Here is a 60,948-nt window from a genome sequence, read left to right on the forward strand (position 1 = left end):
GTCCTATTGACATCTAGTCATTTTCTGTTGATTTGGGGAAATTTAGTTTTTTCCCCATTGAAAATGAATGGGAAAAATTTTGGACGTCCATGGACGTCAATGGCAGCACCCCCCATAAGCGTCAATGGAGTTGGGGACGTTTGGGGTATACGTCCTATTAATATCTGGTCATTTTCTGTTGATTTGGGGAAATTTAGTTTTTTCCCCATTGAAAATGAATGGGAAAAATTTTGGACGTCCATGGCCGTCAATGGCAGAACCCCCTATAAGCGTCAATGGAGTTGGGGACGTTTGGGGGACACGTCCTATTGATATCTGGTCATTTTCTGTTGATTTGGGGAAATGTAGTTTTTTCCCCATTGAAAATGAATGGGAAAAATTTTGGACGTCCATGGCCGTCATTGGCATCGACATCCATATAGTCAATTGAATCCAAGTACATTGGCATCAATAGATTCGACATTTATGGCCGTCAATGGCATCAATGATGTAAATTCCAATGGAAATCCCATTGGAAGTGAATGGGAAATTTTCCCATTAGAAATGAATGGGATAGTTTTTGGCAAATATCCGGGGAACCGTAATTTTTTTCCAAATTCTGTATACAATCTTTATGCCCCCCACCGTCCCGGAATTTTTGATGTCCAATTTATGTGATTTGGTCAAAAATTGTAGGACAAGTAGCGTTTTGAAACTTTTGTTTTTTTTACGGAAAATTGCCGTTTACGGGCAAACGGAAAATTTTTCGGGGCCGTTTGAAAAAGACCCTGCGTCGCACGAAAATTCCGGTCATGCCAAAACTTGAACGATGGCGATCGGTGCTATGGTTCGGGCTGTGAAGCGCACGTTTTTTTTCCATTCAAAATGAATAGGAAAGTTTTTGGCAAATTTCCGGGGAACCGTAAATTTTTGTCAAATTCTGTATACAACTTTTATGCCCCTCACCGTCCCGGAATTTTTGATACCCAAATTATGTGATTTGGTCAAAAATTGTAGGACAAGTAGCGTTTTGAAACTTTTTTTATTTTTCGGAAATTTGCCGTTTACGGGCGAACGGAAAATTTTTCGGGGCCGTTTGAAAAATTCCCATCGTCGCGCGAAAATTCCGGTCGTGCCGATACTTGAACGGTGCCGATCGGTGCTACGGTTCGGGCTGCGCGGCGCGCCGAAAAAAACGTCAACAATTATTGAATAATAATAATAATAAAGAATAATAATAAAGAAGTACAATAAAGTTGTACAACAACATAACCTTGTTCTTTCCCTTGGAAAGACCAAGGTAATAATAATAACTAGAAACTGCAATTTCGGGAGAAATTACACACCTTGGTCTTTCCTCTGTGGAGGTACAGATCTTAGCCCCACTCAGGTCTATCAATAGAATGGATCATAATGCCAGTCATTGGCACAAAACAAAGTAAAAGCCATTAGAAATGAATGGGAGAATTGGACGTCCATGGACGTCAATGGCGGTACCTTTCATAATTGTTAATGGAATCGGGGAAGTTTGGGGGACACGTCCTAATGATATCTAGTCATTTTCTGTTGATTTGGGAAAATAAAAAAAAATTCCCATTGAAAATGAATGGGAAAATTTTTGGACGTCCATGAACGTCAATGGCATCACCCTCCATAAGCGGCAATGCAATCGGGGACATTTGGGGGACACGTCCTAATGATATCTAGTCATTTTCTGTTGATTTGGGAAAAAAAAAAAAATCCCATTGAAAATGAATGGGCAAAATTTTGGACGTCCATGGACGTCAATGGTATCAACTTACATAAGCGTCAATGGAATCCAAGTACATTGGCATCAATAGAATGAACAAACATGAAGAAATGCCTTTGGAAATGATTGGGAAGTTTGGACGTCCATGGACGTCAATGGCATCACCCCCCGTAAGCGGCAATGCAATCGGGGACATTTGGGGGACACGTCCTAATGATATCTAGTCATTTTCTGTTGATTTGGGGGAAAAAAAAAATTTCCCATTGAAAATGAATGGGAAAAATTTTGGACGTCCATGGACGTCAATGGTATCAACTTACTTAAGCGTCAATGGAATCCAAGTACATTGGCATCAAAAGAATGAACAAACATGAAGAAATGCCATTGGAAATGAATGGGAAGTTTGGACGTCCCTGGACGTCAATGGCATCACCCTCCATAAGCAGCAATGCAATCGGGGACATTTGGGGGACACGTCCTATTGATATCTAGTCATTTTCTGTTGATATGGGGAAAAAAAAAAATTTCCCATTGAAAATGAATGGGAAAAATTTTGGACGTCCATGGACGTCAATGGCAGCACCCTCCATAAGCGTCAATGGAGTTGGGGACGTTTGGGATATACGTCCTATTGATATCTGGTCATTTTCTGTTGATTTGGGGAAATTTAGTTTTTTCCCCATTGAAAATGAATGGCAAAAATTTTGGACATCCATGGACGACAATGGCAGCACCCCCTATAAGCCTCAATGGAGTTGGGGACGTTTGGGGGACACGTCCTATTGATATCTGGTCATTTTCTGTTGATTTGGGGAAATGTAGTTTTTTCCCCATTGAAAATGAATGGGAAAAATTTTGGACGTCCATGGCCGTCAATGGCATCGACATCCATATAGTCAATTGAATCCAAGTACATTGGCATCAGTAGATTCGACATGCATGGCCGTCAATGGCATCAATGCAATGTAAATTCCGTTGGAAATCCCATTGGAAGTGAATGGGAACTTTTCCCATTCGAAATGAATGGGATAGTTTTTGGCAAATTTCCGAGGAAGCGTAATTTTTTTCCAAATTCTGTATACAACTTTTATGCCCCTCACCGTCCCGGAATTTTTGATGCCCAAATTATGTGATTTGGTCAAAAATTGTAGGACTAGATACATTTTGAAACTTTTTTTTTTTTCACGGAAAATTGCCGTTTACGGACGAACGGAAAAATTTTTGGGGCCATTTGTAAAGTTTCCTGTGTCACGCGAAAATTCCGGTCGTGCCGATACTTGAACGGTGCCGATCGGTCTCACGGTTCGGGCTGTGAAGCGCGCGTTTTTTTTCCATTCAAAATGAATAGGAAAGTTTTTGGCAAATTTCCGGGGAACCGTAAATTTTTGCCAAATTCTGTATACAACTTTTATGCCCCTCAATGTCCCGGAATTTTTGATGCCCAAATTATGCGATTTGGTCAAAAATTGTAGGACTAGATACATTTTTAAACTTTTTTTATTTTTCGGAAAATTGCCGTTTACGGGCGAACGGAAAATTTTTCGTGGCGGTTTGAAAAATTCCCATCGTCACGCGAAAAATCCGGTCGTGCCGATACTTCAACGGTGCCGATCGGTGCTACGGTTTGGGCTGTGCGTTGGCTCAAAAAAACGCGGAGAATTATTGAATAATAATAATAATAATAAAGTTGCACAATAACAATACCTTGTTCTTTCTTTCAGAAAGACCAAGGTAATAAGAACAATAAAGTTGCACAATAACAATACCTTGTTCTTTCTTTCAGAAAGACCAAGGTAATAAGAACAATAAAGTTGCACAATAACAATACCTTGTTCTTTCTTTCAGAAAGACCAAGGTAATAATAATAACTAGAAACTGCAATTTCGGGAGAAATTACACACCTTGGTCTTTCCTCTGTGGAGATACAGATCTTAGCCCCACTCAGGTCTATCAATAGAATGGACCATAATGCCAGTCAATGGCACTAAACAAAGTAAAAGCCATTAGAAAAGATTGGGAGAATTGGACGTCCATGGCCGTCAATGGCATCACCCTCCATAAGCGGCAATCCAATCGGGGACATTTGGGGGACACGTCCTATTGATATCTAGTCATTTTCTGTTGATTTGGGGAAAAAAAAAAAATTCCCATTGAAAATGAATGGGAAAAATTTTGGACGTCCATGGACGTCAATGGTATCAACTTACATAAGCGTCAATGGAATCCAAGTACATTGGCATCAATAGAATGAACAAACATGAAGAAATGCCATTGGAAATGAATGGGAAGTTTGGACGTCCGTGGCCGTCAATGGCATCACCCTCCATAAGAGGCAATGCAATCGGGGACATTTGGGGGACACGTCCTATTGATATCTAGTCATTTTCTGTTGATTTGGGGAAAAAAAAAAAATTCCCATTGAAAATGAATGGGAAAAATTTTGGACGTCCATGGACGTCAATGGTATCAACTTACATAAGCGTCAATGGAATCCAAGTACATTGGCATCAATAGAATGAACAAACATGAAGAAATGCCATTGGGATTTAATGGGAAGTTTGGACGTCCATGAACGTCAATGGCATCACCCTCCATAAGCGGCAATGCAATCGGGGACATTTGGGGGACACGTCCTAATGATATCTAGTCATTTTCTGTTGATTTGGGGAAAAAAAAAAATTTCCCATTGAAAATGAATGGGAAAAATTTTGGACGTCTATGGACGTCAATGGTATCAACTTACATAAGCGTCAATGGAATCTAAGTACATTGGCATCAATAGAATGAACAAACATGAAGAAATGCCATTGGAATAAATGGGAAGTTTGGACGTCCCTGGACGTCAATGGCATCACCCTCCATAAGCAGTAATGCAATTGGGGACATTTGGGGGACACGTCCTATTGATATCTAGTCATTTTCTGTTGATTTGGGGAAAAAAAAAAATTCCCATTGAAAATGAATGGGTAAAATTTTGGACGTCCATGGACGTCAATGGCATTACCCTCCATAAGCGGCAATGCAATCGGGGACATTTGGGGGACACGTCCTAATGATATCTAGTCATTTTCTGTTGATTTGGGGAAAAAAAAAAAATTCCCATTGAAAATGAATGGGTAAAATTTTGGACGTCCATGGACGTCATTGGCATCACCCTCCATAAGCGTAAATGGAATTGGGGAAGTTTGGGGGACACGTCCTATTGATATCTGGTCATTTTCTGTTGATTTGGGGAAATGTAGTTTTTTCCCCATTGAAAATGAATGGGAAAAATTTTGGACGTCCATGGCCGTCAATGGCATCGACATCCATATAGCCAATTGAATCCAAGTACATTGGCATCAATAGATTCGACATGCATGGCCGTCAATGGCATCAATGCAATGTAAATTCCATTGAAATCCCATTGAAGTGAATGGGAACTTTTCCCATTAGAAATGAATGGGAGAGTTTTTGGCAAATTTCCGGGGAACCGTAAATTTTTTCCAAATTCTGTATACAACTTTTATGCCCCTCACCGTCCCGGAATTTTTGATACCCAAATTATGTGATTTGGTCAAAAATTGTAGGACTAGATACATTTTTAAACTTTTTTTTTTTTTCGGAAAATTGCCGTTTACGGGCGAACGGAAAATTTTTCGTGGCGTTTTGAAAAATTCCCATCGTCACGCGATAATTCCGGTCATGCCGATACTTGAACGGTGCCGATCGGGGCTACGGTTTGGGCTGTGCGTTGGCTCAAAAAAACGCGGAGAATAAGATGAATAAACTAGAAACTGCAATTTCGGGAGAAATTACACCTTGGTCTTTCCTCTGTGGAGATACAAATCTTAGCCCCACTCAGGTCTATCAATAGAATGGACCATAATGCCAGTCAATGGCACTAAACAAAGTAAAAGCCATTAGAAAAGATTGGGAGAATTGGACATCCATGGCCGTCAATGGCGGCACCCTTCATAAGCGTCAATGGAATTGGAGAAGTTTGGGGGACACGTCCTATTGATATCTGGTCATTTTTTGTTGATTTGGGGGGGAAAAAAAAATTCCCATTGAAAATGAATGGGAAAAATTTTGGACGTCCATGGACGTCAATGGTATCAACTTACATAAGCGTCAATGGAATCCAAGTACATTGGCATCAATAGAATGAACAAACATGAAGAAACGCCATTGGAAATTAATGGGAAGTTTGGACGTTCGTGGACGTCAATGGCATCACCCTCCATAAGCAGCAATGCGATCGGGGACATTTGGGGGACACGTCCTAATGATATCTAGTCATTTTCTGTTGATTTGGGGAAAAAAAAAAAATTCCCATTGAAAATGAATGGGAAAAATTTTGGACGTCCATGGACGTCAATGGTATCAACTTACATAAGCGTCAATGGAATCCAAGTACATTGGCATCAATAGAATGAACAAACATGAAGAAACGCCATTGGAAATTAATGGGAAGTTTGGACGTTCGTGGACGTCAATGGCATCACCCTCCATAAGCAGCAATGCAATCGGGGACATATGGGGGACACGTCCTATTGATATCTAGTCATTTTCTGTTGATTTGGGGGGGGGAAAAAAATTCCCATTGAAAATGAATGGGAAAAATTTTGGACGTCCATGGACGTCAATGGCAGCACCCCCCATAAGCGTCAATAGAGTTGGGGACGTTTGGGGTATACATCCTATTGATATCTCGTCATTTTCTGTTGATTTGGAGAAATTTAGTTTTTTCCCCATTGAAAATGAATGGGAAAAATTTTGGACGTCCATGGAAGTCAATGGCGGCACCCTTCATAAGCGTCAATGGAATTGGGGAAGTTTGGGGGACACGTCCTATTGATATCTGGTCATTTTCTGTTGATTTGGGGAAATTTTGTTTTTTCCCCATTGAAAATGAATGGGAAAAATTTTGGACGTCCGTGGCCGTCAATGGCATCGACATCCATATAGTCAATAGAATCCAAGTACATTGGCATCAGTAGATTTGACATGCATGGCCGTCAATGGCATCAATGCAATGTAAATTCCATTGGAAATCCCATTGGAAGTGAATGGGAACTTTTCCCATTCGAAATGAATGGGATAGTTTTTGGCAAATTTCCGAGGAAGCGTAATTTTTTTCCAAATTCTGTATACAACTTTTATGCCCCTCACCGTCCCGGAATTTTTGATGCCCAAATTATGTGATTTGGTCAAAAATTGTAGGACTAGATACATTTTGAAACTTTTTTTTTTTTCACGGAAAATTGCCGTTTACGGACGAACGGAAAAATTTTCGGGGCCATTTGTAAAGTTTCCTGTGTCACGCGAAAATTCCGGTCGTGCCGATACTTGAACGGTGCCGATCGGTCTAACGGTTCGGGCTGTGAAGCGCGTGTTTTTTTTCCATTCAAAATGAATAGGAAAGTTTTTGGCAAATTTCCAGGGAACCGTAAATTTTTGCCAAATTCTGTATACAACTTTTATGCCCCTCAATGTCCCGGAATTTTTGATGCCCAAATTATGTGATTTGGTCAAAAATTGTAGGACTAGATACATTTTGAAACTTTTTTTTTTTTCCGGAAAATTGCCGTTTACGGGCGAACGGAAAATTTTTCGGGGCCGTTTGAAAAATTGCCCGCGTCGCACGAAAATTCCGGTCGTGCCGATACTTGAACGGTGCTGATCGGTGCTACGGGTCGGGCTGTGCGGCGCGCCGAAAAAACGCGGAGAATAAGATGAATTATAATAATAATAATAATAAATAAGAATAATAAAGTTGCACAATAACAATACCTTGTTCTTTCCCTTGGAAAGACCAAGGTAATAATAATAATAATAATAATAAGTACAATAAAGTTGTAGAATATCATTACCTTGTTCTTTCCTTTGGAAAGACCAAGGTAATAAGTACGATAAAGTTGCAGAACAGCATTACCTTGTTCTTTCCCTTGGAAAGACCAAGGTAATAACTAGAAACTGCAATTTCGGGAGAAATTACACACCTTGGTCTTTCCTCTGTGGAGATACAGATCTTAGCCCCACTCAGGTCTATCAATAGAATGGATCATAATGCCAGTCATTGGCAAAAAACAAAGTAAAAGCCGTTAGAAATGAATGGGAGAATTGGACGTCCATGGACGTCAATGGCGGCACCTTTCATAATTGTTAATGGAATCGGGGAAGTTTGGGGGACACGTCCTAATGATATCTAGTCATTTTCTGTTGATTTGGGGAAAAAAAAAAAATTCCCATTGAAAATGAATGGGAAAAATTTTGGACGTCCATGGACGTCAATGGTATCAACTTACATAAGCGTCAATGGAATCCAAGTACATTGGCATCAATAAAATGAACAAACATGAAGAAATGACATTGGAAATGAATGGGAAGTTTGGACGTCCATGAACGCAATGGCATCACCCTCCATAAGCGGCAATGCAATCGGGGACATTTGGGGGAAACGTCCTAATGATATCTAGTCATTTTCTGTTGATTTGGGAAAAAAAAAAAAAAAATCCCATTGAAAATGAATGGGAAAAATTTTGGACGTCCATGGACGTCAATGGTATCAACTTACATAAGCGTCAATGGAATCCAAGTACATTGGCATCAATAGAATGAACAAACATGAAGAAATGGCTTTGGAAATGATTGGGAAGTTTGGACGTCCATGTACGTCAATGGCATCACCCCCCATAAGCGGTAATGCAATCGGGGACATATGGGGGACACGTCCTAATGATATCTAGTCATTTTCTGTTGATTTGGGGAAAAAAAAAAATTTCCCATTGAAAATGAATGGGAAAAATTTTGGACGTCCATGGACGTCAATGGTATCAACTTACATAAGGGTCAATGGAATCCAAGTACAATGGCATCAATAAAATGAACAAACATGAAGAAATGCCATTGGAAATTAATGGGAAGTTTGGACGTCCATGAACGTCAATGGCATCACCCTCCATAAGCGGCAATGCAATCGGGGACATTTGGGGGACACGTCCTAATGATATCTAGTCATTTTCTGTTGATTTGGGGAAAAAAAAAAAAATTCCCATTGAAAATGAATGGGAAAAATTTTGGACGTCCATGGACGTCAATGGTATCAACTTACATAAGCGTCAATGGAATCCAAGTACATTGGCATCAATAGAATGAACAAACATGAAGAAATGCCATTGGTAATGAATGGGAAGTTTGGACGTCCCTGGACGTCAATGGCATCACCCTCCATAAGCAGCAATGCAATCGGGGACATTTGGGGGACAGGTCCTATTGATATCTAGTCATTTTCTGTTGATTTGGGGAAAAAAAAAAAATTCCCATTGAAAATGAATGGGTAAAATTTTGGACGTCCATGGACGTCAATGGCAGCACCCCCCATAAGCGTCAATATAATTGGGGACGTTTGGGATATACGTCCTATTGATATCTGGTCATTTTCTGTTGATTTGGAGAAATTTAGTTTTTTCCCCATTGAAAATGAATGGGAAAAATTTTGGACGTCCATGGAAGTCAATGGCGGCACCCTTCATAAGCGTCAATGGAATTGGGGAAGTTTGGGGGACACGTCCTATTGATATCTGGTCATTTTCTGTTGATTTGGGGTAATTTTGTTTTTTCCCCATTGAAAATGAATGGGAAAAATTTTGGACGTCCATGGCAGTCAATGGCATCGACATCTATATAGTCAATTGAATCCAAGTACATTGGCATCAGTAGATTCGACATGCATGGCCGTCAATGGCATCAATGCAATGTAAATTCCATTGGAAATCCCATTGGAAGTGAATGGGACTTTTCCCATTCGAAATGAATGGGATTGTTTTTGGCAAATTTCCGAGGAAGCGTAATTTTTTTCAAAATTCTGTATACAACTTTTATGCCCCTCACCGTCCCGGAATTTTTGATGCCCAAATTATTTGATTTGGTCAAAAATTGTAGGACTAGATACATTTTGAAACTTTTTTTTTTTTCACGGAAAATTGCCGTTTACGGACGAACGGAAAAATTTGCGGGGCCATTTGTAAAGTTTCCTGTGTCACGCGAAAATTCCGGTCGTGCCGATACTTGAACGGTGCCGATCGGTCTAACGGTTCGGGCTGTGAAGCGCGCGTTTTTTTTCCATTCAAAATGAATAGGAAAGTTTTTGGCAAATTTCCGGGGAACCGTAAATTTTTGCCAAATTCTGTATACAACTTTTATGCCCCTCACCGTCCCGGAATTTTTGATACCCAAATTATGTGATTTGGTCAAAAATTGTAGGACTAGATACATTTTGAAACTTTTTTTATTTTTCGGAAAATTGCCGTTTACGGGCGAACGGAAAATTTTTCGTGGCGGTTTGAAAAATTCCCATCGTCACGCGAAAAATCCGGTCGTGCCGATACTTCAACGGTGCCGATCGGTGCTACGGTTTGGGCTGCGCGGCGCGCCGAAAAAAACGACTATAATAACTAGAAACTGCAATTTCGGGAGAAATTACACACCTTGGTCTTTCCTCTGTGGAGATACAGATCTTAGCCCCACTCAGGTCTATCAATAGAATGGATCATAATGCCAGTCATTGGCACAAAACAAAGTAAAAGCCATTAGAAATAAATGGGAGAATTGGACGTCCATGGACGTCAATGGCGGTACCTTTCATAATTTTTAATGGAATCGGGGAAGTTTGCGGGACACGTCCTAATGATATCTAGTCATTTTCTGTTGATTTGGGAAAAAAAAAAATTCCCATTGAAAATGAATGGGAAAATTTTTGGACGTCCATGGACGTCAATGGTATCAACTTACATAAGCGTCAATGGAATCCAAGTACATTGGCATCAATAAAATGAACAAACATGAAGAAATGCCATTGGAAATGAATGGGAAGTTTGGACGTCCATGAACGTCAATGGCATCACCCTCCATAAGCGGCAATGCAATCGGGGACATTTGGGGGACACGTCCTAATGATATCTAGTCATTTTCTGTTGATTTGGGAAAAAAAAAAAAAAAATCCCATTGAAAATGAATGGGAAAAATTTTGGACGTCCATGGACGTCAATGGTATCAACTTACATAAGCGTCAATGGAATCCAAGTACATTGGCATCAATAGAATGAACAAACATGAAGAAATGCCTTTGGAAATGAATGGGAAGTTTGGACGTCCATGGACGTCAATGGCATCACCCCCCATAAGCGGCAATGCAATCGGGGACATTTGGGGGACACGTCCTAATGATATCTAGTCATTTTCTGTTGATTTGGGGAAGAAAAAAAAATTTCCCATTGAAAATGAATGGGAAAAATTTTGGACGTCCATGGACGTCAATGGTATCAACTTACATAAGCGTCAATGGAATCCAAGTACATTGGCATCAATAGAATGAACAAACATGAAGAAATGCCATTGGAAATTAATGGGAAGTTTGGACGTCCGTGGACGTCAATGGCATCACCCTCCATAAGCAGCAATGCAATCGGGCACATTTGGGGGAAACGTCCTATTGATATCTAGTCATTTTCTGTTGATTTGGGGAAAAAAAAAAAATTCCCATTGAAAATGAATGGGAAAAATTTTGGACGTCCATGGACGTCAATGGTATCAACTTACATAAGCGTCAATGGAATCCAAGTACATTGGCATCAATAGAATGAACAAACATGAAGAAATGCCATTGGAAATAAATGGGAAGTTTGGACGTCCATGAACGTCAATGGCATCACCCTCCGTAAGCGGCAATGCAATCGGGGACATTTGGGGGACACGTCCTAATGATATCCAGTCATTTTCTGTTGATTTGGGGGAAAAAAAAAAAATTCCCATTGAAAATGAATGGGAAAAATTTTGGACGTCCATGGACGTCAATGGTATCAACTTACATAAGCGTCAATGGAATCCAAGTACATTGGCATCAATAGAATGAACAAACATGAAGAAATGCCATTGGAAATGAATGGAAATTTTGGACGTCCATGGACGTCAATGGCATCACCCTCCATAAGCGGCAATGCAATCGGGGACATTTGGGGGACACGTCCTAATGATATCTAGTCATTTTTTGTTGATTTTGGGGAAAAAAAAAAAATTCCCATTGAAAATGAATGGGAAAAATTTTGGACGTCCATGGACGTCAATGGTATCAACTTACATAGGCGTCAATGGAATCCAAGTACATTGGCATCAATAGAATGAACAAACATGAAGAAATGCCATTGGAAATGAATGGGAAGTTTGGACGTCCATGAACGTCAATGGCATCACCCTCCATAAGCGTAAATGGAATTGGGGACGTTTGGGGTATACGTCCTATTAATATCTGGTCATTTTCTGTTGATTTGGGGAAATTTAGTTTTTTCCCCATTGAAAATGAATGGGAAAATTTTTGGACGTCCATGGACGTCAATGGCAGCACCCCCTATAAGCGTCAATGGAGTTCGGAACGTTTGGGGGAGACGTACTATTGATAACTGGTCATTTTCTGATGATTTGGGGAAATTTAGTTTTTTCCCAATTGAAAATGAATGGGAAAAATTTTGGACGTCCATGGACGTTAATGGCAGCACCCCCCATAAGTGTCAATGGAATTGGGGACGTTTGGGGTATACGTCCTATTAATATCTGGTCATTTTCTGTTGATTTGGGGAAATTTAGTTTTTTCCCCATTGAAAATGAATGGGAAAAATTTTGGACGTCCATGGCCGTCAATGGCATCGACATCCATATAGTCAAATGAATCCAAGTACATTGGCATCAATAGATTCGACATGCATGGCTGTCAATGGCATCAATGCAATGTAAAGTCCATTGGAAATACTATTGAAAGTGAATGGGAACTTTTCCCATTGGAAATGAATGGGATAGTTTTTGGCAAATATCCGGAGAACCGTAAATTTTTTCCAAATTCTGTATACAATCTTTATGCCCCCCACCGTCCCGGAATTTTTGATGTCCAAATTATGTGATTTGGTCAAAAATTGTAGGACAAGTAGCGTTTTGAAAAAGTTGTAAAAAATCGGAAAATTGCCGTTTACGGGCGAACGAAAAATTTTTCGGGGTCGTTTGAAAAATTCCCATCGTCGCGCGAAAATTCCGGTCGTGTCGATACTTGAACGGTGCCGATCGGTGGTACGGTTCGGGCTGCGCGGCGCGCCGAAAAAACGCGGAGAAACCATTGCATAATAATAATAATAATAATAATAATAACTAGAAACTGCAATTTCGGGAGAAATTACACACCTTGGTCTTTCCTCTGTGGAGATACAGATCTTAGCCCCACTCAGGTCTATCAATAGAATGGATCATAATGCCAGTCATTGGCAAAAAACAAAGTAAAAGCCGTTAGAAATGAATGGGAGAATTGGACGTCCATGGACGTCAATGGCGGCACCTTTCATAATTGTTAATGGAATCGGGGAAGTTTGGGGGACACGTCCTAATGACATCTAGTCATTTTCTGTTGATTTGGGGAAAAAAAAAAAATCCCATTGAAAATGAATGGGAAAAATTTTGGACGTCCATGGACGTCAATGGTATCAACTTACATAAGCGTCAATGGAATCCAAGTACATTGGCATCAATAGAATGAACAAACATGAAGAAATGCCTTTGGAAATGAATGGGAAGTTTGGACGTCCATGGACGTCAATGGCATCACCCCCCATAAGCGGCAATGCAATCGGGGACATTTGGGGGACACGTCCTAATGATATCTAGTCATTTTCTGTTGATTTGGGGAAAAAAAAAAATTTCCCATTGAAAATGAATGGGAAAAATTTTGGACGTCCATGGACGTCAATGGTATCAACTTACATAACCGTCAATGGAATCCAAGTACATTGGCATCAATAGAATGAACAAACATGAAGAAATGCCATTGGAATAAATGGGAAGTTTGGACGTCCCTGGACGTCAATGGCATCACCCTCCATAAGCAGCAATGCAATCGGGGATATTTGGGGGACACGTCCTATTGATATCTAGTCATTTTCTGTTGATTTGGGGAAAAAAAAAAAAATTCCCATTGAAAATGAATGGGTAAAATTTTGGACGTCCATGGACGTCAATGGCAGCACCCCCCATAAGCGTCAATGGAGTTGGGGACGTTTGGGGTATACGTCCTATTGATATCTGGTCATTTTCTGTTGATTTGGAGAAATTTAGTTTTTTCCCCATTGAAAATGAATGGGAAAAATTTTGGACGTCCATGTAAGTCAATGGCGGCACCCTTCATAAGCGTCAATGGAATTGGGGAAGTTTGGGGAACACGTCCTATTGATATCTGGTCATTTTCTGTTGATTTGGGGAAATCTTGTTTTTTCCCCATTGAATATGAATGGGAAAAATTTTGGACGTCCATGGCCGTCAATGGCATCGACATCCATATAGTCAATTGAATCCAAGTACATTGGCATCAGTAGATTCGACATGCATGGCCGTCAATGGCATCAATGCAATGTAAATTCCATTGGAAATCCCATTGGAAGTGAATGGGAACTTTTCCCATTCGAAATGAATGGGATAGTTTTTGGCAAATTTCCGAGGAAGCGTAATTTTTTTCCAAATTCTGTATACAACTTTTATGCCCCTCACCGTCCCGGAATTTTTGATGCCCAAATGATGTGATTTGGTCAAAAATTGTGGGACTAGATACATTTTGAAACTTTTTTTTTTTTCACGGAAAATTGCCGTTTACGGACGAACGGAAAAATTTTCGGGGCCATTTGTAAAGTTTCCTGTGTCACGCGAAAATTCCGGTCGTGCTGATACTTGAACGGTAACGATCGGTCTAACGGTTCGGGCTGTGAAGTGCGCGTTTTTTTTCCATTCAAAATGAATAGGAAAGTTTTTGGCAAATTTCCGGGGAACCGTAAATTTTTGCCAAATTCTGTATATAACTTTTATGCCCCTCACCGTCCCGGAATTTTTGATGCCCAAATTATGTGATTTGGTCAAAAATTGTAGGACTAGATACATTTTGAAACTTTTTTTATTTTTCGGAAAATTGCCGTTTACGGGCGAACGGAAAATTTTTCGTGGCGGTTTGAAAAATTCCCATCGTCACGCGAAAAATCCGGTCGTGCCGATACTTCAACGGTGCCGATCGGTGCTACGGTTTGGGCTGTGCGTTGGCTCAAAAAAACGCGGAGATTTATTGAATAATAATAATAACTAGAAACTGCAATTTCGGGAGAAATTACACACCTTGGTCTTTCCTCTGTGGAGATACAAATCTTAGCCCCACTCAGGTCTATCAATAGAATGGACCATAATGCCAGTCATTGGCACTAAACAAAGTTAAAGCCATTAGAAAAGATTGGGAGAATTGGACGTCCATGTCCGTCAATGGCAGCACCCTCCATAATTGTTAATGGAATCGGGGAAGTTTGGGGGACACGTCCTATTGATATCTAGTCATTTTCTGTTGATTTGGGGAAAAAAAAAAATTTCCCATTGAAAATGAATGGGAAAAATTTTGGACGTCCATGGACGTCAATGGTATCAACTTACATAAGCGTCAATGGAATCCAAGTACATTGGCATCAATAAAATGAACAAACATGAAGAAATGCCATTGGAAATGAATGGGAAGTTTGGACGTCCATGAACGTCAATGGCATCACCCTCCATAAGCGGCAATGCAATCGGGGACATTTGGGGGACACGTCCTAATGATATCTAGTCATTTTCTGTTGATTTGGGAAAAAAAAAAAAATCCCATTGAAAATGAATGGGAAAAATTTTGGACGTCCATGGACGTCAATGGTATCAACTTACATAAGCGTCAATGGAATCCAAGTACATTGGCATCAATAGAATGAACAAACATGAAGAAATGCCTTTGGAAATGAATGGGAAGTTTGGACGTCCATGGACGTCAATGGCATCACCCCCCATAAGCGGCAATGCAATCGGGGACATTTGGGGGACACGTCCTAATGATATCTAGTCATTTTCTGTTGATTTGGGGAAAAAAAAAAATTTCCCATTGAAAATGAATGGGAAAAATTTTGGACGTCCATGGACGTCAATGGTATCAACTTACATAAGCGTCAATGGAATCCAAGTACATAGGCATCAATAGAATGAACAAACATGAAGAAATGCCATTGGAAATTAATTGGAAGTTTGGACGTCCGTGGACGTCAATGGCATCACCCTCCATAAGCAGCAATGCAATCGGGCACATTTGGGGGAAACGTCCTATTGATATCTAGTCATTTTCTGTTGATTTGGGGAAAAAAAAAAAAATTCCCATTGAAAATGAATGGGAAAAATTTTGGACGTCCATGGACGTCAATGGTATCAACTTACATAAGCGTCAATGGAATCCAAGTACATTGGCATCAAAAGAATGAACAAACATGAAGAAATGCCATTGGAAATGAATGGGAAGTTTGGACGTCCCTGGACGTCAATGGCATCACCCTCCATAAGCAGCAATGCAATCGGGGACATTTGGGGGACAGGTCCTATTGATATCTAGTCATTTTCTGTTGATTTGGGGAGAAAAAAAAATTTCCCATTGAAAATGAATGGGTAAAATTTTGGACGTCCATGGACGTCAATGGCAGCACCCCCCATAAGCGTCAATGGAATTGGGGTCGTTTGGGATATACGTCCTATTGATATCTGGTCATTTTCTGTTGATTTGGAGAAATGTAGTTTTTTCCCCATTGAAAATGAATGGGAAAAATTTTGGACGTCCATGTAAGTCAATGGCGGCACCCTTCATAAGCGTCAATGGAATTGGGGAAGTTTGGGGGACACGTCCTATTGATATCTGGTCATTTTCTGTTGATTTGGGGAAATTTTGTTTTTTTCCCATTGAAAATGAATGGGAAAATTTTTGGACGTCCATGGACGTCAATGGTATCAACTTACATAAGCGTCAATGGAATCCAAGTACATAGGCATCAATAGAATGAACAAACAGGAAGAAATGCCATTGGAAATTAATGGGAAGGTTGGACGTCCGTGGACGTCAATGGCATCACCCTCCATAAGCAGCAATGCAATCGGGCACATTTGGGGGAAACGTCCTATTGATACCTAGTCATTTTCTGTTGATTTGGGGAAAAAAAAAAATTTCCCATTGAAAATGAATGGGAAAATTTTTGGACGTCCATGGACGTCAATGGCAGCACCCCCCATAAGCGTCAATGGAGTTGGGGACGTTTGGGGTATACGTCCTATTAATATCTGGTCATTTTCTGTTGATTTGGGGAAATTTAGTTTTTTCCCCATTGAAAATGAATGGGAAAATTTTTGGACGTCCATGGACGTCAATGGCAGCACCCCCTATAAGCGTCAATGGAGTTCGGAACGTTTGGGGGAGACGTACTATTGATAACTGGTCATTTTCTGATGATTTGGGGAAATTTAGTTTTTTCCCCATTGAAAATGAATGGGAAAAATTTTGGACGTCCATGGACGTCAATGGCAGCACCCCCCATAAGCGTCAATGGAGTTGGGGACGTTTGGGGTATACGTCCTATTAATATCTGGTCATTTTCTGTTGATTTGGGGAAATTTAGTTTTTTCCCCATTGAAAATGAATGGGAAAAATTTTGGACGTCCATGGCCGTCAATGGCATCGACATCCATATAGTCAAATGAATCCAAGTACATTGGCATCAATAGATTCGACATGCATGGCCGTCAATGGCATCAATGCAATGTAAAGTCCATTGGAATACTATTGAAAGTGAATGGGAACTTTTCCCATTGGAAATGAATGGGATAGTTTTTGGCAAATATCCGGAGAACCGTAAATTTTTTCCAAATTCTGTATACAATCTTTATGCCCCCCACCGTCCCGGAATTTTTGATGTCCAAATTATGTGATTTCGTCAAAAATTGTAGGACAAGTAGCGTTTTGAAACTTTTTTTTTTTTCCGGAAATTTGCCGTTTACGGGCGAACGGAAAATTTTTCGGGGCCGTTTGAAAAATTCCCATCGTCGCGCGAAAATTCCGGTCGTGCCGATACTTGAACGGTACCGATCGGAGGTACGGTTCGGGCTGCGCGGCGCGCCGAAAAAAACGTCAACAATTATTGAATAATAATAATAATAAAGAATAATAATAAAGAAGTACAATAAAGTTGTACAACAACATAACCTTGTTCTTTCCCTTGGAAAGACCAAGGTAACTAGAAACTGCAATTTCGGGAGAAATTACACACCTTGGTCTTTCCTCTGTGGAGATACAAATCTTAGCCCCACTCAGGTCTATCAATAGAATGGACCATAATGCCAGTCATTGGCACTAAACAAAGTTAAAGCCATTAGAAAAGATTGGGAGAATTGGACGTCCATGTCCGTCAATGGCAGCACCCTCCATAATTGTTAATGGAATCGGGGAAGTTTGGGGGACACGTCCTATTGATATCTAGTCATTTTCTGTTGATTTGGGAAAAAAAAAAAAATTCCCATTGAAAATGAATGGGAAAAATTTTGGACGTCCATGGACGTCAATGGTATCAACTTACATAAGCGTCAATGGAATCCAAGTACATTGGCATCAATAAAATGAACAAACATGAAGAAATGCCATTGGAAATGAATGGGAAGTTTGGACGTCCATGAACGTCAATGGCATCACCCTCCATAAGCGGCAATGCAATCGGGGACATTTGGGGGACACGTCCTAATGATATCTAGTCATTTTCTGTTGATTTGGGAAAAAAAAAAAAATCCCATTGAAAATGAATGGGAAAAATTTTGGACGTCCATGGACGTCAATGGTATCAACTTACATAAGCGTCAATGGAATCCAAGTACATTGGCATCAATAGAATGAACAAACATGAAGAAATGCCTTTGGAAATGAATGGGAAGTTTGGACGTCCATGGACGTCAATGGCATCACCCCCCATAAGCGGCAATGCAATCGGGGACATTTGGGGGACACGTCCTAATGATATCTAGTCATTTTCTGTTGATTTGGGGAAAAAAAAAAAATTCCCATTGAAAATGAATGGGAAAAATTTTGGACGTCCATGGACGTCAATGGTATCAACTTACATAAGCGTCAATGGAATCCAAGTACATTGGCATCAATAGAATGAACAAACATGAAGAAATGCCATTGGAAATTAATGGGAAGTTTGGACGTCCGTGGACGTCAATGGCATCACCCTCCATAAGCAGCAATGCAATCGGGCACATTTGGGGGAAACGTCCTATTGATATCTAGTCATTTTCTGTTGATTTGGGGAAAAAAAAAAAAATTCCCATTGAAAATGAATGGGAAAAATTTTGGACGTCCATGGACGTCAATGGTATCAATTTACATAAGCGTCAATGGAATCCAAGTACATTGGCATCAATAGAATGAACAAACATGAAGAAATGCCATTGGAATAAATGGGAAGTTTGGACGTCCGTGGACGTCAATGGCATCACCCTCCATAAGCAGCAATGCAATCGGGGACATTTGGGGGACAGGTCCTATTGATATCTAGTCATTTTCTGTTGATTTGAGGAAAAAAAAAAAATTCCCATTGAAAATGAATGGGTAAAATTTTGGACGTCCATGGATGTCAATGGCAGCACCCCCCATAAGCGTCAATGGAATTGGGGACGTTTGGGATATACGTCCTATTGATATCTGGTCATTTTCTGTTGATTTGGAGAAATTTAGTTTTTTCCCCATTGAAAATGAATGGGAAAAATTTTGGACGTCCATGTAAGTCAATGGCGGCACCCTTCATAAGCGTCAATGGAATTGGGGAAGTTTGGGGGACACGTCCTATTGATATCTGGTCATTTTCTGTTGATTTGGGGTAATTTTGTTTTTTCCCCCATTGAAAATGAATGGGAAAAATTTTGGACGTCCATGGCAGTCAATGGCATCGACATCCATATAGTCAATTGAATCCAAGTACATTGGCATCAGTAGATTCGACATGCATGGCCGTCAATGGCATCAATGCAATGTAAATTCCATTGGAAATCCCATTGGAAGTGAATGGGACTTTTCCCATTCGAAATGAATGGGATAGTTTTTGGCAAATTTCCGAGGAAGCGTAATTTTTTTCCAAATTCTGTATACAACTTTTATGCCCCTCACCGTCCCGGAATTTTTGATGCCCAAATTGTGTGATTTGGTCAAAAATTGTAGGACTAGATACATTTTGAAACTTTTTTTTTTTCCCGGAAAATTGCCGTTTACGGGCGAAGGGAAACATTTTCGGGTCCGTTTGAAAAATTCCCATCGTTGCGCGAAAATTCCGGTCGTGCCGATATTTGAACGGTGCCGATCGGTCAAACGGTTCGGGCTGTGCAGCGTGCGTTTTTTTTTCATTCAAAATGAATAGGAAAGTTTTTGGCAAATTTCCGGGGAACCGTAAATTTTTGCCAAATTCTGTATACAACTTTTATGCCCCTCATCGTCCCGGAATTTTTGATACCCAAATTATGTGATTTGGTCAAAAATTGTAGGACTAGATACATTTTTTAACTTTTTATTTTTTTCGGAAAATTGCCATTTACGGGCGAACGGAAAATTTTTCGGGGGATTTTGAAAAAGTCCCTGCGTCGCGCGAAAAATCCGGTCGTGTCAATACTTGAATGGTGCCGATCGGTGGTACGGTTCGGGCTGCGCGGCGCGCCGAAAAAACGCGGAGAATAATTTCATGATATAATAATAATAATAATAAGGCGAATAAAGTTGCAGAATAACAATACCTTGTTCTTTCCATAGGAAAGACCAAGGTAATAATAATAATAATTATAATAATAAAGTTGCACAATAACAATACCTTGTTCTTTCCCTTGGAAAGACCAAGGTAATAAGAAGAATAATAAAAAGTACAATAAAGTTGTACAACAACATAACCTTGTTCTTTCCCTTGGAAAGACCAAGGTAATAATAATAATAATAAAGTTGTAGAATAACATAACCTTGTTCTTTCCTTTGGAAAGACCAAGGTAATAAGTACGATAAAGTTGCAGAACAGCATTACCTTGTTCTTTCCCTTGGAAAGACCAAGGTAATAATAAATAATAATAAAAAAAAGTACAATAAAGTTGTACAACAACATAACCTTGTTCTTTCCCTTGGAAAGACCAAGGTAATAAAGTTGTACAACAACATAACCTTGTTCTTTCCTTCAGAAAGACCAAGGTAATAATAATTATTATAATAATAAAGTTGCACAATAACAATACCTTGTTCTTTCCCTTGGAAAGACCAAGGTAATTAGTTTAAAAGTGCAACTCTTTAGCATTCAGAAACACAAAAACAAATTGAATAAAAAACATTGTGGTGGTCAGTTAATGTTAATATAAGTGCAGGAACGACTCCATTCTGAGGGGAAAAAATATGGAATTGTGAGAAACAAACAAAGAAATAACAACCAAAACACATTTCTAGTCTCTATCAAGAGTCAAGAATCTGCATTGGAAAAGGTGATGATGCTGGAGCTTTGGTTTGGTGCTGTTCCAGTGAGATTTACAAAGATCACTGCCTGAAGAAGACATCAAAATCCCCTCAGTCCTTGATGATGTGGGGCTGCATGTCAGGCAAAGGTACTAAGGAGATGGCTGTGGTTAAATCTTCAATAAATGCACAAGTTTACATTGAAATTTTAGAAAGCTATCTTATCCCTTCAATTGAAAATATGTTTGTCATTTTCCAAGATGACAATCATCTTGCATCATCATCATCATCATCATCAATGCAGAGCTAAAACTGTTAAAGCATTCCTTGAAGAAAGGCTCATCCAGTCAATGTCATGGCCTGCAAATAGCCCAGATTGATAACCTGTGGTGGAAATTTAAAAAAAAAAAAAAAAAAAAAAAAGGTCCGCAGCAAGGCTTCAACCTGCAAGGATGATCTGGCAACTGCAATCAAAGAGAGTTGGCACCAAATTGATGAAGAATAGTCATCAAGTCCATGCCTCAGAGACTGCAAGCTGTCATAAAAGCCAGAGGTGGTGCTACTAAATACTAGGGATGTGTTTTGATTGTTATTTCTTTGTTTGTTTCTCATGATTTCATTTTTTCCCCCCTCAGAACGGAGTGATTCCATATATATTTCCCTGCACTTGCTCTATAAAATTAACATTTCCTGACCACCACAATGTTTTTTATTCATTTCTTTTAGTGTTTCTGAATGCGAAAGAGTTTCACTTTTGAAGTAATTCATTATTTTTTCAAGCTTTTTATCTGAGTTTGTTCTACATGATAAAATGTCTGAGTGAGAGCTCGTCCGAGACTGGTGATTCCATACTTTTTGCTAGGGGTTGTATATGTACAGTATAGTATTTAGTGTATGTGCTGTGGTAGGTAGTAAAATAAATACAGTATTACTAAACCTTTATAGGGCACTCAAATAACCCATTGGCTGCTAGCCATGCATTTTGACTCTGGACCGTGGATTTGTCATCTAGGGCTGTCAATGGTACTGAAACATGAGGATTCACAGCCAGTCCTCCCAATTTAAATGAATAGAAAGTTTATTGTTTTCAATAGTGATCAGTGAATAAAATATTCATTCATTCATTCATTTTCCATGCCGCTTTTCCTCACGAGGGTGTAATTAAAAACAACAACAACAACTTAAGTGTTATTTGAGGGCCATGTTCAGAGTATATTTCTGTTTTTATTATTTCAATTTTATTAATTTTGTTTTGATGGACATTTTATTTATGTATAATATTATTTATTTATAAAATAGATTAGTATTGTGTTTAGTAACATATATAAAGATAACAGACATGACATTCACATACTGTATGTGGATGACACATTTTGGGTCATGTGTACACACTTGTACTGGACTGTCTCAGAAAATTAGAATACACAATATTCTAATTTTTTGAGACAGTCCTGTGTATATACTGGACTGTCTCAGAAAATTAGAATACACAATATTCTAATTTATTGAGACAGTCCTGTATACCAAATGTTAATATTGTGACTTTCATGACCCAAAATAATGTGTTTTTCGAAAAATACCAAAGTTAGTCACTTGCCCTAAAAAGGGTTAAAAAACAATCATTAACTGAAATTAATGTACATTCGAGAAAATGGATGGATGTACAATTAAGGTTTTATTTTTATGTATTTTGGTTCACATTAGGAAAATTAATCATATTTCAGCATGAAAACAAATATGACATTATGGGCTTTTTAATTGCTTAAACCAGCATTGATATGCTTGATTGCATTGCTGTGTATTAGTGAAGTTCCCTTATACAGTAGGCTATATCAAATAATGTTCTGTACCTATCTGCCTGTACAATACGTATTAACATACTGTATGTTGTGTATGCTATAGAAGTAGCTGGAGCACCTCTGAAATAAGCCTTCTTGTACATTCATAGCGATTATATCCACTCTTAGTTTGCCCCAGTGCGTATGCATCTACAGTATATGTGAATGTTTTCAAGGGGGGAAATCTCATATGTTTGTTTCCCCAGTCGCATCCCCCTCACTGTGAGTATCTGATATGTGTGTGAAGGAATCAGAGCGGATATAACTCTCTTTCCTTGTTGTCAGCAGTTAACAGTTTCGTCAACGCTGCCTCTTGTCACCCCACGCCCCTCTGTGTATTTGTGTACGTTTGTACAACACAGAACATTTGCTGCACCATCCTGTTTCTGGAACAAGACAGAGGGTGTGTGTGTGTGTGTGTCTGCAATGGTGTGTGAAGATGTTGGCTTCAAAGATAGTGAGCTTAATTAAAGATGTATGGGGTGGCGTGGCTCAGTGGTAGAGTAGTTGTCCCCCAACCCAGAGGTTGTGGGTTCGATTCTTCGCCCTGATGAACTCGCCTAAGTATCCTTGAGCAAGATACTGAACCCCATGTTGCTCCTGGTGCTGCGTCACCAGTAGGTGAATGGTGAGATAGTGTAAAGCGCTTTGAGCGCCTTGAAAGGTGGAAAAGCGCTATATAAGTATAACACCATTTACCATTTACCACTTCATAAAGACAAGTGACTATTTTTTGTAAAAATAAATAAATAAATAAATAAATAAATAAATAAAAAACACCATAAAGACCTAGTGCAGACAAAAAAAAAAAAAAAGGACTATTTGGCCAAATTTAAAAATTGTCCAATATGCACGTGTGATACATCATTGGAAAGCTTAAAATCTCAGTTTTCTGGGGGAAGAAACATTTTGAACAGGAGAGCATTTTTGAAAAACATGTTTTTTTTTAAACAGCGAAACCCTAACTGGAGGTGAGAGCATGAGAGAGCATAATTAAAAACGCCGTGATTTTAACGAGATATTATCACGTACTTACCCCGTTTCGATCCAAAAACTCCATGTAGGCTGTATCACCGAGTGTCAAGACACAGCTGTGAATGGCCACAGCCGGATTTTGGGGGGATTTCATTGGTGAAACATGGTAATATAACAAGGGTCGCGCTGCAGAAATCGCAGACATCAAAGCGTGGTCAAGATTTTCTTTTTCATATATTTACTCTTTTAAACTTTTTTTTCTCAATTTTTCTTTGTTTGGATCGATTATTTATAATCCAACATATCGGGGAAAATGCGACAGTAACAAAAAAGTACAATTAAGCAATAGTTATGAGGTAGAGATCCGTGATTTATTTACAGACACCATTTTTTTCATTGTGACATAATTTGTTAAAAAGTTTAAAATATGCGAGTGAGTAATTTTTTAAAGTCGTTTTTTTTTTTTTTTTGAATGAAGTATTAGATATCGATTAATGATTCTAAGCTAAAAATGACATTTTGAATAATAAATATAATTACTTACCTTTTTTTCATGGCTGGGTTGAAACAAAAGCGGTTGCGCGACATCTGTAAACGGAGGTTTCCAGGGTAAAACGGACAAATTAAAAATAGTTCGGGGGCTTAATGCACCATGACTCTGCTATGGCAGCATATAGACATATTGTTCTATCAAACACAACAGTTGTCTTTTGGCTTGAAATACAGCAGTTTATTTTAAAGAGGGGTGCAAGAGCAGAAACTGCTTTTTCAATCTTGTCTGTGTTTTCCCCCATATATGTTTCCTATAAATGTTTAGATCCTTTACTAGTTGAAAGTTTTGTCTATTGTTATTTCTGTTGATTAAAACCTTCAAGTCAATGATGACAGCCAGATTAAACTTTGAAGAAAGGAAATTTGTTCTAAAATGCTACTTGAAGTATGAAAATGGAATTAAGAGTCTGAACATGTTATCAGCTACAAATGAGTGTATACATTTTTGGGACACCCTGTATGTATATATATAATCTGACCGGAAGGGATGGCAGCTATCATTCCTTTGCCAACCCCTCCCAGTCAAAATGGATTTGACTTTTAGTGCCGTGAATGGCAGCCAATGAGTCAAATGAGTGCCTTATAAAGGGTCAGGTATAGTTGGTGTGTAAACAACATGTAAAAAAAATGTGTATTTAGACACATGCATAAAAAACTGACAGTTGTTTTCTCAGGTTTTATTGCAACTCTGTTTGTATTCATGCAGTAGGAGTGAGAGCTGTGAGACAATCCTCCTTCGGTGTATTTGCCCACTCGGTTCCCTTTTATCTAAAAGCGCCACAAAAGCTTTCATGGCATGAAAAATGGAGGAGCTCCCAGTCCTACATTGGGTTTTTTGTTAGGAGGAGATTGGACCGAGAAGTTCTATCACTCCTGCTGCCGCCGCGGTTACCTTTCCCAGCCCAGACTGTAATCTTCCTCCACTCCAGCGGGATGAAATTATTTTCTCTCACAATGCATTGTTGCAAGGTGAACTAATCCTCCTGCTGTTTGAGGGGAGATTTCTTTAATGTGAGGAATAACTGGAGCAAGAGTCTTATGTTATATTTATTCATTCTCTCGGTAATATATTTAATAGAACAGTACAAGCTTCATGAAATAAACAAGAGTGACTTGAATTCAACTCAAATAAATAGAATACATAAACAGACGTATTAAGAGTGGGGAGAGGGGATTGATGGCTTAATGCAAAATAACTCATGAGCTGCCATTGATGGTGATAGACATCCAATTCATCGAACTTCTCAAGTGGATTAGACGTTTATCAATAGCAGCGTATGAGTAAAAATAGGGATTAATAAAAACAGTTGAATACACAAATTTAATTTCTAGGGCTAGTTCACCATGTCAAAAAGATTTAACATAAGGGCCAGCAGTTGACTGAGTGCTTTTCGGAGCACTTTTAGTTTTCTCTCTAGCAGTGGAAGCAAGTCTTACATGCACCAGGTTACAGGAGGAGGTAGGACGGAGGCAGTGGGAGTTGGCAGGGTGGCGGGCTCACAGCTCAGAGTCCCTGCAGAGGACTATCTCCAGCTCAGTGCGATACAGTTTCCCTCCGTCTGACAGTGCCATGATGCTTTTCTTGTACCCTGAAAGTCCTGTGACGTCCACATCCTGCCAACATTCAGTTTCTTGGTCACAACAGTTCACCTTAATGATACAAATTCAATGTTTATTCTCATTATTACCATTTTGTTTTTATCAGAAAGATCCTTTAGCAAAGCATCCAGCTCCTGCTCGTCAATGTAGCCATTACCGTCCTGAGAAATTTCATACAGAATTTAATTACTGACACAATAATATTAGTAATGACTGAAAATGTTAAATGTTAAATTTAAAAAAAAAAGAAAAAAAAAAAAGAAGGAAAACATTTTGTGCGGAAAGCAGTTTTTTTTTTTTAATTGTGAAAAAAAAAATACATTGGAATTTAATACCTGCAATCGTAAAATGGGAGTTTGCTTAGAATATTACCAGACAAAACAAACAAAAATCCTGCATTTTTTTAATGCATAAAATTTGTAAAGAACAATTTGTAAACCAAAGTATTGCAAATATCAATATGTAAATGGAAGTATCTTGATTAACTTGTGTATTCACTTTTCTATTGACGATAGCAGGCTGTCCAGGCCCTGAGGTAACATAGCATGCTGGTAACATGATGCTCGCCACAATGCTTTCTACTGTATATAGCATTGTGTATTCCTCCCAAGAACACACCAAATATGGTTTCATCTCATTCATATGTTTTTAAGCTTTGGTGGCAACCGACCCCATATTTGTCCAAAATCTGCTTTATTTTGCTGCCACTAGTCAAAACACTGCATTTTGACATTTTATTGAGCCGCCATTTTGTTCAATACTTCTGCTGTTGACCAAAATTAGGAGCTCTGACAAGGGACATAAGTGTAACATGACCAACTCGAAAAGTGATTTACTGTGTAAATGCAATTAATAACGTAACTATAGGTTGATGACAGGATGGTTTGAAAAAAATTAGCTTATGTGGGGTACATATCATCAGGTCATTAACCCATAGTTATCCAAATCCAAAGGTTTGGTCTCAACATTGGTAGGGAAGGTATATCAGCAAAACCTGCATGTACAATTTTTGCTGGGACAGGACATTAATAAGACCAAACAGATTGGGTGAGCGGGGTTCAGGGCTACAATTCTCACGAATATGAACCAAATTAATTTATAGGCTAAATGATCAATGCAATAAATCTGTATTGACTTAAACTAATACATATGCAAGTTAGTATAAGTGATACATCATTCGATTCAAACCTTTGTTTTCAAAAACTACTAAAGAAACATTTTGAAAACTTCCGGAATAGATGTCTGGACTTTTTTTGTTTTTGTTTGTTTGTTTGTTTGTTTAGAAAATTTAAATTGCAATATTTGAAGATAATTTAAATTAACATACCCAATAATCGCTTAACTATACAGGAATGCAAAAAATAAACAATTGCCTTAAGACCACTCAACATTGCCTAAATAAAGAAATTAACTATAATTGAAAAAAACGTCTTAGTTAGGGAATACCGAAAATAAAATAAAAATGAACCCTTCCTTTAGGTGAAACACTACTGCTTTTTTTCCACAAACACAACCAAACTAAAAAAAAAAAGAAAGCTCCTTTGGGCTACTTTAAGACAATGAATAAAATAAAAATGAAAATTGGAGAGAAGGGGTCAACCTCGATTCACTACATTTTTCACAGTTTAAAGTTAACAGGAGAAAACACATACTGGAGGACACTTCTCTCTAAGCAGCTTCCTACTCGAGCTTTGCAGGTTTGCAAATTCACACAGTTTAATGTTATGCCAACTCTGATGCAGGTCGGACTTTCAGTAGCAAAATTAGTGGTGTGTTCCCAACCTCCACAACATTGACATCTTTTTACATCACTTACTAAAAAATTGTGATACCCTCGTCTTCGAAGGGGGCGGAGGAGGCGGCATGTTATCGACATGTTGTATTTCTGTCTGGGCTGTGAGTGTGTGTGTGGGGGGGGGGTCATGTCATCAGCCAATCAAACGTGTGTTTAAGGGAAAAAATGGACTAGCACATTCAGTAAGTGAAAAGGGGTAAATGTCAGTCTGAACATAATGAAGGTAATTCACTTAATAATGGTAGGGTCACTCTCACTTCTATCATGACAACATATGGAGAGACAATCTAAAATACCTATATAACTGAAGTCATTATATAATAATAATAGATAATGCAAATAAGATTGCTTAAAAGATGGTGGGGACAATTTGAACATCCTGAAAAATTGGTAGGGTTATATCCCCACCGTCCCCTTGCAAACCTACGCCCTTGGTATCAACACAGACAACAGATCCTTGACAATAAATATTTTGCATTTAGTTTCCCTTGGAAAAATAACTAGATCACCTGGTTACTAGTCAAATAAATATACACAAATTCATCAATACCTCAAAATTCAATAATAATCATCTGAAATGTAGACTTGCCCGTATGCCAGTTATCTCAACAAACTTCACCAGAACAAACTGACACAAAAAAGAAGCAGGTTTATTTTCACCTTATCATAGAATGTGAAGAGTGAGTCAAATTCCTTGACTGTGAGCCTGATGCCCTGCACGCAGAAGAGCAAAAAAAAAAAATTGTTAGAAACCATAGGACATTTCTAGAAAGCAGTAAAAAGCCCCGGCACAGCAACGTCTGATACTAATCCATGCAGATTATGATAACTAGGACTAGCATTGAATTAATCCCGACCAGACTAGTTAATCCTCTGTCAGAAAGGAATTGTTGATCTAGTTCCACAAGCTGGACTGCATATATGGGGACATACAGTATGTTTGTTAAGGACGATTAACATTGTATTTGCATTCTAAACTTTGATGTTTCATCTTTTTCATCACCAAATAGCACCATGTTAACAATGATACTTGAAACAATGTATTGGATATACTGTATAATTTGGATAGATATTTCTCATTCAGATTTTAGCTTCGACTGGGCATTTTATTCAGAAAAATAATGTTAGGCCATGTTTACTGAAGACATTTGTTGAATTGAGTTAATTTCACTTCCTGACCACGCTCTTAACACAAATCGTCTTTCACGATGACAATGCATAGAAATGCCAGTAATTCGCTTAGGCCTCCAAACAACAAGAAATGCTCCATTGCTCCATAATCCAACAAAAATCATTTAAATTCGAAAGGTACAAGTTAACATTAATACATTTTTCCGTTTGTCGCTCCTGATTGCCCTCATCCAATTGGCACGTACTCGCAATCAAAGGGAACCCGTGGAAAGTCACATACAGTAAATAGCCTTTAAATAGCATTGCTAGCACTCTAAAATCAAAGGACATATCTATGTAATCTATATGTTTGTTACCCTTTTGAGCTATAACGGACAGTTGCCATGACAGTTTCTTAGTACAGTAGTTAACACAACAATAGATGTCCCTGGCTTTGTTACTGCTCACTAAGAAACTGTACATCCACAACAACACTGTAATAAAACCCAGTGAGCTGTCAAATGTAGATTTTAGCTTTCATTAGATATGGATATATATTATGTGATCAAGAGTTAGATGCATGATGATTGATTATACATTGATATTAAAAGAAAATACATAATGAAGTGAGACTTTACACACAGCTAGGTTTCTTGCATTATTAACGTTACTTAGGCTAGGTTCAAGACCGCAGGTCTTCACGCACGAATCCGATTTTTTTGCGGTTTTCCGACTCAAGTGATGCATTAACTTGTTGTTGCATGGAAATGGACCATTTCAAATTTCTGTATATGGTTTAAATCCGATCTGGGCCACATTTACAGTCAGCAAAGAGCGAGAGCGGCAGGCAGGATGGCAGTGATGTAGCAATGCATTAGCGTTAGCGCCTAGCCTGAACTCGTCTTTCACGCAGGAGGCAGGCTTGACCACAGTCATAAAAAAATAAAATCAAATGAAGAAAAGGATAAGACTTAGGGTTGTTCCGATCATGTTTTTTTGCTCCCGATCCGATCCTGATCGTTTTAGTTTGAGTATCTGCCGATCCCGATATTTCCCGATCCGATTGCTTTTTTTGGCTCCCGATTCAATTCCGATCACTCCCGATAATTTTTCCCGATCATATACATTTTGGCAATGCATTAAGAAAAAAATGAATAAAACTCGGACGAATATATACATTCAACATACAGTACATAAGTACTGTATTTGTTTATTATGACAATAAATCCTCAAGATGGCATTTACATTACTAACATTCTCTCTGTGAGAGGGATCCACGGATAGAAAGACTTGGGACTTTGTGTATTGTGACTAAATACTGCCATCTAGTGTATTTGTTGAGCTTTCAGTTCAGATACTGCAGCATGCTCCAAGGCATGATGGGAAAGTGGAACCATGATGGGAAGTAAAACCATGACTGTGAGTCATGCTAACAATGGATATACCATATGTGCTTTGGAATTTAAATTAGTGTTTATAGATAATGAGTTATTATCACCTTGCTTCCCCACATTGCTTCCCATGACGCTTCTAATCATAGAAAGAGAATTCGCAAGATTTTAATCAAATAAGAGACGGATTTAAAGACTGCTGAAATTTACTCTACCCGATAATTGCTGCATTATAGCTCTCTTTGAAGGGAAAACAGCGTTACAACAAATTGAGTTTGACAAGGAGTGAAAGGGTCGTACAGCGCAAATATTAATAGCTTAAAATACTTTAACGTGACTCATTTCTCAATCAGATAAATGCCGCCGCTTTCGGGATATTTATGATAACCCTACGCTAAGCCTGAACTAAAGACTCTGGATGAATGTAACATGTTATGTCTGTAACGATAAATACAATTAGAAAACGAGCTTCCATTCACACCTGAGCTAGAAATGTTCATTATAGTTAAATTCTAAATATATATACATTTAACAAGACAACATATTGGCTTGTCGTAAATAATATTACTCTAAATTATACCTTTCGAAATTGAATGTTTTTTCCTTGTAGATCCTGCTGATCAATATAAACTCAATTGAGTTTCACAGAGGGATACACTTCTATCGGCACACCCGATATTTTTTTTCTGTGTGATTTAGCTTTTTGTCCACAAACAAATTTTTTCAGTTTCCACAACAACGGCTGTATGGTGCTGCCCAGGTGTCCTGGGGCAGAAGTAAATGGCCAGAATAATTCACTTTATAAAAAAGATGAATGAAAACACCTATCTTTCTAAAACAAATGTGTTTTAGGAGCCTGAGAGGATGAGGACGGCCTGATTCTTGAGCCGGAAGATGCTGGCCAGGTGGGAGAACAACAAGTCTGTCAAGGCCGTATACAAATTGACACAAAAGGTGCTAGCGCGCTATTCGATCGGGAAGCAGAGTGTTGGGCTCATCATGGCGGTCGTCAACCCCAACATGGTCACACGGGCAAGGAGGAACACAGGGACACACAGGGCCGACATCCTGGAGATGTTCCAGAAGACAAGGGAGACCCTGAGACAGGCCGGGCGATCCTCAAGTCGCCATCTCTCCCCATGGCCCACATGCGTACTTCGTAATATCGCTGTGGGACTCGCTGATGTGCAGGAAGCACAAGAGCACCTGCTGGAGTTCCTGGCGGTCCCTCTTTAACCTTTTTGGTGCAAACTTCTCCAAGGATGTGACTTCAGAAGCGAGGAAGAACAAGGCCTTGGAGTGGCCTGCCGGCAGGAAAAGAAGCAGAGTCACGGAGGGCAGAAAGGAGACAGCGAGGAACAGGGACAAGTCGAGGAAGCTGACCAGAAAACGCAAGGCATGGAAAAAGGCTATGTGATTGTTGAAAGACGAGGATCACATCCTGGTAACACCACATCGATTATTTGCACTGCCTGAATTATAGGACTATCTCCTACGCATTTTATATTTACTTTTATTTAGATTTCATACTTACACGTCACTTTTGAGATTTTATTTTATCTGCACTGTAAATGGATGCTCCACAATTTCATTGTATAACTGTATAATGATGATAAAAGGCTATTCTATTCTATAATAAATTGTGATTGTATATAGAATTTATTAATAATCTATTTATATATTATTTATAATTGATTCTGCATGTTTTCCTCAAGTATTAAGTTTCTGGTGTTAAATTGAGTGATTTATTAGCTGTTGAAAACTTGCAGTAAATTAAAAAATAATAATAATTAAGTTGCTATTTTGGTCAAAAACTTTTATATGTTAAATATTGCTATTGATCCTGAAAATATAGGTTATTATCTCTGCATATGGTAATTTTTGTGCATCCAGTGTAAAATCTGAGAATTTTATAGCCATTTTAAGTTTTGTTTTACTTATATAAAAAATAATTAATCGGGATTATATAAGGGAACAACTTTGTTTTTTTTTTTTGTTTTTTTTTTGTTTTTTTGTTTTTATGCCGCTGCTCATGGAGACTCATATATAGCTAAGGTAGGTGCCTGTTTTGTTTTGTTTTGAAAATATTTGAATTTGAAGTTTTTGAAAATAGGCCCCCTACGGATCAGCCCCGTTTACCATGTCATGTCAAGTATCATTAAGTCTAAGGCTTTATCTTTTCTTTGGTACCCAAAGTATACGGCCTTACCACATTACCGTTTTTGTTTTTGTTTGTTCGACTACTCTGGGGAAAAAACATGAAAACATGAACGCACCCAACTCTACAAATGCCATAAACACTTGTTTGGCTAATTCTGAACATGTTCAACAAAACATTCTGAAGCAAAATGAAAAAAACCTTAATAAGTGCATATAACATAATCTCAATGACAGGATAGAGTGCAATCAGCTGACCTGAATCAGTTCAGACTACTTAACTGCGGATAAATGTTACTGAATCTGACTGTTGATAACTGGGGGATGTCTCTCTAGCTCTGTCTTATCACTGAGTGCTTTTGTAAATTATGTATGGTGTCAAAAATGTTAGGAAGAAAGCACCACTCGTGTGCAGCACCAAATAACCCCCCAACAAGTTTTACTCATGTTTCACATATTATTAAAACGGGGGTGGAGGGTGCTTTAAACAAGTGTAAATTGGCCCGTACCTGTGAAAATCATTATTGCATCATCCCTCTAAGCAAGATAAAAAAACAACTTCCAAGCAGATGTAATCTTATGAAACATGATTACTACATGACTTAAAGTAACCAAGCATTTGTGTCAATGTGCCATATGTCCATTCAGCACATTAAGGTCATATAATCCTCTCGTACAGTGAATCCAGTATTGCTGAATTTCACTGTCTGCTGCACATCACACACGACCTTAGTAACACATTTATGAATGTACTCCAATAGAATAGAATAGAATGCCTTTATTGTCATTACACAAAGTGTCATGAGATTCAAAGCTGCCCCACGGTGTGCACACGCAGACAAAATGAATGGATTGAAAAAGTATGTACACAATAAAAACACAATATGAAAAAGGACTTGTAATAGTGATACTCTTGCAGTACAGGTAAGGTGACCTGTGATAGCAGGATTATTAACAGTGGAAAAAAAAAAAAACTGATTTCAGTTAACAGTATGTGTCCATTTCAAGACCGCCGCAGTGATATAGGTAAAGAGACATGCCAGCATTCAGTAATGATATTGGTTGTTAACAGTGTAAAATACAGGTTAGGTTACAGTTTATTACAGTTATTGTGCAAATGGCAGTTTGCAGTTCTCTGTCTGAGTTCAAGTGTCCTATGTCAAGAGGTGCAGGTGACCCCCCAGTGCAAAAGGAATTATAATATGCACAAGTGCAAAAGGATTATAATATGTGTATTATCCTACCTGAAACTTCATCAAGAAATTCTCCTGTACGGGTAAGAGCCTGAGATGACAAATTTTCAGGTTATAATCATGCTTTGAGGCCAAAATGCAGAATGTTTATGAAGTGGAGACCAACCTTGCCATCTCAGAGAGGCCGAGCTTCCCATCGCCGTTCAGATCAAACATCCTTAGCTTTAACGAAAGACGATTAATGGTGAATTTTGTCAGGAGCACCGCAGACATGAGCAGGAGTTCAACTACAACGGTGTGCTAACTGGATATGGCGAAAAACACTCAGGTGACTTGAAGTTCCGCTCTGAGACCCCAAATTTGGCCAAATTTCAAAATTGTCCGATATGCATGTGTGATACATCATTGGAAAGCTTAAAATCTTAATTTTCTGGGAGAAGAAAAATTTTGGACAAGGGGGCATTTAAAAAAAAAACAAAACTTTTTTTAAACAGTAAAACCCTATATCGAGGTGAGAGCACGCGAGAGCAGAATTACAGATGCTATGACTTTAATGAGATATTATCGCGTACATACCTTGTTTTGATCCAAAAACTCCATGTCGCATGTATCACCGAGTGTCAAGACACAGCTGTGAATGGCCACAGCTGGATTTTGGGGGGATTTTATTCGTGAAACATTGTAATATAATAAGGGTCGCGATGCAGAAATCGCAGACATCAAGGAGTGGTCGAGATTTTCATATATTTACCCTTTTAAATGTTTTTTTTTTCCCTCTTTGTTTGGATCGATTATTTATCATCTAACATATCGGGGAAAATGCAACAGTAAGAAAAAAAAAAAAACAATACAATTTAGCGATAGTTATGAGGTAGATATCCGTGACTTTTTTACAGACGCCATTTTTTCCTTGTGACGTAATTTGTTTAAAAGTTTAAAATATGCGAGTGAATAATTTTTTTAAATCGTTTCTTTTTTTTTTTTAATGAAATATTAGACATCAATTAATGATTCTAAGATAAAAATAACAGACATTTTGAATAATAAATATAATTACTTACCTTGTTTTCATGGCTGGGTTGAAACAAAAACGGTTGCGCGACGTCTGTAAACGGGGGTTTCCAGGGTAAAACGGGCAAATTAAAAATAGTTCGGGGGCTTAATGTGCCATGAATCTGCTATGGCATATTGTTCTATCCAACACAACAGTTGTTTTGGCTAAAAAAAGGTTCTTTTAAAAAGGAGTGCAAGAGCAGAAGCTTCTTTTTCAGTCTTGTCTGTGTTTTCCGCCATATACTAGTCCAAAAAATATCAAAGAACACTCACTTGTCACAACATTATATCACATTGAAACTCCTGTTGGGCTCAATATAGTCAATTCATATAAATTCCAAAATTGGTGCAGCACACAAAGATGGCATCCTCGGTCCATAAAGGTTCTCTTCAGCTTTCGAAGTGGTTGTAATTGTGTTTAGTTGAAATATCAACAAAAACATACAAATATACACTGATGCATGTAAATATTTAATTCGTGCGAATCCGCTATCTTGACTTTCCAAGGCAGACAGTGTGAAAACAGCACGTATTTGTCAAATAATACTCACAATAGTCTGTGTGTACTCGTTGAGCTTCTTATCATCATAGCTTGTGTTGGCTTTCTTCAGCAGGTCTGTCAGGAAGCCCTGATGAGAGTCGGCAATGTCACTGAATAAATATTGCTCTTCAAATGTGCACTTCTGCCAGAATTATTACAACGACAGAAAAGACAAAGAAAAATATCATTTCAAGAATGTTGGGTTTGTCATCAGCAATTTCTTTAATGCAGGATTAGATTAAAATAAAGCTCTTTCCAATCACAGTTTAGGTTTCATTTAATTTGAAAAGTACACTGAAAAATCCTTATTCACCTTCAGTTCGTTCGACTCAATGTATCCGCTCCGGTCAGTGTCATACCTCCGCCAAGCCTGTTTTGGGGGGAAAAAAGTGACGTTACACAAGCTGCAAACATGACAACATCATAAACCATACGTGAAATGTAACTAACTTGTAAAAGAAAAACTTGGTAGCCATCAGATATTGAGTAAATATAGAATTTCTCTAAGATGGATACTAAAACGCCCACACTAAATGCTTTTCCTCTGCTGAAGGCTGTGCTCCATCCATAATGTATGGTGGTCTCAGAATAGGCTTTAAGGCTTCGAGCAGCCTGAACATCAAACCCCACACTTAAGAAGCGGACTTTAACAGGGTTTTGACATTTTACAGAACAAGCTCTATCTTTCAAACAAATTTAGACACGTCAACAAAACAGAAGCGCAAGAAAATTGACTTATCAGGATGGGGGGCCCTTTCAGTTTGTATTTTGACAAATGGGATATTAAAATGTCCTCCAATTCTTGAATGACCGATATGTTGATTCATTCACATTTGATCGATACAACTTACAGCCATGAATTGAGTGCTGGATCCCACAAACTCTCTAAAACACAGCAGGAAGTTTTCTTCTGTGGGCAGAAGCTGAGCCAACTGAAGAGTGAGAGAAAGTGACTTATAAGTACCATTTTAGGATGAGTGCTTGAGAGTGATTTTCTCAGACCAGAGCTCAATTTATACGACAAGTATGTCCCAGTGAAATAGCAGTCACGTTTCATTTCTGTCATCACCTCTGTCATCTCAATCCTCCCATCAGAGTTCTTGTCGAAACTGGCCATGAATTCCTTCATCTTCTCCTTGAACACAGCGTGTGAAGGATCCTGTAAAGGTTAATCAAGACTCCAAAATGAGAACTTGTCAGGAAACAATAAAATTGCCAAACAGTGCATCAATCAACACGGTATTCATCAACACAACAGCATGTTAAAATCATGTTGAATCACATATCTAATTCAATTAAATCATGGGTTGTTTATCATACTGTCATTGATTATAAGTCAAGGGCAGAGGTAATGACGTGTTACATTCATTCAGTTACTTTTACTTGAGTAACTCCTGAGAAAAATGTACTTCTTAGAGCAGGTTTAACTAGCAATATTTGTTTTTACTTTTACTTGTGAAGAAGTATCACTGCTCTTACTCCGCTACTTTGGGCTGCACGAGAGTCATTACATAATTCCTCTTTTTTCTACATATTGACTTTATTTTTGCCAGGGATGCCGACAGTGGCTGTCTCAATTTTCACCAATGAGATGTCGCAACAATAACCACATGGCCCCATTATAGCAATCAAGGTAACAATGTTTTTTCTCCACTAGAGGGCACTCATGCTCTTTGGACAGGTGATGTTTCATAGTGTTGTTCTGGTCTGAATTTGATAATGTTTGTCTTTTGGGCCTAATATTGCCATGTAATAGGTTACAGTACAGTATAATAATAACAGTTCATACAGAAGTTGTGCTGAAAAAATATATATAACAATTTTTTAAAAAATCTGACATTGTCACTCATTACTTGAGTATTGTTATCATTGAATTGTTTTTTACTTGTAGTTGATTAAATTTTTGGATGACTACTTTTACTTTTACTTGAGTAATTACAGTGGTATGAAAAAGTATCTTAACCTTTTGGAATTGCTCACATTTCTGCATAAAATCACCATCAAATATGATCTTTGTCAAAATCACACAGATGAAAATACAGTGTCTGCTAACTAAAACTACTCAGACATTTATAGGTTTTCATATTTTAATGAGGATAGCATGCAAATAATGACAGAGGGGGAAAAAATAAGTAGGTGAACCCTCTGCCGAAGGAGACTTAAAGAGCAATTGAAACCAATTTTTACCAAACATTTTAAGTCAGGTGTGTGCCCAATCACTGATGAGTGGTTTAATGCTGCCCTGCCCTCTATAAAACACACACTGGGTAACAATTGTCTTGTTGAGAAGCATTGTCTGATGTGCATCATGGCTCGGTCAAAAGAGCTGTCTGAACACTTACGATCAAGGATTGTTAATTTGTATAAAACTGGGAAAGGATACAAAACCATCTCTAAAAGTCCGGATGTTCATCAATCAACAGTCAGATAAGTTGTCTACAACTGGAGAGAGTTTGGCACTGTTGCTTTTCTCCCACGGAGTGGCCGTCCACCAAAGATGACATCAAGAGTTCAGCGCAAAATACTCAGAGAGGTAAAAAAGAACCTTAGAGTGTCTGCTAAAGACTTACAGAAATCACTGGCACAGTCCAATATCTCTGTGCACACATCAACTATCTGTAAAACAATGGCCAAGAATAATGTTCATGGGAGGACTCCACGGAGGAAGCCACTGCTGTCTAAAAAAACATTGTTGCTTGTTTACTGTTCACAAAAAGGCACTTGAACACTACACAGAAGTTTTGGCAAAATATTTTGCGAACTGATGAATCCAGAGTTGAATTGTTTGGGAGTAGCACACAACGTCATGTGTGGAGGAAAATAGAACAGCTCACCAACATCAACACCTCATCCCCACCGTGAAGCATGGTGAAAGGAGCATCATGATTTGGGGCTGTTTTGCTGCCTCAGGGCCTGGACAACTTGCAGTCATTAATGGCAGAATGAATTCAAAAGTTTAGCAGGATGTTTTACAGAAAAACCTGAGGCCGTCTGTCAGACAGTTGAAGCTAAAACGAGGATGGATGCTGCAACAAGACAATGATCCTAAACACAAAAGTAAATCAACTTCAGAATGGTTTCAGAAGAACAAAATACACGTTCTGGAGTGGACAAGTCAAAGTCCAGACTTGAACCCAATTGAAATGCTGTAGCATGAGCTAAAGACAGCAATCCATGCCAGAAATCCCAGGAAATACTATTACTACTATTACTGAACTACAGCAGTTTTGTCGAAAAGAATGAGCCAAGATTAGTTCTGATCGATGTGCCCTTCTGTCATTGTTTGCATACTATCCTCATTAAAATATGAAAACCTATTATTGTTTGGGTGGTTTTAGTTAAAGCAGACACTGTTTTTTCACCCGTGTGATTTTGAGAAAGATAAGATCATATTTCATGGTGATTTTATGCAGAATTGTGAGAAATTCTATAAGGTTCTGATACTTTTTCATACCACTGTATATTCAGAAGTGACACTACTCTTACTTGAGTAAAACTTTTGGCTTTCAATTGTATGGCCACAGAATCAAAGGTTTAGCAGTAAAATGGTGGAGAGTTCAAGAGCCTTAATAGAGATCAATCGTATTGCTATATACAGGGTGACCTCCCCCACAAAAAATGCAAATTTTAAAAGAAAATATCTCTAATATTAAATACTATACAATCTTGATGTTTCTTCAAATTAGTGGTCTGCGAAAAAAAAAACTCATTTTTTCCTGAGCTGTCTATTGTTGAAATAAAATTTTATGGCTATTTGGTGAGTGTAGATAGTTGTTGTATAACGACCATTCCGAGGAAAACCAACTTCTCAATAGAAGTCAGCTGTGATAGGTTTCAACTCACCCTTGGTCCTTAAGTGGAGACGTACAATATAAAATTGATGGACGATATGATATCTCGCCAGCATAATCTCACATAAAACTCAGAATGAAGCATGATGAAATGAAATGATAAGATTTCTCCTTATTTAAAAATGCGCTTAAAAACGGTTTTCCATGTTGAAGACTAGCTTTTTACAAAGAAAGTATACAGGTTTTTGTACACAATCCTACTAAATTATTGAGATCAGCCTCCTTTACTTTATATTGCAGTCCACTAACCAAGCAAAAATAAAAATGGGGTCTCGCCTGGCATTCAAAGTGGAAAACACTTTAGTATGGGGGGGAAAAAATAGTTCAAGGCTTAGACTACGTATCGAGAAAACTTTAATAATGAGGGCACTTTTTTGAAACGCATCCTAAGCACTCACCACGCCTGCTCCTCGTCTCGCTAACTCCAGCTCTCTAATGAAGTTTTCCAGTTCCTTCCCTTCAATGTAGCCATTTCCTGCAGCACAGAAGAGGGGCAAATGAAGTTTTCACAGTTTTTGATAGAGTTTATTATGACACATTTGATTTCATGATACAGCAATGTTTCTGAATTTGAGTAGACAAACTTTTTGAGCTACTATTTCCAAAGAAGGCAAGGGGACACTAGTAAGAACTCACTAAAACAAGCAATCTATTAGATACGATACGGCACCTAACATCGACGAGTACTAAGAAATAGCATGTCGATGCTGTGCAACATGTACTTTTGATCTTGTTTCCAACAGCTGGTTGCCCCACCCAAGATGGCCGCCAGCGACGCATGCCTCCATTAACCCTTAAAACTCGCGGGACGTGCCACGTGTCTTGCGCGCATGTCATCTTTGAAGCCTCTTTATGTTTTAATTACGTCACCCAGGTGCTGCTAGTTGGTCTCGTTTGAAAGCGCGGAAGTTGAGGTTCACTCTGGTTTTTACTTGAAGTCAGTCGACCAAGTAAACCGGGAGATAATGTCATTTGAGTTTTATGGCCTCATAAATAAACATCAAAACGCTGCATGGACCAGGTTTTTAATCTACACATATCCATCGTTTCTTGTCCGTTTTCAAAAAGGAAAGCACCACAAAAACTACATACCCCAGGAGCCATTATGAGGTCACGAAGGAAGGACAAAATGTGAGCATTTTAATTTATTGCCGAGCGAGGCACCACCTAACAAGTGGGAGGCGAGGTAGCGAGTGACGGCCAGTTGGATTAAGTGAGCAACTTTGTGAAATGTGCAGAATGAATGGAAAACTAGCTCAAGCTAATGCATTATTTCATCAACTGGAGGAAGAAGATGAGCCAGATTTTTTTGTTGTTTTGAGTGAGAAGAGTGACAGCAGTGCGCGAAGGGCGGATGGTGGACCGACACTCGCTGGAAGAGTGGGCTGTGTGACGTAGCGAAACTGAGTGGTATGCCCGAAAAATTGAACTGAACTAGTTATTGTCAATATTTTCGGGGGAAAAAACTTTTTTTCAATGTTATATTCGAATGTTGTATTGAGTTCATTCTGTCTACACTTATAGATTAGTTGAATTTTTCTTTTATCACAGACAATTGTTTTAGTTTGTTTTAATTACCTGAAATGTTTCGGCGATCTTCATCGGAAGTGTTCGCCAAGACATGTCAGGTAATTAAAACCACCTAAAATAATTGTCTGTGATAAAAGAAAATTTCAACAAATATTTCAATCATATTTCCCCCACAATTAATCTTTTCAATTGGTATACAGAGGTGTGCGTTCAAAAAGCTTGATCATATGTACAGTCTATACTTTTTATAGAGTGATGGGTGAAAAGGTGAAATACTTAACCTCACAAAGAGATACCCTCCAAACCCTTTTTGTGTTAGAGGGTTTATTTTTTTCCCCACTATATTGCACTGTTGGTCTACTGTATATAACCTGTTATGACCATAGTATAGGTAAAGGCCAAAAACACCTATGACTACCTGGTGTTTCTGTTGAATTATCAAATACTAGTATAAAACTATTCAATCTTTTTTTTTCTGTTGACTGTTTCTCCTAACAAGCTGAATGAATATTATCAAGCTTCAAAACGGTTCATTGAATATGTTTGGTTGTCACTTTGTTGTCTTTTTAGGTCCAAAATGTTGATTATATTTGGTCAGTGAAGAAAACAACAGTTTGGACGGTTATGGTGTCCTGAAAAAAGGGACCAACTCGGCCATTGTGAACATTTTTTTCTTTGAGATATAAAGGCAACATCAAAGGCATGCAAAATTGGACAAAATAGGCCTGGACCTTTCAAGGGTAAAAAAAGTAGTGCTTGTCGCCCTTTCCACGATGATAATAAGATGTCCATTAATCCTTCTGCTGTGAATTTAAACGAGTTTATCAATAGTAGATGTCCAATCCATTTGAAGTGGGCGGTGGTGCAGCAAATGAACACTCCTTCATTCCCTGCCACACTTCCCACTTCAAATGGATTGCGCCATCAATGGCAGACAATGAGTTAAGCAGTGTCTGACCAAGTTATGATAGCAATTACTTAACATTTAAGTGAGTATATAATAATTTAGTATAAAAAGAAAAAGTGCATATTTATAAAAAAAAAAATTAAAAAAAAGTGATATCAGTACAGTATTGGCATCAGCTGATTTCACACAGAAACGGTATATTGAGCCAAAATAATTGTATCGGGGCAACACTAGTTTGGTGTACTATTTAAAAAAATAAAATAAAAAATAGGTGTATTCTACTTTGCACAGACTGCTGTGTACTTTTATCAATCTGTTTCTTTACTCTGTTCATTTCATCATAGTTATCATGGCTCTTTATTCAGCTTTCAGCACTAAATAACCCCTACAGCCCCCCATGGGAATAAAAGTAAGGCATCAATTTCAAGTGCACACCACGCCCGGTGACTAATTGAGGCGTGGGCGTCTATCAAAGTGGACAACGTGCGATATATCACGGGGCATGCGTGTCCTATGTTAATTTGTCTGCCGAAACATCAATATTCATGTCTGGTGTTAAATCACTAGCACTAAATCACTAGGGAAGATGATTACCACATTCCATCAGTTATTCAGTTATTTGAGTAAAGGCAGCAGTGGGAGGTATGTTTTCAGAAGCAATGGCAAAAATGTAAACGCTATCTTGGAATACTTATGCGAAGAAATTGTATGAATTCATTCCCAACAATCTATTCTCTTCATTTTACAGTAATTCTCTGTAATGCTTCCAGTAGAGATATACAGTAAAGTAAGGAGCAGGAGTATTTGCACCCCTTGTGATTTTGCAAGTTCACTCACTTAGAAAATAGGGAGAGGTCTCAAATTTTAATCATACAGTAGATGCATTCCCACTTATAGAGACATAATCTATAAAAAAAAAATCCAGAAATCAAATTGTATGATTTTTCAATAATTTATTTATAATTTACTGGAGTTCATAAGTATTTATACCCCTGAGAAAATCAGTGCTAATATTTAGTGCAGAAGCCTTTGTTTGCAATTATTGTGGTCAGACGCTTTCTGTAGTTCTTCAAGTTTTCACATATGGAAACAGCGATTTTGGCCCGTTCCTCCACACAAATCTTCTCTAGATCTATCGGTTTCGGGGCTGTTGTTGAGAAACACGAAGTTTCAGCTCCATTCAAATATTTTGAAATGGATTGAGGTCTGAATAATGGCTAGGCCACTCCAGAACCTTGATATGCTTTTTACGTAGGCACTCCTTGGTCAGCTTGGCTGTGTGCTTCGGATCATTGTCATGTTGGAAGATCCAACCATGACTGATCTTCAAGTCTCTGACTGAGGGAAGGAGGTTGTGGCTCAAAATCTGATGATACATTTCACAATTCATCCTCTGCTTTGTACAGTACAGTCCTGTGCCCTTTGCCGAAAAGCAGCAAACGGTTTCCACCCCCCTTACTTCACAGTGGGGATGATGTTCTTGGGATTGTATTCATCTTTGTTTTTCCTCCACACACGACAAGTATAGTTTGCACCAAAAAGTTCTACTTTGGTCTCACCTGACCACATGACTCTCTCCCATGACCCCTCTGCATCATTCAGACGGTCCCTGGTAAACTTCAGACGGGCCTTCACATGTACTGGCTTCAACAGGGGAACCTTCTGAGCAATGCATGATTTTAAACCACGGCACCGTAGTGTTCTACTGACAGCAGCATTTGAAACTGTGTATCCAGCTCTCTTCAGGTCATTGACCAGCTCCTGCCGTGTAGTTCCAGGCTGGGCCCTCACTTTTCTCGTCATGAGTGATGCCCCACGAGGAGAGAGTTTACACGGAGCCCCAGTCCGAGGTAGATTATCAGTCATGTTTTGCCTTTTCCATTTTCTAACAACTGCTTCAACTATTGATTTATTCTCACCATGCTGCTTTCCAATTGTCCCATAGCCTTTTCCAGCTTTGTGGAGCTCAACAATTTTTTTCTCTGGTGTCTTTCGAAAACTCTCTGGTCTTGCCCATGGGAGCAGTTGGATTATGACTGACTATAGGGTGCACAGGTGACAATATTCAGCTCAAACGGGTATTGGGTGGGTGGTTACTCATGGGGTAAAGGTGGACTTTTTTTAAGGTACACTGACAACCCTTTGTCATAGTTATTGTTGATTCTCAGGAGTACGAATACTTATGAACCCCAGTATATTACAAATGAATTATTTTTTAAAAATCATCCAATGTGGTTTCTGGATTATTTTTTTTTTTTTTTTTTAGATTATGTCTCTGAGTGGAAATGCCTCTATGATTGAAATTTCAGATCTCTACAAATTTTTTTGTAAGTGGGTGAACTTTAAAAATCACAAGAGGTGCAAATACTTCTGCTCCTTACTGTGTATTTGGAGGTTTAAATTTTTGGTCCAATCAGATTTTAGCTTCTCTTTGTTGTTATGTGAACCAAATCTACCCAAAGACTTAAGAATCGGTACCGCTGGTCAATGTTAGTTAACATGTCCAGTGGTGAGTTACGATTCCTTGACTTACAGGTTTTTCCAGATATGAACCATCGCATAAACTGTTGAGTAAATTTTTGAGACACGAGATCATTTCAGACCACCGCCGCTAAATGGCGGCAGTAACCTTTATCACTTCCAGCCACAATCCAGTCACCTTGATGTCCTTGTGATTAAAGCGTAAATCCAATTGGTGACATAAAGCTAGTTTGCCAATTACTAATCAATCCCACATGTGTCAAACTCAAGGTTTGGGGGACAGTTCCGGCTCGACACATCATTTTGTGTGGCCTGCGAATGTAGATAATGTGCATTGTCTTTGTTTTTATTTCTATGTTTAGCAAATTGCAGATTGATGTCACTTTTAAATTTTTTTCGATATTGCAAACATTTTTTTTGTTACAAACCCTACAGTAGGTTTTTACTGCTTTCCAATTTGACAACTAGGTATCATTTGATTGTTGTGTAGATGTAAAAATTTGAGGCGATCATATATTCATTGTATTCGCAGCAAGTTTATAATAGTTTGGGGATTTTTCATTATAGTTTAGTTTTACTTAGTAATGGAATTTTTCCTCTCTGATTCAGTATGTTTTAATTAGCTGTGGTTTGGGCTCGGTTTTTACATTTTTCTATAAAGACCACGTTTTTTGTCATTTTTATACAATAGAGTACTACTCTTGAGTACAATTTTGTCATATTTAAAAAAACAATTTATGTTTGGGGGTCTCTGAAACAGATTCATTTCCATTGGAAAATATGTTTTGAGATATGAGGATTTATTTTATTTTATTATTTTTTTTATATATATTTGAATGGTTATGGGATGAAATGCACTCATATCTCAAGAAACCACTGCATCAGCAATGGGACTAATTCTTCCAGTCAATCAAGCAATGAAATGTCAGGTCATCGCATTCGTATTTTTCTGTTTTCTGATTCTTTGGTCGGAGTATAACTTCTATACCAGCTAAACACGTCTGTAGCGAATTGTACATGTGAATACATTTGATCAAAAGTACATTTGTCTGTAGATTTGTCATGAGTTGTACATGCCTTGGATGTATAGTTCATACAGGGGTTGGACAAAATAATGGAAACACCTTAAAAAAAATCAACGAAAACTATTTTAATATTGTGCAAGTCCGCCTTTTGCGGCAATTACAGCCTCAGTACTCTGAGGTATTGATTCATACAACTTGTAAATTGTTTCCAGAGGAATTTCAAGCCATTCAAGCCATTCTTCAGTTAGAATACCCTCTAACTCTTTTAGAGACAATGGCGGTGGAATTGAATCCCTAAAACTCACCATAAATGCTCAATAATGTTGAGGTCTGGGGATTGTGCCGGCCATACAAGATGCTCAACTTCATTAGAATGTTTTAATGATTATGATGCCAAAATGTTAAGTGTATATATATATATATATATATATATATATATATATATATATATATATATATATATGTATTGAAACAGTACTTATGATTTCTATAAATTTAACATAATGGCTGTAACTCTGGTACCTAACACTTGGCCTGCCACTGCTAAAAAGTGATGACATTTAGAGAGTCTACAGCGTGTCATGTGTTCACAATGTGAAATTTCATGCCAAAGTGGCATTTTCAGCGGAAGGGCTCGCTGTTGCGGAAGAAGCGAATCGCAGCACTTGGGAGCAGTTGGAGTGTGTAATGAGTGTTTTCTTGACTAAGAGAGAGAAAGTGGGCAGTTTGACTGATGCTTATTGGAGCATTCTGTCCCTCTTTCTACATTATTATGAGCATGAGTCACATGACCAAAGATCATACACAGTTATTACTGTTTTGCCAGGATGTAACAAAACAATATAATGTAGCCACACGCCCCTTCATTTCTTAATCGGATCTCAATTTCTTTGCGATTATTTTCACCTTTCCCTTAGCCTCTCACTTCACCGCCTCTGCTGCACACCATGTCATAGGTGGCCAATGTCACCATCTGTGCTTTCAGACATTAACAAATCATTGCTGGAACACTGCAGATATAAAAAAAAAAATATTGCACTTTAATTCGCTATAGTCTGTGTATTTATGTGTCTGTACAGAGTCAAAGGTTGCAAAGGATTCAAAGACTTTTAAATGTCACAGAACAGGTGGTACAGCTTAGCGGGTATTGTCCTGATTTGTTTGGATATTTTTACAAAGATTTTGAAGCATTCTTTTCTATTACAGTATTTTAGCATTTGCCCTCAGCAAAAAATATCTCATATTAAGAATAAATAGCTTTGATGTTGTTAAAATTTTTCTGTGTATTATGGTAATTTCGCCATTACTTCTACGTCTTGACTTATTACGTCAGTTATTTTTCAGCCAGTCATTTCTCTCGATCCACCATAATTTTCGGACTATAAGTCGCTACTTTTTTCCTTCGTTTTGAATCCTGCGACTTATAGTCCAGTGCGGCTTATTTGGTGATTTATATGGGTTACTAGGTAACACTTTATTTGACAGTGGCGTTATAACACTGTCAGAAGACCGTCATATTTATGACATGACACTGTCATTGTCATTACTGAACGCTTATGTCATTAAGTGTCATCAGGCAAATTATGTCAACTCCATTTATGTCCAGCTTGAATCGTTTACATCCATTCAAAAGTCAGATAATTTGCCGGATAACATTAAATGACATCTGTTATAAGCATTCATAAATGCTCATGACACTGTCATGTGATAATTATGATTGTCTGATGACAGTCAGGTGCCACTGTCAAATAAAATGTTACCAAATACCATAACTAGCAATTAATGAAACAACTGGAACAGCCTCTGAAGACATAGTTAGCACAGAACATGAATTTTGATTGTTATTTAAATCTGTAGTGGTGCAATGCATGCTAGGAGGCATGTTGGACAACAACAGTGTTGAGAACAGGTGGCAGCAGAAGTTGACTGTCTCCCTCAAAAGAAGCAGTCATGGCCAAATGAAGCTTATTGCAGCAATGAAGCTTTGCAGCCAATTGGTTCAAAGCTTCGTGGTGGTTCATTTGGTCTTATAAGGTTGTATGAGGCTGCTGTCAAATAAAGTATTACTAGTTAATATATACATAATAAGAATAAATATTGTGCGGCTTATCTATGAACAAATGTTGTTTTCATGCCAAATTTGGTGGGTTGAGGCTTATAGTATTATGCATACTATAGTAGTATAGTATACTTATAGAGGTGTGACTTATAGTGTGAAAATTAGGGTAGGTCAGATGCAAACTTGGCTCAGGGAGAAGCGTGCATTGTCTGGAGGAATGTTATATCTTGTCATTTTATTGAAAAAAAAAAAAATATTCTAAAATAATCCAATTTTAAAATTAATTTGTTATTCAAGTTTGATGGTTGTATATTTTCACTTAGTAGTATGACTTTCACATTGTGAAATTAACTTTATAATCTCAAAACTACAAAGAAGTAAAATACCTGAAATAAGAGTTAAAAGTTCTTTCATGGCAACGGTTATGACTAAAAACATTGTCTTCGTGTACGCAACTAATTAAGTACAGTTCAGTTGTATTTAACTTTTGCAGCACAACGCATTTGCGATTCATAGTCAGAACTGCTGTTTTCCAATCTAGTTAAGTCCAATCTTTATATGACTTATTTGCCATAAAATTTACATCAAAGTACTGTTTATACTCTTCTATATTTACGCACAATGTTGATGTTCTTGTGTAAATGACTAGATTACTAGTTTATTCTGATGTTGGTTATTATTTAGTGTAAAAACTTTAACAACCACTGGATTTGACTGTGCTTGTGTACTTTTTGAAGTGCTAGCCAAGTGTACAATATTTCAGTTTTCTCAGAGACATTGAATAGATGAATGTAGCAGCTGTTAATTGCACTACATTTGGTTTGCAAGGGAATTGACTATCTATTCAAAACAGTAGAGGGAAAAAACAGTACCATGGAAGTTGTTATACCTTGTGACCCCTGAGGGGCTCATTAGCACATTTTACAGCTGGATTCAGTGAAGTGAGGCTGGAATATCAGCTGTGATAATTCACAGAGCGGGTATACATATGGGAGGTAGGCTGAAGTGAAGGACAATGCCTTTTATTTCTACTGATTATAATATTTTGATGTTCTTTTGTACTGTTTTGAAGACAGCATGAATGCCCTTAATCCCTAGCCAGGATTCACATGGATTTATGCTCCATTTTTCCCACACACAGACACCAGGAATGTGAAATATATTTCATTTATAAGGGAATGCGTACCAATACATTCAGACTATCCAAAAGTTTATTTTAAAGTCCAGTGTTGCATCTAATTAGTATGTAAAAAATATCTGAAAGTTTATCTGGGTGTTAGGATGAGAGTTTATTATGGAATATTGAACCTTTTCATGCAAGAATTACAATTTTTTCAATGTTTCTATTGCATTAATATAGAACAGGGGTCTGAAACTTATGGCCCAGGGGCCAATTGGACAATTATTTATTTATTTATTTATTTATTTAGTAGGGACAGTGCACATTGATGAACATCTAAAAGATGTAAATATGCCAGAATGTAGCAAAAAAGCTAATTTACATCCGTAGTCCCGATGCAGCTAACACAAAGACACAAAAAGACAAAAAAGAACAAAAGATTACAATAAAACAGCACAACACCAAAGGTTACTAAGAACCTAAAGTGCCTGTGGCACAAAAAAGCATGTTTATTTAATATTGCACACGGTATTTTATGCTCTCCGGTGGAATAAAACACCGATCGGTAGGTTTAAGAAGTCGGCAGTTTTGACCATTATGCAGTATTTATTGCTCTGTCTTACTGAATAAATGCATTTCAATATTTCATATTCTATTTAGCACAAGACTTATTTTTCACAACCATACAATTTATTTAGCATTTGGGGAAAAATACTTAGATAAAAAGAATATCCTGTAAAAAAAAAATATTGGAGTAGAGAGATAAAAAACAATGATGACATTTTGCTGCTCTCTGTTGCATTTTCCTCGTTTTGAATTTTCCTCATTGGGCTGAATTCTAAATCAGCTGAAATCGTTACTCTGCCGACGTTATCACATAGATGGAGGCACTAGAGCGCTACAATGGCAGGAGGGGCTAAATGGAAGATTAAAAGGCTCATTTCTCGTCATATGCGCTTTTTGCGCAAATTGTTGTATATAGTCCAATGGTCTCAAAATATAATTTTAATTCACATAATGATGCTATTTCAGATTGTTTTATTGTGTCACAGCTACTTTAAAAGTCGGTGATTGCAGGACTGCTTTACTTTCAAAAACTGCTTGAGCCGAGTTTTGAAGGTTCGTATTGTGGGACACTCCCTACGGCCCCGACTATGACCCTATTCGTGGAGAAGAAAAAAATCAAAGTATTGAAATAGTATTTTTCTAAATTAAGAAACAAAGCAATTATTTTTAAATCCATAGTAATGAAGTACCGTATTGGCCCAAATATAAGACAGTGTTTTTTACATTGAAATAAGACTGAAAAAGTGGGGTCGTCTTATATTCGCGGTCTAGACATTATACCCATTCACGACGCTCGATGGCGCCAGATATCACTGAAGCGATGTTTTGTCATGACAGATCTCAGCTACTCTCAAGTTTAACCAGTTTGCATTATTTCATTGCAATGTTTTTCCTTATTCAGATTTGTTTCAGGACTACAGTTACAGTTATACTTCACTTTGATGGTTAATGCAGTTATTGCAATTTTGTTTTTTTTTATCACAATAGATTGGTTTATTTACATTTCAAAAACCAGAAGCCAGTCATTTACAAATGTGATTGATCTTTTGTTTACATATTTAAAAGTTCAGATATTAAGATTTGCATGAGGCAAAACAACATGCTTTTTCTCTCAAATATATTGTTATAATCATTTGTTTCAGATGTATTGTAATTATTTTCTGTATAAAAATTAATTTGGTGTTCAAAAGGTCTTTTTTCAAACTTGAGTCTAGAAAAAGAGGGGGTCGTCTTATAATCAGGGCCGTCTTATATTCGGCCCAATACGGTAATAAAATATAAATAGTTCTACATGAAATAAAATTCATTCTATAAAAAATTAAAACTTATATAACTTTATACAAAATATAAATTAAAAATTATTACAATAAATCAAGATTTTTTTTTCTTTTTTCTTTTTTAAACATTAATTCTAATAAGTGTCCCATGTGTGTATTTTGCTCTGGGAATTTTATTAATTTAAATTTTGTTTTATTTGATGAATCTTGTGACCGCTCATATCTTAACTCTTTGGCTGCCTCTTATGTCAATAAACGTTCAATCCATTTTCAACAGATTGTTCGATCGCTTTCGGCCCCTCCCAGTTAAAATGGATTGGACGTCTATCAATATCTTTTACTTATTACCACAACAAACACTGTGACCTGGGCTGACAGTGACAGTAAACTAATGATAACTTTTAGATAGATGTCCACTGTCGTGACCACTGTAACCGAAAGGGTTAAACATCCTCCTCAAAAATAAAAAGTGCAAATTGCCACACAAATGTGCATTTGTGTGCTACACGCAAGTGTGGATGAAACCCCCTTGGTTACATAACTCTGTCAGAATGGCTGACGGTTACACATTTGATTATTTCACCTTATAACGCATAGCTTGATCTGGGGCTGAAATGCATCCCAACTCTTCTTTCTTGATTTCTGTCCCAATTTACACCCACTGTCCAGTTCACTGGCGTCTGTGGCACAGCTGTGATGGTGATAACCTTTCAAACTGAACTAATTCCTACTCTGGTCCAGCAACAAACTATCCCCCAAAGACAGACCGGTTCACAGACTGGACACGAAAGCTGCCAGTACTTCCTCCAAGCAGAGAAACCGCTTTCGACGCAACTATACTGTACTGTTCTGCACACACGCTTTGATTATTTATGGACAACAAACTGCCCTTGTAATGAATCTGTCACGCGAAGGAGCGAGTATAAAGCATGGATGTTGATTTATAGTGAACCTAGTTTACATTGATCTTCAAGTCGCACCACTACACCAGTCAGAGATGCCTGTGATTTGTGCTTCTTCCCACCTAGTGTAGCTTTTCACCTTTTTATCTGTCCTTCCTCTAATGTAAAAAGTGACGCAACCACTCAATAGTACACACGTGGTCAGCATAAAATGTTAATTTGTTTGAATTCATTTTCACTTGAAGGGACTTTCGAAATGGAGCAGCGCTTCGAAATGGCCACTGTGTCATGAGGTTGGGATTGCTTTGCTGTAATGTTTATTGCGTGTTGTTTGACCAACATTTGCCTTACTGCCTATCTCTGACAACCACCTGCATTTCATTTCTTTCAATGTGCAGTGGTGCCTTGACCTTTACCAGTTTCATTTGTTCCTAGGAATTCCTAAGGAAAAGTTAGTGGTTGTTTTAAATTTCCAACTTGTGATTGCGTTGAGTTCAGTTTTGACAAAAAAAACAGGGTCAGACCCAGAGGTGGGTAGTAACATGTTACATTTACTCAGTTACATTTACTTGAGTAACTTTTTGAGAAGAATGTACTTCTTCGAGTAGTTTTACCCATAAGCGGATATTAAGGGGGGCATAGCGCCCCCTGGTGGCCTTTCAATGCACATAATTGACTTTCCAATATATGAATTTAAAATTAAGACTTTGCCGGTAGAATGTTGTCTATAAAAGTTGTAAAGCAATAAAACCAACAACAAAAATGACTGAAATGAACAAAAAACATTTTTTATAATGGCTAAAAAAATTTTTTTCAAAAATATCATGTGACTAGCACCTTAGAGACAGTCATTTGCTTTGCTAAGCCCCCCGAAAAAAAAACACTTGAGGTCAGATGAGGCAAGTTGGATATACGTAATTTTTCCTAACCTAAGCTACCAAAAGCGACAACAACTACTGAGCGAGAACCAAGAATTGAAGACGTGGACCATGAAACGCCGGCGCGCACCGCCAAAATGGTAAGCGGAATTTCAGTTTGCTCCACTAAAGATGCAGCGTTTACTTCTCTACGAAGTAAGACAGAAAAACGAGCGCGCTCACACTCGCAGACACACACACAGTTGGGATGCCTGTATGTACGAGCACGGGCTAAGCTACTAACTGAGCATATATCGTGTGAGTTACTTTTATTGCTGACACTGCGTTTTGGGGTCATCAACATTTTTGGCCACTCTTGCCAGAAAAGTAAAACTCCACCTATGGTTTTACCATGCAATACTTTTTACTTTTACTTGAGTAGATTTGTGATGAAACCCAACTCTTACTCCACTACTTTGGGCTACACTAGAGTCATTACATTTTTCATCTTTATTGTACATATTGACTTTATTTTTGCCAGAGGTGCCGACAGTGACCGTCTCAGTTGTACCAATGAGACGCCGCAACAATAACCACATGACTCCATTATACCAATTAGCGGTAACAATGTTTGTCCTCCGCTAGAGGGCACTCATGCTCTGGGTGATGTTTCATCGTGTTGTTCTGGTCTGAATTTGATGGTTTGTGTGTCATCTTTTTGGCCTGATATGTTAATTTAATAGGTTATAGTACAGTATGTTAATGACAGTTCATATACTAGTAGATCAAGTTGTGCTGAGAAAAAATATATAACATATTTTTTTAATCAGACATTGTAAGCAGTTACTCACAAGGTTTCTCATTACTAGAGTATTCTTTTCAACAAATATTTTTAATTGTACTTGAGTAATTTTTTTGGATAACTACTTTTGCTTTAAACTACCTCTGGTCAGACCTCGAAAAACTCTGGAGTCTGGTCACTCGTACATCGAAGGCCCGCTATTTTTGCTATCTGACTATCACTTCACCATTAGCAAATGGACTGGACGTTTTTCACCGTCAATGACACAAAAACACGATCATTCACAGGCAGCTTTGTGTGTTAATCTTGTCTGAACACAAAATTTGCATTGCCAATGGGTCCAATGCGTGTCCATTGGGTCTTGATTCAACTCATTGTTGACCATGGCAAATTGAGCCAAGTCTATCACCGAATTCACAACAATATTAGGAATGTCTTGCAGTCCTCTCCAGCATTTACCAGCTACAATATATGCAAGCAGAAAGCTGTTGTGGTGAGATTTAATACTGGCTCAGAATAAGACTGGTTTGGTTTAACAATTAGAGGTCAGAGGGGGGTTTGAATGACATGAGAAGGTAATCCCATGAAAACGGGAAGTACGACTACAACAGTTGGCCGATATCCAACCTTATTCCGATCTACTAACGAGCACATGAATTCAACTAATTTTACAGATCAAAAATATCATTTATTTGACTCTCGAATCATTTTTTCCCCCCCGCATTGCTATGATGGAAATAAGAACCCTGGCTAAGTTTAACATGAATTTATGGCTTTTAAGAATGAAAAAGTAAAATATGTTGTTTTAATTATGGTTTGGCAAAAATATATGTCTTTAATGCATTTGTGTGATCATGATGGAGAATTTTGCTGTCGGCATTGCATTGTTCCTACTTAGGTCCATCATATCATTTCCCTTTTTAAAAATACAAATCCTTTGCATTTTTCATCCATTTCCATGACACGCCCCCACCGTCCTCTAAATGAAACCCCCACTGTACAAACACACTCTCTTTTGCCCTCTCTCTCCAATTTTCTTTTCACTCCTTTTCTTCACTCCACTCCTTTATAAATATTCGACAAGCTTATTTCCTCACTACTCCTCCAGCCCTAAACGCATATTATAACCACATTATGAGATAATCCTTAAATGATACTCAGAGGGGAACATTAGGCGTTATAGCAGCAGCAGATTAAAAAAAAAATACAATAATACATCAATCATGGAATAATATGAAACTGGCAAATGCATTCATGTATTTTAAAGGTAAAGAGGCATGTGATGTAAAAACCATATAGGTATGATATAGTTTAATAAAACATAATAACATTAAATTAAAAACAAATACACTGTGGTTATGATCCCCAATAACACTCCGAAGTTGATCTTTTTGTTCTTCTTAGTATTTTACTCATTGCCAGCCATTGACAGCTATAGACGTCCAACTCATTTAAACTGGAAGGAATGGCTGTGAATGCTCATCTTTCAATGCCACTGGCGACACTAGACGTCCAATCTATTTTGACTGGGAGGGTTCGCAGTGATCATTCGCTACCAACCTCTCCTAGCCAAAATGGATTGGACGTCTAGTGCCGTCAATGGCTACCATACATTTTGTAAAAATTAGTGCCATATATGTTTAAAATTGCAATATATTTTATTCCAAGTCAAGAAAATGACTGTTTAATAGTTATAACATTTTCTCCTTTTAAGTAAGGAACTTCTGATGGAAGAAAAAAAAAAGAGCAAAAGTCACTGACCGTCCGCATCAAAGTGTTTCCAGATGTCGATGAACTGGGCGGCTGTGAGCTCGGCCAGGTGCAGGTGAGGTTGCTGAGTCTGGGCTGCCATCTCGTCTCTCCTCCGTGGATTGGATGCACTTGCACGCTGGATGAAAAGATCAACTTTTTGCCCGTGTAGATCCTCGCTATTGCTCGCCGCTCCTCCTCACTCGCTGCTTTTAAGCCCCCCGCCCCGCGGCGGGAGCACTTCTCTTGCCCGCCACCAGGGAGCGTCTTGACCGAGAAAACACACTGGAACAGGGACCAGGGACCGCTTATGCTGCAGGGGTGGGGGAGAAGTAGGGTAGGGGGGCTCTCCTGGGCATTGCGTATGAGTTACCATGAAATGCTGCTGTGACGCTGCATCATACAACTTTGCAGCTCATGAGTGTCTTGAAAAGTGACTGAGCCTCCCGCCACCTCTTTCTCAACTGAACTTTCACAACAAACAGAAGTTTGCCAAAGAGGTAATAATTACTGATCCAAGTTAATGTTGAGAGTAAACCCAAACATAAATTCATGGCCATATATTTCAACTGGGAGGACTGGCCGTGAATTACTCATGTTTCAGTGGCACGGACAGTGCTAGGCATCCATTCCAGGGGCGGAACTTAAAGGGTATGAAAACGCAAAGGGGGTGTGAGACATCAATAGAACCGTTATGTGCCAAGATAACAAATATTGATAAAGTTAACAAAAAAATCAATCACATTAATGAGCAATTATCAAAAATAGATCGAAAATGACGAACATTTCCGAAAGTGTTCCGGAAACAGCCGAATGGGGCGGAGACGTCATAACAAGGAAACAAAAGGTCGAGGCAGGTGCCATCGTTGTTTATCGACGAGAGAGTTGCATTCGTGTTTTATCAAAAAATCGCTAAAATGGTTCAAACCTGTCATGCTATGTGGTTTACAAATAGCCATTTGTCGCAATGTAGTACCCATGAGTTCCCGAACGCGAGAAAAAGAGCTGGACTACGCAGACAATGAGTAAAGTTCGTCAGTGCTAAGAGGGCTAATTTTGCAGACCCAGCCTCTGGCACGGTTTTGTGTGGTGCGCATTTTACACCTGAAAGCTATACGAACTATGGGCAAATGAAATCAGGTTTTGCTAAGAAATTGCTGCTGAAAGCAGGTGCGGTGCCCGGTGAAAGAGGACGATGACTGGCTCTGATGAGACCACCTCATCACCCCAGGCAAAGCAAAGGAGGGAAATGGCCAGAGTGAGTACTCTTTTATAATAAAAAACATATCACGCATTGGATATAGGACTGGACACATGTATAAATTATCGCTCGTAAAATATATAGAACAAATCCTCTAATCCCATTCATATTTGTGTTGGTTGGCAGAGCGAAACCGATGATAGCATATTAAATGATAATTATTCTATACATTACTTTATTTTGCGGTCACGGTGTATCAACTTCACAAAAAGAAATGCAAAACAAGCAATTCGGTGATTCTGTTGCCGCCGGTGTTTCATCAGTGTGATTGCTCCCCTCAATGATCCTTTCATTAGGCTGCATTGGCTTTCGTTTGGGCTCAAATTGATAACCCAAAACACCAAAGAAAGGTTCATAACTCTCCTCGTCACCATTAGAAGAATGTTCGCTACGACGGAATCGTCGCTGCAAATAGAAACAAAATTGTTCGCCATCATCGCCGCCATTCAGTACTAAGCACTGAGCCAGTTGTTTCCCTATAGTGACGTCACGCACACAATATGCTAGTCATCCGGCATCTTGGGGGCGGGTACTTTTAGCTTGACAATCGACCTAATTTCTATCATTTTCTTGGTGTTGCGATGTGTGTAATTACACGAAGTGGCATGATATGAATTCAAAAGGCATGCGTTCATGGATAAATGATGGAATATTAGCATTTCCCCAGGTGTTGTCATACCATTTAAAGGGAAGCTCGGACTTAAAGTGCGTACGATAGGATAAAAAAAAAAGTCTTAAATAGCATTATTATGTGAATTACAATCATATTTTGAGACGATTCGACTATATTCAAAAATTTGCCAAAGCGCAGATGATGAGAAATTAGTCTTTTAATCTGCCGTTTGGCCACGCCTACTATTGTAGACCCCACTCACATGACGTCACAACCACGCCTCCGCGCCATAGTGTTCGTCAGCTCGTCGGGTTTACGCATTACCGCTACGTAAATTCCTCCTATTATGGCGTGTTTTTCTGCTCGTTAGCATTAATAATCAAAATGGTGAAGGCGTGTGTGGCGGTTGGTTGCAGTAACAGAGAAGATAGACGGAGAGACTTGAAGTTCTACCGTATTCCGAGAGACCCGGAGAGGAGAGCGAGATGGACTGCTGCAATTCGACGAGAAAACTGGGCACCAAACGATCACCACAGATTATGTAGTAGTCATTTTGTATCTGGTAAGATGCATTTAATATATACAGTGCCTTGCAAAAGTATTCGGCCCCCTTGAATCTTGCAACCTTTCGCCACATTTCAGGCTTCAAACATAAAGATATGAAATTTAGTTTTTTTGTCAAGAATCAACAACAAGTGGGACACAATCGTGAAGTGGAACAACATTGATTGGATAATTTAAACTTTTTTAACAAATAAAAAACTGAAAAGTGGGGCGTGAAATATTATTCGGCCCCTTTACTTTCAGTGCAGCAAACTCACTCCAGAAGTTCAGTGAGGATCTCTGAATGATCTAATGTTGTCCTAAATGACCGATGATGATAAATAGAATCCACCTGTGTGTAATCAAGTCTCCGTATAAATGCACCTGCTCTGTGATAGTCTCAGGGTTCTGTTTAAAGTGCAGAGAGCATTATGAAAACCAAGGAACACACCAGGCAGGTCCGAGATACTGTTGTGGAGAAGTTTAAAGCCGGATTTGGAAACAAAAAGATTTCCCAAGCTTTAAACATCTCAAGGAGCACTGTGCAAGCCATCATATTGAAATGGAAGGAGCATCAGTCCACTGCAAATCTACCAAGACCCGGCCGTCCTTCCAAACTTTCTTCTCAAACAAGGAGAAAACTGATCAGAGATGCAGCCAAGAGGCCCATGATCACTCTGGATGAACTGCAGAGATCTACAGCTGAGGTGGGAGAGTCTGTCCATAGGACAACAATCAGTCGTACACTGCACAAATCTGGCCTTTATGGAAGAGTGGCAAGAAGAAAGCCATTTCTCAAAGATATCCATCAAAAGTCTCGTTTAAAGTTTGCCACAAGCCACTTGGGAGACACACCAAACATGTGGAAGAAGGTGCTCTGGTCAGATGAAACCAAAATTGAACTTTTTGGCCACAATGCAAAACGATATGTTTGGCGTAAAAGCAACACAGCTCATCACCCTGAACACACCATCCCCACTGTCAAACATGGTGGTGGCAGCATCATGGTTTGGGCCTGCTTTTCTTCAGCAGGGACAGGGAAGATGGTTAAAATTGACGGGAAGATGGATGCAGCCAAATACAGGAACATTCTGGAAGAAAACCTGTTGGTATCTGCACAAGACCTGAGACTGGGATGGAGATTTATCTTCCAACAGGACAATGATCCAAAACATAAAGCCAAATCTACAATGGAATGGTTCAAAAATAAACGTATCCAGGTGTTAGAATGGCCAAGTCAAAGTCCAGACCTGAATCCAATCGAGAATCTGTGGAAAGAGCTGAAGACTGCTGTTCACAAACACTCTCCATCCAACCTCACTGAGCTCGAGCTGTTTTGCAAGGAAGAATGGGCAACAATGTCAGTCTCTCGATGTGCAAAACTGATAGAAACACACCCCAAGCGACTTGCAGCTGTAATTGGAGCAAAAGGTGGCGCTACAAAGTATTAACGCAAGGGGGCCGAGTAATATTGCACGCCCCACTTTTCAGTTTTTTATTTGTTAAAAAAGTTTAAATTATCCAATAAATTTTATTCCACTTCACAATTGTGTCCCACTTGTTGTTGATTCTTGACAATTTTTTTAAATTTTATATCTTTATGTTTGAAGCCTGAAATGTGGCGAAAGGTTGCAAGGTTCAAGGGGGCCGAATACTTTTGCAAGGCACTGTATTTAGAAGGTTTTGGGCTGACAACCACAACTAAGATCATTGCGAGGCTAATCGCCGACAACATAGAGTTTCAAATTCAAGATGCTTATTTCTTCCACCATCATTATTTTTTGAATAATATTTAGCTGGTAACAAGTGAAAGAAGCTGGCCTCGTCTACAGATCATCAGTTAAACAGGGGTGTCCAAACTATTTGCAAAGGGGGCCAGATTTGGTGTGGTAAAAATGTGGGGGGCTACCTTGGCTGATTTACGTAGAACAATATATTTAAACAAATTTTAGCAAGCCCTTCTGTGTGTCACATTTGCTCTATTTTTTTTTTTTTTTTTAATTCATGATTTCAACAATCTCGCCTTTGTGGCGTTCTCTTTCGACACTCGGGCTCTTGCGAAATACTGCTGCTGTGAAATTAAACTAGCTTCAAGTTGCTTTCATTTTTCGCTGCGTATCTTACCTGTAATGTTGTCGTACATGTCAGCGTGTCTTGTTTGGTAATATCGCGTCACATCGAACTCTATGAAAACAGCGACTGTCTCTTTGCAAATGAGGCAGACACAGTTGTTGCGTATTTTATTGAAGAAATAGTCCAATATCCACCTATCATTGAAGCGTCGGCCATCGCAGTCAACTTTTTTTTTTTATTGATTGTCGCCATTTTAGAAAATTAGAAGTAAAGGGTCACACGGGGTAATGTTGCTTAGAGTGCTGCTCTTAAAGTTTTTCAAAGTTTCGTGAGAATAGGCTGCGTTTCTGTGGACAAGATAGTTGTAAATATCAGGGTAGCAGATGTCAGGCAGAGACGGCAAAGACAGCGGGTCGAAAAATATCGATTTAGGCATCAAATATGGATCTGGCGAATGGATCGACCGAAGCTTTTCCACATAACGCCTTTTATGCAACACATCCAATGAGTTTACAGCGTCTGAAAGCACCGGGGCTTCCATGAATTGCACTATAAATTGCACGATAAATTGAGATCATTGAGAATACGGACACACAATGACGGACAATATGGCGGCACAATACAGCAACACGTCATTGTGTGACGTTGGTGAGTGGGGTCTATAGTGCGCTAGCGTCCCCAACAGGAGGATGTCGTCGGCAGGGTCATGGTTTCATCTGATTTAGAATTGAGCCCATCGAGGCGGGATTATTCAGAAAAATGAAAATGCGACAAAGAGAGCCGCAAAATGTCATTGTTTCAGTCTCTACTCCAGGGGTCCCCAAACTTTTTCCTGTGAGGGCCACGTAACAATTCCTTTCTCTGATGTAAAAAATTATTGTTTTTCTGAAAGCCACAATCAAATAACCCTTTCTGGATTCTTCGCGGAACAAAAGTAAATATAATATAATATAATATAATATAATATAATATAATATAATATAATATAATATAATAACACTATTAATTAAATAGATAATAACCAAATAACCCTCTCTGGGTTCTTCACAGAAAAAAGCCAGGAAATAAATAACACTGTTTATGAAATAAATAATAACCAAATAACACTCTGGGTTCTTCACAGAAAAAAAAAGTCCATGGAACATAAACTTACTGTTGTGCCGTGCACAGTCTTAACAGGTCCAAGTTCAGCTTAGTTGTCAGAGCGGAATCTCTTACTTAAATGACTCATATGAGCAGTCTCTCAAAGTTCTTGTGTTCCTTCCTTATAATCCTTTTGTATGTTCCAGTGGGCTTGTAGACATCGCTACACATATACACATATATACACATAAATGAAAAAAAAAAAAAATCAAAATGCTCTCTGGTATTGTTCAAATGTGGAGGCGGGCCATACCCGGCCCGCGGGCCGTAGTTTGGGGACCCCTGCTCTACGCCAATATTTTTACAGGATATTCTTTTCATCGAAGTATTATTCCAGAATTGCTAAATAAATGGTCTGGTCATGACAAATAACAGTCTTGTTCTACATGGAATATGAAATAATAAAAATGGATATATTTAGTACGACATGGCAAAATTACTCCATGATGGTTAAAACTGTCGAATTCCTGCACCTCCCAAACTAGATTTTATGCCACCGGAGTTAGTCCGGCTTTTGTCATTTCCCCACCCCAGCTTCGGAGAGCGTAGACAAACCAGGAGGCGTGACAGCTAGCCGACATGCTAACCCGAACCGAGTGATGTTTCAAAGTCTTTTTCTCGGCTTTCGAAACACAAAATCACACAAAACTACCCAGGATCATGTCACACGTCGGCAGGGTTGTCGATTGTCTTCGCCGATCGGCAACCCGCCCAGCGGCGAGCAAGTTACAGCTCGTCAGAGTCGTTCCCCCGCTGCGGGCAGGAGAACGCGTTTGCCAGGGAACCATCTGGACAAACCGACGGATGTCTGAGGAGCGCGTAACTGCCACATGGTCAACACGAATATGGCCTAAAATATTGCTTGACTAAACGGCAAAGAGGTAAACAGTGAGAGAGCGGC

At 38.5% G+C, this 60,948-nt stretch overlaps 1 protein-coding gene across 1 annotated transcript; it reads right to left on the reverse strand.

Annotated features, from left to right (window-relative positions):
• Positions 1-24,885: 24,885 nt before the first annotated feature.
• On the reverse strand, positions 24,886-54,622 carry LOC130913881 (calretinin-like). The gene is made up of 11 exons (XM_057832804.1): positions 54,427-54,622; positions 39,537-39,613; positions 36,357-36,446; positions 36,139-36,219; positions 35,601-35,657; positions 35,298-35,375; positions 33,860-33,915; positions 33,745-33,784; positions 28,503-28,556; positions 26,137-26,208; positions 24,886-26,062 (listed from the first exon to the last, which is right to left on the reverse strand). The coding sequence occupies exons 1-11, from the start codon at positions 54,515-54,517 to the stop codon at positions 25,946-25,948; spliced, it is 813 nt and encodes a 270-aa protein (XP_057688787.1). The 5' UTR covers positions 54,518-54,622; the 3' UTR covers positions 24,886-25,945.
• Positions 54,623-60,948: the final 6,326 nt, after the last annotated feature.

Source organism: Corythoichthys intestinalis, chromosome 1, assembly GCF_030265065.1.
Source record: "Corythoichthys intestinalis isolate RoL2023-P3 chromosome 1, ASM3026506v1, whole genome shotgun sequence".
Classification (NCBI taxonomy): domain Eukaryota; kingdom Metazoa; phylum Chordata; class Actinopteri; order Syngnathiformes; family Syngnathidae; genus Corythoichthys; species Corythoichthys intestinalis.

Coding starts and splice junctions, on each gene's coding strand:
- LOC130913881 (XM_057832804.1), bottom strand. CDS start 54,517: ATGGCAGCCCAGACTCAGCAACCTCACCTGCACCTGGCCGAGCTCACA. Junction 36,220..36,356: donor GGAGGATTGAGATGACAGAG/GTGATGACAGAA, acceptor CTCACTCTTCAG/TTGGCTCAGCTTCTGCCCAC. Junction 28,557..33,744: donor ATTTCTTGATGAAGTTTCAG/GTAGGATAATAC, acceptor TTCTGCGTGCAG/GGCATCAGGCTCACAGTCAA.